General features: G+C 40.7%; 2 protein-coding genes across 2 annotated transcripts in view; both read right to left on the minus strand.

Annotated features, from left to right (window-relative positions):
• Positions 1-52,388: 52,388 nt before the first annotated feature.
• Positions 52,389-59,750, minus strand: snapc2 (small nuclear RNA activating complex, polypeptide 2). Its single transcript, XM_022220753.2, has 6 exons — positions 59,280-59,750; positions 58,884-59,057; positions 57,491-57,626; positions 54,927-55,478; positions 53,696-53,784; positions 52,389-52,972 (listed from the first exon to the last, which is right to left on the minus strand). The coding sequence occupies exons 1-6, from the start codon at positions 59,490-59,492 to the stop codon at positions 52,658-52,660; spliced, it is 1,479 nt and encodes a 492-aa protein (XP_022076445.2). The 5' UTR covers positions 59,493-59,750; the 3' UTR covers positions 52,389-52,657.
• Positions 59,751-68,759: 9,009 nt separating this feature from the next.
• vgf (VGF nerve growth factor inducible) overlaps positions 68,760-69,468 on the minus strand; it is a 7,215-nt gene continuing 6,506 nt past the window's right edge. The window contains exon 2 of the mRNA XM_022220751.2: positions 68,760-69,468. This exon is cut by the window's right edge and continues 4,804 nt beyond it. The gene's annotated coding sequence lies outside the window, so the exon portion shown is untranslated.

The following is a 69,468-nucleotide window of genomic DNA, read 5'->3' on the forward strand; positions in this document are numbered from 1 at the left end:
AACATGTTATCATAATATGTCAGGATGTTTCTATACATTTCTATACAAACACACCAATTCAGGACAGATTTAGAAAAAAAAATCTAAATCTGTCCTTAATTGGTTAATTGCTCCCAGGTAAATCTTGACTTTCTCTAATGAAGGGAAATGTGTGAAGGGTTAGAATTTTCTGAAATCGTTCAAAGACACAAGAGAATAAATTTCTGATGTGATGAGAATTTGTGTGTAATTCCTACAGCACTGGAAGTACAGTTCTCCCTGAGGAGATTGTCCTATGTTCACATTTCTACTTTTATTTTTTTGTTTTTTTCTTTGTGCTATGCAGCGCTGTTTTCCTTTCTGTATCAATAACATGGTCTGTCAAGAAATTGTAAAAACAGTAAAAGTGTAAACTGAATCTTGTCCAGTCTCTTACAATCAATCTCCCACACACAAAGGTGTAACTTGCAACTTTCATCAAAACTTACGTAAACCATCTTCAGCATCAGAGCCAGTAACTGTTATATTGAGAGCATGACTAAGCAATTTGACTGTCTTGTCTGTACACAATGAAACAAGGACTTGTCATTGTGACAGCACTGACATGTTCATTGACACAGAAATTTAATTTTGAGCGATAGACTAAGAATTTTGCACAAAAAACTGACTTTTGCAGGTAATCCATGTTGTTTTGCTACTTGTGCGACATGTTTTGAGAATTTCAATTCTGATCTGAGAAACGTACTAAAGCAATTGAGAAAAACAGTAATTCCCTAAAAGATTTGTGGTTTCTGACAAATCACTTCACTAAAAATTGTTGGTTATAAGTATATTATTCTTTCATTGCCAGGTGACATCTCATTGTCTTCTTGCTATGGGTTAAAAACATGTTCAACTTTCTTCGAAATCTTTTGCAAAACGTGACATTTTCAGCGTGGTAGGCTGCTCCCTGGAGGAGATAGATTAGATAGATAGATAGATAGATAGATAGATAGATAGATAGATAGATAGATAGATAGACATGGAAAAGAACTGTTAGACCACCCTTGTTTGGTACTACTAAAGGTATATTTGTTTAGACAGATATAATGTTAACAAAAATAGCTCATAAGAGTTAAATTTAAGAGCTGATATCTAGCCATTTTCCATGGTTTTCTTGACAAATACCAAAATCACTTAAGTTCATACATCAATAGCTATGGCATTGCACTTCCAAAAGCAGTGCTTTTTTTTTTAGGAATTCTGTGTTTTATGTTCTGTCTCTTTTAGTCACATGATACACACAGGAGTTAGTACTTGATTGCCTAACCATTGTTTTTGATGACTGTGGCCATGCTTCTTGGCATGCTCTCCACCAGCATCTGACATTGTTCTGCTGTCACAGCAGCCCATTCCTGCTGCACAAATTCGAACACATTTGATTTTTGGGGGGGCTTGGGGTACATTATTTTGCATTTGATGATTTTCCACATGTTTTGAATCAGATTTAGAACCGGTGATTGAGCAGGCCAAGGTATGGTTCCAATGTTCTGGTTCTCCATTCAGGCTTTAACAGACCTTGCTGTGTGGCAAGAGGCATTGTCCTGTTGGAAAATCCAGTCATTGGAGGCAGGAAAGAGCGTCCGGCTGACCCCTTACACCCCACTTCAACTGGGCGAACTCTGGCTTTCCATCCCCTCCACTCAGCTTCTGTCTTTAAGTCTGCATATCAAGCCTTCTTCTTCTCATACACTGCCTCCACTGAATTTTCCCACGGGACTGTTGACTCTATGAAATACACTGTTTTTTCATTTACAGACCACAAAACAATGTCTGACCTCAGATTAGTACACACTATTTCTTGGGGAGCAACAAGTTTTCCTTCTAAATCTACCTGCATTTACCAACCACAAGCTGATGGAAGAAGACTGTTTTCAAGAGGAGCCCTGTACATCCATCCATCCATTTTCCTCCGCTTATCCGGGGCCGGGTCGCGGGGGCAGCAGGCGAAGCAGGTCGTTCCAAACGTCCCTCCCCCCAGCGACACTTTCCAGCTCTTCCTGGGGGATCCCGAGGCGTTCCCAGGCCAGACGAGATATATAATCTCTCCAGCGAGTTCTGGGTCTGCCCCGGGGTCTCCTCCCAGACGGACGTGCTCGGAAAACCTCCAGAGGAAGTCTCCCCGGAGGCATCCGAATCAGGTGGCCAAACCACCTCAACTGGCTCCTTTCGATGCGAAGGAGCAGTGGCTCTACTCTGAGCTCCCTCCGGATGTCTGAGCTCCTCACCCTATCTCTAAGGCTGAGCCCAGCCACCCTACGGAGGAAGCTCATTTCGGCCGCTTGTATCCGCGATCTTGTTCTTTCGGTCACTACCCAAAGCTCATGACCATAGGTGAGGGTTGGAACGTAGATGGACTGATAAATCGAGAGTTTCGCCTTACGGCTCAGCTCCCTCTTCACCACGACGGTTCGGTACAACGCCTGCATTACTGCTGACGCCGCACCAATCCGCCTGTCCATCTCCCGCTCCATTTTCCCATCACTCGTGAACAAGATCCCGAGATACTTAAACTCCTTCGCTTGGGGAAGCAACTCCCCCCCAACCCGGAGGAAACACTCCACCGGTTTCCGGCAGAGAACCATGGCCTCGGACTTGGAGGTGCTGATCCGCATCCCTGCCGCTTCACACTCGGCTGCAAACCGCTCCAGTGCGTGCCGGAGGTCACGGTCTGAGGATGCCAACAAAATCACATCATCTGCAAAAAGCAGCGAAGCGATCCTGAGGCTCCCAAACCGAAAACCCTCCCCACCACGACTGCGCCTTGAAATCCTGTCCATGAAAACCACAAACAGGATTGGAGACAAGGGGCAGCCCTGGCGGAGTCCAACACCCACCGGAAACGTGTCTGACTTAATGCCGAGTATGCGGACACAGCTCTCACTTTGGTTGTACAGGGACCGAACGGCCCGTAACAACGAGCCTCGGACCCCATACTCCCGCAGTGCCCCCCACAAAGCCCCTCGGGGGACACGGTCGTAGGCCTTCTCCAGATCTACAAAGCACATGTAGACTGGCAGGTCATACTCCCATGACCCCCTCAGCAGCTCCGCAAGGGTAAAGAGCTGGTCTGCTGTTCCACGCCCGGGACGGAATCCGCATTGCTCCTCCTGAATCCGAGGTTCGACTATCGGTCAGATCCTCCCTTCCAGCACCCTAGAGTAAACTTTCCCGGGGAGGCTGAGAAGTGTGATACCGCGGTAGTTGGCACACACTCTCCGATCCCCCTTTTTAAAAATAGGGACCACCACCCCGGTCTGCCACTCCCCAGGTACTGTACCCGCAACACGGTCTCACGGGGATTCGTGAAACTGTTACGTAAATTTTTTGTTTCTTTTTCGTGCGCACCAACACGATTTCGTCATGTTTTTCGTGCCGCTCACCACGAAATGTTTTTCGTGTTGCTCACAACGAAACCTGCTGTGGTAATCACATCTGAAAGTGGATTATACCGGCGGATTCATGACGATCTAAGCTGTCCATCGGCGTATACTGCTTGTGTGATCATGTTTGCGGCCGCCGGCCGCCGGACATTCTTTAAATTCCTATGCAAATTGGTAAGTGTACCACCGGGTTATGGTTAGGTTATGGTTAGGTTATGGTTAGGGTTATGGTTAAGGTTATGGTTAGGGACGATGTCATGCAAAATATAGCGTTGGATTCGCCATGGTTTTACATTAAAAATATAATACACACATTCGTTTGAAATACGTTCTGGGTGGCACGAAAAGTCCGCCGTTTAAAATACATTGGTGTGCATTTCGTGGTGAGCGGCACGAAAAACATGACGAAATCGTGTTGGTGCGCACGAAACCGAAACAAAAATTTACGTAACAGTTTCACGAATCCTCGTGAGATCGGGCTGGTACCCGATGCCCACGCGACATTGCATAGACGTGTCAACCAAGACAGTCCAACAATGTCCAGAGCCTTCAGCATCTCAGGGCGAATCTCGTCCACACCTGGCGCCTTGCCACCGAGGAGCTTTTTAACTACCTCGGCGACCTCTGCCACGGATATGGACGCAGATACTCCCGAGTCTTCAGGCTCTGCCTCCTCCATAGAGGACGTGTTTACCGGGTTAAGGAGTTCCTCGAAGTGCTCTTTCCACCGCCCGACGATATCCCCAGTACGGGTCAACAGTTCTCCACCCCAACCATACACAGCCTGGGCGAAGCCTTGCTTCCCCTTCCTGAGGCGTCGAATGGTTTGCCAGAACTTCCCCGAGGTCGATCGAAAGTCCTTCTCCATGGCCTCCCCGAACTCCTCCCACACCCGAGTTTTAGCTTCCACCACTGCCGCAGCTGCCGCCCTTTTGGCCAGCCGGTACCTGTCAGCTGCTTCAGGAGACCCCCGAGCCAACCAGGCTTGATAAGTCTCCTTTTTCAGCCTGACGGCCTCCCTCACCGCTGGTGTCCACCAGCGGGTCCTTGGATTGCCGCCACGACAGGCACCAGTGACCTTCAGACCACAGCTCCTAACAGCTGCTTCTGCAATGGAGGCTTTGAACATGGACCACTCAGAATCCATGTCCCCAACCTCCCCCGGGATGCAGGAGAAACTCTTCCGGAGGTGGGAGTTGAAAACCCTACGGACAGGGTCCTCCGCCAGACGTTCCCAGTTCACCCGCACTACACGTTTGGGTTTACCAGGTCTGTCCGGCAGTCTTCCCCGCCATCGGATCCAACTCACCACCAGGTGGTGATCAGTTGACAGCTCTGCACCTCTCTTCACCCGAGTGTCCAAGACATACGGCCGCAGGTCTGACGATACGACTATAAAGTCGATCATCGACCTTTGGCCTAAGGTGCTCTGGTACCAAGTACACTTATGAGCAACCTTATGCTCGAACATGGTGTTTGTTACGGCCAAACCATGACTAGCACAGAAGTCCAGTAAAAAAACACCACTCGGGTTCAGATCGGGCAGGCCGTTCCTCCCAATCACCCCCCTCCAGGTTTCTCCATCGTTGCCCACGTGAGCGTTGAAGTCTCCCAGGAGAACTATGGAATCCCCGGGCGGTACCCCTTCCAGGACCCCACCCAGAGACTCCAAGAAGGCCGAATACTCTGAACTGCTGTTCGGCGCATAAGCACAGACAACAGTCAGAGTTTTCCCCCCTGCAACACGAAATCGCAGAGAGGCGACCCTCTCGTTCTCCGGGGAGAACTCCAACAAAGCGGCGCTCAGCCGGGGGCTTGTGAGTATCCCCACACCCGCCCGGCGCCTCTCTCCCTGGGCAACTCCGGAGTAGGAGAGAGTCCAACCCCTCTCCAGGATTCTGGTTCCAGAACCCTTGCTGTGCGTGGAGGCGAGCCCAACTATATCTAGCCGGTATCGCTCCACCTCCCGCACCAGCTCAGGTTCCTTCCCCGCCAGTGAGGTGACGTTCCACGTCCCCAGAGCTAGTCTACGCCACCAGGGGGCGGCACGCCCAGGCGCCCGCTCCTGCCTACTGCCCGGTGGGCATAGCACCCGACCCCGACTTCCTGCCCTGTAGGTGGTGGGTCCACTGGGCGGTGGCCCCGTGTTACTTTTTCGGGCTTTGCCCGACCGAGCCCCACGGGACCAGCCCTGTACATGGCCCGGTTCATTCGCCCTTCACACAATTGCATTTGCACTGTTCCACCCATACTGAAATAATCCCAGATCATCCCTGATCCACCCCCACGTTTATTCTTTTGTTTTAGGCATTATGTGAGAGCTGACAACTTCTGAGTTGTGCTACAGCTTCAATGTAAGCAGGAAACCACTGTAGGCCTTTGCATGTGCAGTGCTGCTTATGACATAAAATGGCCTTTTACATACCCTGGGAATACAATTAAGCTTAAGCATGTCAAATAGGACATGAAGTACTGTGTAATCAGCTACATTTTTTGTCGTGTTCATTGTATTCTTCAGGTAATATATCTTTAGTGGTACCAGGAATTAAAATGAACAAGATATTAAAGAAAACAAGGGTGGTCTGTGTGTGTGTGTGTGTGTGTGTGTGTGTGTGTGTGTGTGTGAGAGAGAGAGAGAGAGAGCGAAACATATATATATATATATATATATATATACATGCACTCACACAGACCACCCTTGTTTTATATAAGAATACTTACCTTGCAAATCTAGCTCTATTCTGTGTACTGTGGCATTGCATGTTGTATTGAAAGGACAATCTGAAAATCCAGAAGACACAAAAAGTTACTTTGGATAAAAGAAATTTATTTTATGTCAAACTTGTAACATAAATTCTGTAACTTAATGTGTATTGCTCATAAAAAGCTTGTAATTTGAGTCAATACCACTCTCTTAGAATGCTAAAGATTGTAATATTGTTTGTCTTACCTTCTGTGCAGTTAAGAAGCTCAGTAGTAACGTTTTTGATTGCTGCGATGTTTGCATCATATGCTGTTGTATGGTTGGCATCATTTGGAATTTCCAAAATCACCTTGTGTGTGATACTAAGATTGCAACTGTGACAAAAAATGTCACGCAGCATGTCAGTGCACAATTAGACAGAATTTTGCAATTCAAAGCAAGCAATTTTGTGGATGTTAATTTATAAATTTTCTTATCATTGTTTTAACAAGTAAGTACACCCATTTCATTAGTCTAAATACCAACATGACAAACTATACATTGACACTGCTCAAAGACTGGTGTATTTAATTCCACATATTTTTTCAAGGTGGACCTTTTTCTTTTGTTTTTTAAAAAGCAATGTATTCAGGTAAATCTTCACCTGCAAAACATCATTCAGGTGATGTAAAATAATAAATATGTATACACTTAAAATATTAAATATAGTTAGTAGTATATTAAATTTACAGAATATATAAACAGAACTCAAATAGTTGCAAATGATGAGGCAAGGCATCCTACTTCAATTCAATTTATTTATCATTTTTACAACATATTTTAGAGGTGTTGGTAGCATTCAGTTGTGCTCGAAGATCAGAACTAAATTAACTCATTCTGTAAAAAACAGGCAACACTGTTGAACAACCTGCTGTTTTTCTTGCCAGTTTAACTTCTATTTAGTTTTGTCAAACCAGTAACTTTTCAGTGTCAGTGAATACAATGAGTTCAAACATTTTTCTAATTAAAAATAAAAACAATATAAATTCTTGTTACAATCTGCTCAAATAAAATGCAGTTGCTGACAACGAAATAAATTGTAATTTTTAGTAATAGTCATACTCAAAGGCTAAAATTATATAACAGTGCTCCATGAGCAATAGATATGCAGAATAGATGTTGATAGGGTAAATAGAAAATTTGTTGCATTATGTGTAAGCTCTGTAAATATGTCTGTGCTCTAATTACCTGTTTTCTCTTGGGGAAGGGTACATAGCCATGGCTTCAGCTGATAATCTCATCTGAAATAAATAGTAGATAAGTAAATAATATATAAAACAATTAATGGGTAGCTCTAATATTTATTTCTGATTCAATATCCTGCTGGGGAATTTTTAAATTCCTTACCTTATCTTCTATTAAGCTAAAAGAACAAGACAAAAAATGAGATAAAAAAAAATAGCACAGTTTAACAATACTGTTAAATTGAAACTCTAACATTTTGTTTAAACAAAATGACTTTATATCTATGACCATTTCTTTATTTACAATATAAATAATACAGTGGAAATGGTTTACCTGACATTAGTTACTTTACACGTTATGTTGTTGTCCCGGTAATATTTCTCCATCTGAAATAGTAACATAAAGATGTTTTAAAAAAGTTCACATCGCATTGTGAAACATCACTGGCCAGATTCAATCACGATTATGTATAATACTCTACATGAGTAGTGCATGGGCATCGGTACTATTAGATTCTAACTTACCCATGTGGCTGTCTATGTCAGTCATAATCAACATTTAGCTTTTTAGCCATTTCCATCCTGTTGGAAGCTGTGTAAGGATGAGCTCATGTCCATTTTTAAAATGTCACCTGCCATTTTAAAAAGACTCATCGACCAGGCACACTCGTTAAAAAAACAAACTAGTTCTACTATAATTACAATGGACTTAGTATTGAAGGGTTTTGAAGCAGTTTGGTCTGGCCCACTTTCTGTAGCTATTTGTGAAAAATGGGTGCAAAGTTTTGTATTTTCAAGAATGTTCTAACATTCATCACATCTAACTTTCATTCTAGTTTGGTGATATGGACAGGGAGACTGTATTTGAAAATTCTCCCTATGGACCTGAGTTTCAGTGCTTTAACATGAAACAATGCAAATCTTTGGACTTGTTTTATCTTTGCTATTATTGAGTATTTATGAGAGAAACCTTCCAAATGCACTGCGTATCAATTTCTGATAATTATTAATTTAGAGCTGCTCAACACATGCATTCCACTGTACAGCATCTTCTGGCTTTTTCTTTAGTCACAACACAAATAGTTATGAAAGTGTCCTAACATAACAAAACAATTCAACATTCAAAAATGGCAAAAAAAAAAAAATAAATAAAAAAAAAAATATATATATATATATATGGCTGTGCCATTGAATTAGTGGCTGAATGTTGATTTACCCGCTCAGTGAAGATTTTAACCAACTCTGCCTGGTCTCCGGTATATTCCTGATCAATCACCAGAATAACTTCCACTGTTTGGTCCAGTTTTTCTGCAGAGAAAATCAAACATGTTGAAAAATTTACGACATCTGACTACAAACTGTTTGGGTAACTTTTTCAACTTAATGAAGGCAAAGCTAGTAAGAAATTGACAGTACCTGGCTGAACAACAGTGTCAACAAGCTGACATAACTGTCCAATGAATGTATCAGGACATAAGCAGTGAGTTCCATTGAAAGTACCACCATTTTGACAGTTAAGAGGCTCTGTTGTAGGTCTTGATGAAGGTGATGAAGGTGATGGAGTTGTCTGTTGGGGTGTTGATGTTAATGTACTAGTCTGAGCACTTGTTTCCTGTATTGTGGTTGTCTCAGGAGTCTCAGAGGTAACTTTGTCAGTTGGGCTGGTTGGGTCAGTTGCTGCTGATGTTTCATACGTTACTGTATGAGCTGGGCTGGTTTGATCAGCCACTGAGGTGGACTCAGTAGACTCAGCAGTTACTGTGTTTGTGGTGCTTGTATATTCAGGTGATGAAGTTGTCTGTTGGGGTGTTGATGTTAATGTATCGGTCTGAGCAGATGTTTCCTGTATTGTGGTTGTCTCAGCAGTCTCTGAGGTTGCTATGTCAGTCGGACTGGTTGGATCAGTTGGTGCTGATGTTTTAGTGGGTTCAGATGTTACTGAATGTGTTGGGCTGGTTTGATCAGCCACTGAGGTGGCCTCAGTAGACTCAGCAGTTACTGTGTTTGTGGAGCTTGTATATTCAGGTGATGAAGTTGCCTGTATTGTGGTTGTCTCAGCAGTCTCAGAGGTTGCTTTGTCAGTTGGACTGGTTTGGCCAGTTGCTGCTGATGTTTCATACGTTACTGAATGAGTTGGGCTGGTTTGATCAGCCACTGAGGTGGCCTCAGTAGACTCAGCAGTTACTGTGTTTGTAGTGCCTGTATATTCAGGTGATGAAGTTGTCTGTCCGGGTGTTGATGTTAATGTATCAGTCTGAGCACTTGTTTCCTGTATTGTGGTTGTCTCAGGAGTCTCAGAGGTTGCTATGTCAGTCGGAATGGTTGGATCAGTTGCTTCTGATGTTTCAGTGGGCTGAGATGTTACTGAATGAGTTGGATGGGTTTGATCAGTCACTGAGGTGGCCTCAGTAGACCCAGACGTTACTGTGTTTGTGGAGCTTGTATATTCAGGTGATGAAGTTGTCTGTTGGGGTGTTGATGTTAATGTATCGGTCTGAGCAGATGTTTCCTGTATTGTGGTTGTCTCAGCAGTCTCAGAGGTTACTACGTCAGTCGGACTGGTTGGATCAGTTGGTGCTGATGTTTTAGTGGGTTCAGACGTGACTGAATGTGTTGGACTGGTTTGATCAGCCACTGAGGTGGCCTCAGTAGACTCAGCAGTGACTGTGTTTGTGGAGCTTGTATATTCAGGTGATGAAGTTGCCTGTATTGTGGTTGTCTCAGCAGTCTCAGAGGTTGCTTTGTCAGTTGGACTGGTTTGGTCAGTTGCTGCTGATGTTTCATACGTTACTGAATGAGTTGGGCTGGTTTGATCAGCCACTGAGGTGGCCTCAGTAGACTCAGCAGTTACTGTGTTTGTAGTGCCTGTATATTCAGGTGATGAAGTTGTCTGTCCGGGTGTTGATGTTAATGTATCAGTCTGAGCACTTGTTTCCTGTATTGTGGTTGTCTCAGGAGTCTCAGAGGTTGCTATGTCAGTCGGAATGGTTGGATCAGTTGCTTCTGATGTTTCAGTGGGCTGAGATGTTACTGAATGAGTTGGATGGGTTTGATCAGTCACTGAGGTGGCCTCAGTAGACCCAGACGTTACTGTGTTTGTGGAGCTTGTATATTCAGGTGATGAAGTTGTCTGTTGGGGTGTTGATGTTAATGAATCGGTCTGAGCAGATGTTTCCTGTATTGTGGTTGTCTCAGCAGTCTCAGAGGTTACTACGTCAGTCGGACTGGTTGGATCAGTTGGTGCTGATGTTTTTGTGGGTTCAGACGTGACTGAATGAGTTGGGCTGGTTTGATCAGCCACTGAGGTGGCCTCAGTAGACTCAGCAGTTACTGTGTTTGTAGTGCTTGTATATTCAGGTGATGAAGTTGCCTGTATTGTGGTTGTCTCAGCAGTCTCAGAGGTTGCTTTGTCAGTTGGACTGGTTTGGTCAGTTGCTGCTGATGTTTCATACGTTACTGAATGAGTTGGGCTGGTTTGATCAGACACGAAGGTGGTCTCAGTAGACTCAGCCATTACTGTGTTTGTGGAGCTTGTATATTCAGGTGATGAAGTTGTCTGTTGGGGTGTTGATGTTAATGTATTGGTCTGAGCAGATGTTTCCTGTATTGTGGCTGTCTCAGCAGTCTCAGAGGTTACAGGTGATGTGGTGCCTGCACGACCGAAGGTCAAAAAGACAAGAAAGTAAAACATAATTATTAAATTATCTGATCAAAGCTTTCTAACCGTTTTGTTAAAATAACTTTTTCAAGTATTATATAAAGCAATGGATTCTTTGATATGTCAGAGACCATACTAACATATTAGAACTCTTACACAACTGATGCAGTAGTTTTCTAGACCTTTAATATTGACTTACAAGTCAAGATTCAAACAAAATAGTTTCATGAGCTTGCTATGAGGGTCCATCACTGAGCGAGAGTTGCACATAGTGGCTACTCATGAGACTGAAAAGGGTGTATATGGAGCTAAGATAAGATAAGATAAGATAGACTTTATTAATCTCACAAAGGAGAAATTTAACATTACAGGGCTCTTAGAAACAAAAACAAAAAACAAAAAGCTACACTACTGGTCAAAAATTTGGACACACCTTCTCATTCAATGTGTTTTATTTATTTGTATTATTTTTGACATTGTAAATTAATACTGAAGAGTAACATTTTTTTGTTTTACCACATTATTCTGTAAGCATTCTTTTAGTCAGAAAGACTAAAAGTCAGTGAGTTTAGTTCAGTTTCTCCCTCACCCTCTTCAGTTATCCCTGATTATTTTCTATTTCCAGCTTTTGTTCTAGTTAGTTCCCACACCTAATTTAGTTCTTCCTGGCCTTTTGTAAATAGAAACTTGTTTTCCCTGTAACTGGTCTCCAATGTGCTGTGTGCTCTCTGCTTGGGTTTTCATCTGTGCCGTGACATCTACAATGTTTAATATAATCAAATAAAAACCACTGAATGAGAAGGTGTGTCCAAACTTTTAACTGGTAATGTAAATGTAAGTGCTTTAAAGTTTCAGAAGGCGATCAAAAAGTACAAGGAGTTTGATATGACGTCAAAAGTGACCCCTGATCTAAAAAGAATGGTAGTGCAAGAAGCCAAAAACAATCCAAGGACCAACACCATCCTGATGAATTTGATCAAGTTTGGTACCAATGTTTAATAGGAGGTACTCCAGCAGATTTAAAAGTCCACCTCCATGGATCCCAACCTTGGAAAATACCACTTTTTTTCAATCCAGGCACACAACAGTTTACCTTGCCTTTGCTAAAGTTCACATGAACAAAGAATAAACTCTTTGGTTTTCAGTTCTGTTTTTGTATGATAGTTTCTATGTCTGTGAGAGCGCTGGAAAGAATGATAGTGCAAGAAGCCAATAAGAAGAACTACCAAGACCATCCTGATGAATCTGAGCAATTTAGTACAAACATCTCATGACAGGCACTCCAGCAGGGATGTCATAAGGTTCATTTCTACGGATGTTGACTAAGGAGGACTCCAAGTTCACCTCGCTTTTGCTAAAGCTCACTTGGAAAAAGAAGAAATCTATTTGTTTTTGGATAAGACAAAAAAATGAGTCATTTGGACATAGGAACGTGGTTTTTGTTTGGTAAAAGAAAAGGGAAGAATTGAACATCAAGAACATCATTCCCACATGTCAGGGTGGAAATGTTTAGTTGAGTTTAGTTTAGTTTAGTTTAGTTTAGTTTATTATTTGGTCAGCACATTATAAATTGACATACAGCATTATGTCCAAGATACAAAACAATATAAATCATTCATTCATCATCATCATCATCACCTTCATCATCATCATCATCATCATCTGCGACCAAAGGGTTTAGGCTGAAGTCAAAAAACTTATATTGCCTAACCGTTTTCATAAATTAAAGTATCTGCATTACCAAAGATGATAAATAAATGGAGACAAGAAGAGAAAAAAAATAAAAAGACTTACAATATCTATTCAGAACACAAGGAGGAACTAGTTCATAATGACTAGGTAGTTACACAAACATTTTGGAATCAGTTATTCCTGGTATTTTTCAAGAATTATTTGTTTGTACCGCTTTTTAAATGTTTTCAGAGTTTTACATGTTTTTGTTCTATCATCCAGTTTATTCCACTTGGTAACTCCAGTTACAGAGATACATCTGCGTTTCTTGTTTAATCTTGCTCTGTTTTCATTTAATATGCAAGTACCTCTAAGATTATAGCGACTTTCTCTAAGTTTGAACATCTTTTGGATACAATTTGGAAGATTACTGTAGTGTGCCCTATATGATTTGATGGTGCGTAATAATCAGCATGACTGACAATTCTTACTGCCTTTTTTTGAAGTAAGAAGATAGGGTCAATGTTTACTCTATAGTTATTTCCCCATAGTTCCGCTCCATAACTAAGGTATGGAAGAACAAGGGAATTATATAATAACATAAGTGAGTTTTGATTTAACACAGATTTCATTTTACCTATTATACCGATATTTTTTGCTAAACTAGACTTCATAGTATTTATATGCTGCTTCCAGCTAAGATCGACTGTGATCCCCAAGAATTTACAAGCTTGAACACGCTCAATTACAGTGTCATTTATTTTAAGATTAACTTTATTCTTAATTTTCTTATTTCCAAATATAATATATTTTGTCTTACTCAGATTCATAGAAAGCATATTATAATCAAACCATCCCTTCAAAAGGGTAAGCTCATTTTCGATTATTACAATTAGCCTTTGCAGATCGTTACCAGAGAAATAGAGGCTTGTATCATCAGCATACAATAAACATTTAACATTGTCAAATATCTCTGGCACATCATTTATATACATATTGAATAGTTTGGGCCCCAAGATAGAACCTTGGGGAACTCCATGCGTCATGGATAGTTTTAAGGAATCAGTATTGTTGTAATGCACATATTGTGCTCTGTTACTGAGATAACTGGTCAGCCAAGCTGCAGCAGTACCTCTGACCCCGAACCTTTGAAGCTTTTTAATAAGTAGCACGTGATCAATGGTGTCGAAGGCCTTGCTTAAATCTATAAAAACTCCTACTGTGTATTCTTTATTGTCCATTGCAGTTGCAATGTCTTCAGTAAGAGCCATGACTGCCATGAGGGTTGATCTGTTAGATCTAAATCCAAATTGCTGATCACTTAAGAGACTATATTTTTCAATAAATTCATCAAGCCTATTTGCAAACAATTTCTCTAAAATTTTGGAGAATTGAGACAGTAGGGAAATAGGTCTATAGTTTGTGAATAAAGTTTTATTGCCGTTTTTGTATATAGGGATTACTTTTGCTAGTTTCATTTTTTGCGGAAAAATGCCAGTGAGAAATGACTGATTACAAATATGGGTAAATGGTTTGACTACTAGATGGATTATGTCTTTTATCAGTGTCATATCAATATCACAATGATCAGTTGACTTTTTATTCTTAAATTTGTTGACAATATCCAATATTTCCAATTCATCTACATCTCTCAAAAAAAGAGAGTTGGAATTATTGTTTTTAAAATTTTCTGTTACACATTGTGTATTCATAGTCTGGGTAATATTGTTCGCTAATGTTGGACCTACATTTGCAAAGAAATCATTAAAAGCATTGGCAATGTCTTTAGCATCAGTTATTTCATGATTGTCTTTCAGAAAATAATTAGACAATTCATTTCTTTTCTTACTGTTATTAAATATATTATTTAATATTTTCCAAGTTCCTTGGACATCATTTTGATGCTGTTCTAATAACTTGTGATAATATGTTTTCTTATTCAATCTCATTATACTTATGAGCTTGTTTTTATAAGTTTTATATCTTTGCTCTGCAGCTTTAGTTCTATGTTTTAGGTATTGTCCATAAAGATAATTTTTTTTCTTACACGCATTTGCTATGCCACGTGTAATCCACGGTTTGTCAGGTTCTTTTTTATTTTTAGTAATGTATTTTTTAATGGGCAGTTTTTGTCATATAATTTAGTTAAGGTGGATAAAAAAACATCATATGCCTGATCCGGGTCAGAGGTAGAATAGACCTCCTCCCAAGTCAAACCATGTAGATCTGCCCTTAGGGCGTCCATGGCTTCAGGCGTTCTGTGCCGGATCTGCTTATAAATTACAGTTTTTGTGCCGTTTACCTTTGACACTAGTTGATGGAAAACACTAAAAACAGGAAGATGATCACTTATATCAGTCACCAGTAGTCCGGCAGTGATTTCTCTTTTTCTGTCATTGGTAAAAATATTGTCAATCAGAGTAGCTTATTTAACTGTAATTCTGCTAGGTTTGACAATAAGTGGGAAGAGATCATTAGCATACATTGTTGAGATAAAGTCTGATATTTTAGTGCCAGTTGGAATTTTCAGAAGATTGATATTAAAATCCCTGCATACTATCCTAATCTTATTTACATCTTTAAACAAACTACCGACAATATGATTGAACGTATCTAAACAGGAGCCATGCGTTCTATACACACAACTTACTTTTATTTTTGTATGATCCGCCAGTATTATTTCAACACTTATGCACTCCATAATTCCTTCAATGAAAGTTGTTTTACTGTTAACTAAATTACTTTTCAAATTGGAATCCACATACAAAGCAAACCCCCCCCCCCCGCTCCTTTTCCCTTCTCTGTTTAAAGTAAATAAATCATATCCATTTAATTCCACATTAAACCCTTTTTCATTGTCTAACCAAGTCTCAGACATAGCAATAACACTGACATTTTTTAACTTGCTTAAGTATTCTTTGATGTCATCATAATGTTTATATAGACTTCTACTGTTTAGGTGTATGACAGTAAAGGCACCGTCCGTTTTAATCTCATTAAATTGTGTATTATTGTAATATTTACAGTTGTTTTTTACCGGAATTATAAAGTTGTTATCTGGGTCTAAGTCACTACCAAACTCATTTCTTTTATAATCCATGAAATCAAGTGTATCACACTGAAAATCATCATAAAAAATATGTAAATCACTACAACGCATTTCATCATCCTCTGTCAGGTCCAAATTACCAAAAATATCAATTACATCGTTTAAATCTTCATCACTATATGTTGCCATTGATTTTAGACAATGCACCTCCCACCACACACACACACACACACATGCGCACACTCAAAAAATATAGGTAACTAAAAAGAGAAAAAAGGAAGGAATGAAAAAAAATGCCCAAAGAATAACAAATAATTTCTCGCCTTATTAAACCCATTCTGCGAGTAAACAATCTATGCATACAACCAAAGGATTCAATTATCATAAATAGTCTGACCGAAAGAAAAATAAGAAAATAACAAATCATAGTCCACTTCATTTGATATTCAGTTCATAAGGAAAAGAGTAGTCCAGTATTCAAAAAATAAAAAGATATTTTCTTCTAACCAAGTCTCTTCAGGTACCGAAGTTAAGTTTGAAGTTCGTGTCATTATCTATACTGGTCAAGGTCTTTTAGTTCCCTTACCGGTACAACTTTAGCTTGTTCAGGGGATCCCTTCATCTGAATAAACACTTTGCCGTTCCTCGTCCATGTAGCTTTGATCCTGTCGTCTCTTTTCAGGATCCGAGCGTTTCTTACAATCTCTGCAGTCTTCTTGGTGAGGTGTTCATTTAGGTAAACATCTGAGCCCTTTAACTTCTTCCCCTGTCGCAAAAGTTCCGCTTTAAGGTCCTTACACACCGGGAGCGATGCGAATAAACGATGCGAAATTGCAAAATATTCGGATGCGAGTTTTGACGCGCCTGTCCGCTCCAACCTGCCCTCCAATTCATACGACCGCATCGGTCGTTTGCACCGTGCACCGGAATACGACCTATGCGGTCGTATGAACGTTTGCGCCCCTACGGGAAAAACGAACGCATTACGGGATTTAATTCGCGAAACGGCTTTTCCGTCGCAAAACGGCTTTTTTCTCACTTTCCCAACACGTTTTTAGGGTTATGGTTAAGGTTAGGGTTAGGGATAGGGACAGGGATAGTGTTAGATAAAAGTTTGTTCATGATGACGTTTCACCTGCGACTCCAGAGTGTCGATATTTACTCAACCGCCAGAGGTCGCACAGTCAAAACGTAACACTGGGTCGTAATACGGGCGTGTACAGACGACCTATGTGGTCGTTTTTGGTTTGAGGACAGGCTCGTCCATACATATCAAGCACGATGCGTTTTTGCGACTTTCCGAAGGGAAGGAAGACGTTGCCGTAATGTATTTCCACCTCTTCTTCTGTTTTCCACCTGCCTGGCCACTCCTCGTCATTTCTCCCTCCTCTCTCTTCTTTCTCACGTACGTGTCCCTCAAATTCCTCCCCATCTTCTTCACTTCTTCAACTATAAAGTATGAATAATAATAATATCTACCATATGCCACAGATATTAAAAGCAGAAAACACAACACCGGACGGATTATTTTCAGTTCTGATTAGATGCGTTGCGATGTCTTTCTGTCTTGATATCATGTACTGTAATGTGAGTCGGGGCCAGTACCGGGTAAGCACAACATTAAGCTATAATCCATAAACGTAAGGTAACAACCGAGACCTAATTGATGACCGTGACATCAACGCAATTGACAGTGAAAAGTATGTTGTATGCCGGTGAATGGGACGTCGCAACAACACGCAATCTGATTGATCAGAAGTGGTCACAAAGAATGTGAAACTTTAGAAAAATCGACCATGATCCGAAAAAATAAATGCCGCAAAGTCGCTGAGCGAGAAAACGTTGCCGATGTGAACGCGTGTATTGACAGGATACAGGTTCGAAAAAAAATATTGACGTCCGAAAAAACGCACGTAAAAAACGCACCCGGTGTGTAAGGACCTTAAGGACCTTTATGCTTGCGGTTAGCGAAGCGCAGAATCACGGCAGGCTTTGTCTTATCTCTCCTAGGAAGGGTGTGGCACGCAGCAATGTTGTTGGCGTCCACATGAATGTCCTTTTCAGCAAGAAAAAGCAAGACTTGCTTTTCCAGCAATTGCTGGTCAGCGGTGTCTGCATCTTCACTCACATTTCTTCCATCCGCCGTCGCTTTTGCGTACGAGCGGGGTTTGACTTTAAGCCCAGTGATAATAACATCTTCTGCCCGCGTGTATTGCTTCAAGTTATCAATCCTTCTTTCAAGCTCCTTTATTGTTTTGTCTTTTTCCACGATTGTTTGTTTAAGCTGATTCACTTCATCAAATAGTTGCATTAGCTTGGTCAGCTGTTGAGTTACCTTAGTTAGCTCCACCGACATGATGTCAAGCTTTTCACGTATATCCTCCAAGCCTCCATTGCTTTCAGCAGCTTGTGCTTTCTTAGGTCCCATTATCTCCGTTTTTCCGTAATTTTTTAATAGTTCGATTTGCAGAAAGAACTTAACTTTTAGTCAACCCCCAGAGACACCGGTCTCACAGGGTGCCGCCGTCACCCAGTCACATGACAGATGTAATGCTCTGGGGAGGTTTTTCAGCCAAGGGATCAGGCAACCTTGTCAAAGGAAAGGGAATCATGCAAAAAAAGAGACTTCTTTAAGATTCTGGAGGAAAACAACAGGCGGTCTATGGAACAACTTGGCTTTGGCAGAATTATACCCTCAAACAATGCAATGATCTAATATGCAGTGGTTTAGAAACAGTTGAAAAAATAACACGATGATGTTGGAGTGGCCCAGTCAGAGTTTAGATCTTAATTCTACTAAGAATCTGTGGAGGGAATGGAAATGATGACCAGAGTGATGGAAAGGAAGCCTTCCAACCTCAAAGATATAGAGATCAGCCCAAAAGTTGTCGTGTAGATAGGCAAAAAGTTTTTTTAGCAATTATAACAACCACTCAATTGCTGTAGCGAAAAAAACACTGTGCCACGAAGAAAGGATATGAATAATGTGTTTTTGTTAAATCATTCCAGGTGCAGTACATTTGATTAAATGTAGTAAATGAAAACTGTGATGATTTAGTGGTGAGGCTCTTGTTCAGCGACAGATAGTTCAGGATAATTCACTGGTGTTCAGGACCACAGTCAGAAGCCAATGGACTTTATTACCAATACGTCTATTTTAAGAATGTAAGTTGAGTGTAATTATATTGAAATATTTTAGGTTCTATTATTATATCATATTTTGAGACACTTTTACATGATTCAGAGAATATTAACAGCTTGGCATTACTGCTTTTAGTTATGAAAAAGATCTGAAAATTTCTAACATTGTATGCCAGTTTTTAACACAACAAAAAGATTTGTAACGATGGACTAGTGAGATTAACAGTTCCAAATAGACCAACTCAGGCAAATGGGACATCAAACAACTTTCTGTAGCATGAAAATGAGTTCTGCAGAATGATGACAGCTGATACGGACCACTAACACATCCAAGACGGTGATGACAAAGATGCTGTAATCATCTCCAAAATGTGAAATCTCCATCCTTCTCTTCTTCCATAGACACTCTTCATCCCTTCATCCCACACACGCACACATTTGCCAACATATACAACTTCTCCCTGTCCTGGCCATGTAAATCAGGGGTGTCAAACTCATTTTAGTTCAGGGGCCACATACAGCCCAATTTGATTTCAGGTGTGCCCGACCAGTAAAATCAGAGCATAATAACCTATAAATAACAACTTATTTTTTTCTTTTCTTTTAGTGCAAAAAAAAAAAAACATTCTGAAAATGTTCATATTTAATGAACACCCTGAAATTTCTTCAGAAAAATAAGTGCTATTTCAACAATATTATGCCTCAGTAACTTGCCACATTACAACTTACAGATCATAGTGGATGTTCAAAGCACAAAACATTCAGTCACAAAGGTTAAGTGCTGCAGTAAATTGTCCACATCCAGAATGAAGATGGGGTTTTAAATGCACACAGGGTTTAAGACTCAGACTAATTTACTGGTTAGGTTTTATGTGCTGCAGACGAGGAAGAATCTGGGATGCCAGTGAAATCCCAATGGGAGGGATGACTTAATTTTTGACAATTTGGTCTATATTAGTGCAAAATTTCTGTCCATGACACAGGAAATGCTGTTTTTTACATTGAGTTTTTTTGCACAAAGTTACTTTTGTAAGGATGAATAAATGCCCTGTGGTTGTTGTATTTTACTTCATGATCAAAACAAATTGTCAAGATCTAGAAATTCTTTGAAATTTACATTCATTTCCACATCTGTGTAGTAATTCTGACCACCTGTACAGGAAAAATGTTAAATTATCTCCCTGCTTTGTAACCATATACAATTTATACATAAGAAAATACATAAAAGTTGTGGCAGTACAATGGACAAATTTAAAATAGTTACATTTACTGAAAAATTACAATTATTGTCGTCTCTGTAATTTTTACACTTTGCAAAGGCATCCCTCAGGCTGGATTGGACCCTCTTGCGGGCTGGTTTTGGCCCGCAGGCCTTATGTTTGACCCTCCTGATGTAAAGAATCTCAGAGAATAAGTAGCAGTTATGAACTACTGCTGCATACTAATAGGGTTCTGAACTCTGGATTCATATAATTTATTTTATTTATGAATCAGGACAAATTCATATTTTTTGTGTATATGTATGTACACACAGTAAAATGTTTTCTTACTATGTACCAAAAACTGTCTTTCTTGATTATACAGACTGTTTGATTATGAATCCACGATGCCATCAAGTGAACACCAAATGAACTGCTGATGTCAGGGCTCCACTGCAGTATTACATAATCTGAAGATGTGTATGTTATTCCTGTGATAAGTATTATTATGACAAGAAATTACTTATTCTCTGAAATAATTAATAGTTTATTACCTCCGCCAGCAGGTTATATGATCACCGGAGTTTGTTTGTCTGTCCGTCTGTGTGTGTGTGTGTGTGTGTGTGTGTGTGTGTGTGTGTGTGTGTGTGTGTGTGTGAGAGTGTGTGTGTGTCTGTGTCTGTGTGTCTGTGTGTCTGTTTGTCTGTTAACAGCATAACTCAAAAAGTCAAGGACGGATTTTCACCAAATTTTTACAGGATGTCCGGAAGAGCACAAGTAACAATCGATTAGATTTTGGAGGTGATCCGGATCACCGTCTGGATCCAGGATTTTTTTGAAGGTTGAAGGACAATTGAGAGATGGCCTGGCGGCCATCTCTCAATTGTACAGACAGAGGTCACTGCAACGATCCCGGGCGACGGCCGAATCCCCCGCGGCAGGTTCGGGCTTCACGGGCGAGTCGGGACCGATGAAACGAAGCAGCGGCGACGCGTGCGGTACCGTCACACGCGCGCGCAACGGTACGTGCGTGCGGCGGCGGCGCGTGCAAAACACTGTGCTGTTACACTGTACATGCATGTTATGCTTTCTGCACAAACTGTTGAAACTCAATACAATCCGTCCATGACTTTTTCAGTTATGCTGTTAACAGGCAGACAGATGGCCTGGCGGAGGTCTGCGCTCTCCGAGTGCTTTTCTAGTTTTGCTATGGATTTCAAATGTGTTATGCCCTTTATTTCACTTTTTGCCCTTTTGCATTTTTACTACTTTTCTTCTTCTTCTTGTCTTCTTTAGTCACGTAGCTTGCTCTGTTTCCTTGTTGCTAGTTGCTTTTGTTGAATGCTTCAAGCCAAAACTGAGATTCTATAGCCACTTACAACTTCCAATCTACTGCAGCTTCAATTTGAAGTTCTTGTGTCATCTGTTCAGTGACAATTACTTCTACAAGTATTTATCTTTAGCTGAACATTAACTACCTGTATGGCAACAAAAGGACTGCTAGCTCAGACTCCCTTCACTGAACAGCAGAGACCAATGGCAGATTTCTGTTGTCTGATAACTACACAACGCTTTGGAAAATGACAATCTGAAATGAAAATGACTGTGTAGAAGTTTTCAATCCCCAAAACAGCTGTTTTTAATTCCAACCAGAGGAATCTTTAAATCAACTATAGTACAAAACAGGTGAGGCCATCATTATCTCTGTCCCAAGTTGGGTTGGTGTCTTAATAGCACAACAATCGGCATTTTGGTTGAACTTTTAAACCGTAGTTATCAGACTAGCAAAGTTAGATCACCATTAAATTGTCCTTGTTTTTACCATTTTTCAATTTATCTTGCTTTAATGTAGAAATTACCCACCTACAGTTTTCATTCATTCTATGTTGACTGTCATTTGGCTGCTATTCATTACTGTTTAATAAATAAATAAATAAATAAATAAATCAGTACAATACTAATCTATTTGGACAGTTATTCTTTTGTTTATTAGTGCATTGAAATGCATTATGTGTCATCTAATGTACCTGTTTATCTTAGGTGACAAATATTGCAGGTGTACCATGGCCCTCTCTGTCTTTGTTCAATGTATATCTGAATAAAGCTTTGACATAAAAGTGATTTATCCCTACACTACACAATGTTGTCACTTTAACAGACTAATGAGGCAACAATGTTACATACCCCATGTCTGCAAAGGACTTTACATTGCCGTTACAGCTTGCACGAAAAAGTGACCAGTGCGCACATTCAGATACTGTCAGATTTACTTACAGGAATGCATGTCTGAAAAGAATCTTCAGAATTAAAAAGCTGGTGATTGTGATCATAAATGATAATGAATTATGTATGAAGTCACTGCACTTTACTTGCATTCCTTACCATTACTGGAGTTGTGACAGCCAGTTTAAAAAAAATACGCTAGAACCAGACAGTTTGTCATTTATATATTTTTATTTATATTTATATTTATTGTTAGTCCGCCTTCATTATCTACAATGCAACTCAACCATTAACAGTTCAATTGGAGAATAAAGTGTGCACACAGTTCCCCCCAACACTTAGACACAGCTTCTTTCAATTCTACTCGTCACAATTTCAGAGGTTCACATTGTCTATCCTCCTCCACATCCTTTACTAGACTCCTAAAAACCTACTGTTCCCTTACTTTAAAGCAACAAAATTTAAGTAAAACCAACAAAGCTTGTCTACCTAATAACACATACAAGGCTGAAACAACTACTCTTTGGACAATCCATAACAAAGACATTAAAGAGATTTTAGGCTATAAGTATAATCTACAGAAAACAGGTTCACAGTCAAGTCAGCCTCGACCAAGTCGGCCCCACGCAAACTCGGCCCCTTATGACAAACACAATTGAGGCCAGTGAATAGGTGCCAGCTTATTAATTAATCCAATCCAATTAACCAGAACTTTGTATGTTACTGCCGGCTTGAATTATAATATAACACTGCAATAACTGCAAAAAACTGCCTGTAATTGCTGTCATAATGGGGCCATAATTTCTGTCATAATAGCCCTGTCTTACTAACAATACGATCATTTACTGCAACAACTGCAGTCACTGCAATAACTGCAAAAACTGCCTGTAATTGCTGTCATAATGGGGCCGAGTAGACCAGGGGCCGACTTGGTATGAGGCCGACTTGGTCGGGGCCGAGTTGACTGACCCCCCAGAAAACAAAAATAACAAAGACATGACTTAACATAAAATGCCACTTCAGCCACATTCCTACACAGACAAATGGTAAGGTTTATGTGAGTGAAAAATTTGAATGACTCTTACCGTCCACAGAACATGAGCTGACGAGTAAAGCACAGAAAATCAGGAAATGTGAAGAAAACGCCATAACCACAGAATAGTGAGCATGCCAAATGAGTGTCTATTTAAGTCCACCAAGTAGGTTGTGAATTGGCTGATCTCAGTGGACTTGCTCTATTTAAAGGAATCCTCCCAGTGTCAAAGTGTAGGGAAACGTCACAGATAGCAAGACTATGAGATCACAAGGAGATAAGATAACCAAGCATGACATCAAACCACAGGAATATTACATTTTAAAATGCACAACTTTTTCATATATCTCTGCAGTAATTACACTACATTCCTATCAGTGCACCCTGAGTGCACTGATAGGAATGTCGGCCCCATTAAAAAAAGAACTAACCCCGCTCGTGAGCAGCACCTTCGTGCGCTCCCACATATATACCCCTTTTCCACCGAGCTGGTGCTAGTGCTAGTTCGGGGCTAGTGCCTGACTTAGCACCAGTTCTTTGTTTTTCCACCAACTAAGCACCGGCCCCGGGCTCTAAAAACTGGTGCTTAGCAAGCACCGACTCTTTGCTGGGCCAGAGCTAAGCACCGAGTACGTCAGGGGCTGGGGGGATTATGGTGACCTCTGGAAACACAGAATGAATGAGTCCGGAACGAAAATACATCCGGGTGGAAACAACTGATGGCTAAAATGTTCATACAATTGAAGTCCAAAGCAATCTAATGATGCTTGATTTTTTTTTGTTGCGGATCATAATGTATTGTCCTTTTTGTGGACACCAGCAGGCTTCTGAAGCAGTGTTTTGCTGTTCATGTGGCAAGAGCATCAAATTCCTGTGTGATGTTGATGATGAAAAACCTGGCACAAGTGAGGGTAATGTTTCTTTCTTTCTTTCTTTCTTTCTTTTTTTAATTAGGCGTAGATTATGTACACTCTATATACTTTATGAGTATGGAAGAGAACACTGTGTCTCTCTGTTTTTTCTTATTGATGATTGATTGGACTGTTATTTGAAGCAGAGGCTCCTGGAAAAAGTATACTGGAGTCATTTCAGACTTTCCGGAGTCTAAAAGAGAAGGAGAGACGAGCATCTTTCAAAAAGAAAAAAGCACCATCAAAAGACAGCCTGAAGGTTGTGAAGGTAACTTTTTTTGCTGAGATAGACTAATAATTTGCTGACATTCCATTCTGTCAAGTATTTATAGTGTCACTGATCAAGCTAACAGTCGCCATTTCAATGTTTCTCTGTAGATTTCAGTAGGCCTTATGCGGCTGAACGATGGCGGACTGAAGACTGTAAGAGGAACAGTACTTCCCCTTTTGGTGCAACCAGAGTTGGATGCTGACAAATTGCAGAGAGCTGCTGAGCAAAAACTGAAGGCCTTCCACAGCAATTTACATGGTGGTCCCTACGTACTGCTCTACCCTGACGGTACAAAGATAACTAATATACCAGGAACAGAAGTACCTTTCACTCTAAAAGAGTACAAGGAGGCATTGGGAAAGGCCTACCAACATATCACACTGTACAGTGCCTTGTGAAAGTATTCGGCCCCCTTGAACTTTTCAACCTTTCGCCACATTTCAGGCTTCAAACATAAAGATATAAAATTTTAATTTTTTGTCAAGAATCAGCAACAAGTGGGACACAATCGTGAAGTGGAACAAAATTTATTGGATATTTTATACTTTTTTAACAAATAAAAACCTGAAAAGTGGGGCGTGCAATATTATTCGGCCCCCTTGCATTAATACTTTGTAGCGCCACCTTTTGCTGCAATTACAGCTGCAAGTCGCTTGGGGTACGTCTCTATCAGTTTTGCACATCGAGAGACTGACATTCTTGCCCATTCTTCCTTGCAAAACAGCTCGAGCTCAGTGAGGTTGGATGGAGAGCGTTTGTGAATAGCAGTCTTCAGCTCTGCCCACAGATTCTCCATTGGATTCAGGTCTGGACTTTGACTTGGCCATTCAAACACCTGGATACGTTTATTTGTGAACCATTCCATTGTAGATTTGGCTTTATGTTTTGGATCATTGTCCTGTTGGAAGATAAATCTCCGTCCCAGTCTCAGGTCTTTTGCAGACTCCAACAGGTTTTCTTCCAGAATGCTCCTGTATTTGGCTCCATTCATCTTCCCATCAATTTTAACCATCTTCCCTGTCCCTGCTGAAGAAAAGCAGGCCCAAACCATGAGGCTGCCACCACCATGTTTGACAGTGGGGATGGTGTGTTCAGGGTGATGAGCTGTGTTTTTTTTATGCCAAACATATCGTTTTGCATTGTGGCCAAAAAGTTCCATTTTGGTTTCATCTGACCAGAGCACCTTCTTCCACATGTTTGGTGTGTCTCCCAGGTGGCTTGTGGCAAACTTTAAACGAGACTTTTTATGGATATCTTTGAGAAATGGCTTTCTTCTTGCCACTCTTCCATAAAGGCCAGATTTGTGCAGTGGATGACTGATTGTTGTCCTATGGACAGACTCTCCCACCTCAGCTGTAGATCTCTGCAGTTCATCCAGAGTGATCATGGGCCTCTTGGCTGCATCTCTGATCAGTCTTCTCCTTGTTCGAGGTGAAAGTTTAGAGGGACGGCCGGGTCTTGGTAGAGTTGCAGTGGTCTGATACTCCTTCCATTTCAATATGATTGCTTGCACAGTGCTCCTTGAGATGTTTAAAGCTTGGGAAATCTTTTTGTATCCAAATCCGGCTTTAAACTTCTCCACAACAGTATCTGGGACCTGCCTGGTGTGTTCCTTGGTCTTCATGATGCTCTCTGCACTTTAAACAGAACCCTGAGACTATCACAGAGCAGGTGCATTTATACGGATACTTGATTACACGCAGGTGGATTCTATTTATCATCATCAGTCATTTAGGACAACATTGGATCATTCAGAGATCCTCACTGAACTTCTGGAGTGAGTTTGCTGCACTGAAAGTAAAGGGGCCGAATAATATTGCACACCCCACTTTTCAGTTTTTTATTTGTTAAAAAAGTATAAAATATCCAATAAATTTCATTCCACTTCACGATTGTGTCTCAATTGTTGTTGATTCTTGACAAAAAATTACAATTTTATATCTTTATGTTTGAAGCCTGAAATGTGGCGAAAGGTTGAAAAGTTCAAGGGGGCCGAGTCCTTTCACAAGGCACTGTACATTTGTACAGCTGAAGATTTCTTTACCTCTTGTAATTGTTTAAGAATTGCCAACCAAGAAGAGCTTTTTTAAATGATTTGTTTGTCAAGAAAAGTTGTCTGTTGTTCTGAGTAGTCTAAAATCCCCTTGTACCTGTTCTTGTATTTCACAGCTCAGGAAACCAACTCTGAATCCAGCTCGTCAGATTCAGAGGTGATCATCATGAGTCCAAGGTCTAAGGAATTCAATGCAGCTGATACATTAGTGAGTGCTTACAGTGCCTTGTGAAAGTATTCGGCTCAGTCTGCCCTGTCCATTCCGCCCTTGTTTAGTTAGTTCTGTTTATTTATAGTTTTTACCTCGGCCCCTGGTCCTCCTTTATTTTTTTATTTTTTATTTTTTTTTGTCTGCATTTAATCTCTTTTTTTTTTTTTTTTTTTGTCTGCAAGTCCGCTCAAAAATGACACCAACCACTCATGGTGCCATTGCTTAAGCTTCATGTGCAATTTTTTTCTTCTTTGTGACTGTGACCATCACCTGCCCTCATGGCAAATCATGTTTATTTCAAGCTGTTTCCTACATTATGCCATTGAGGGCTGTGCACACCCAAGTGAAACATAGAACAAACACAGGACAGACAGAAAGGTGAGGCATAGACAGTGTTCTAAGAGAAAAGGTGCATTTTATTTGTTTGTACTCTTTAATTCACACCTTAAAACCATTTACAAATCTAAAACCCTTCACAAACACCTAATACGACAAAGTCCCAACTGGATCAATCATGAAGATGTCAGGAGGCCACAAGAAGGATAGATAAAGCAGAGTGAGATCCACAGACACTAACCCAGCAACCTCCACTGACTCAGCAACCGGAGGAACACACTCTATTGAGTTTTGGTAGGTGCCGGTGTGGTGGGTCTGGCATGCATGAAAACCTCCACCAAAAGGAGGGAGCTGTCCCCTCCAGCCCAAGGAGGTCCACCCAGCCCCCCGCAGGAGCCACCAAGCGGAGACCCAGCCCAGGAGCCCGGAGCGAGCCCCCCCCGACACAGCCAGAGCCCCAAGGCCCGCACAGCAGAACGGGCCATAGCGGACCCCCACGGCGCCCCACCGGCCCACAGCCCCACTTCCCCCACGACCATGTGGTGCGTTAAAATTGGGGGAAGAAGTGTCAGGGTGGGGGCATAGACGGGGGGCCACAGTACAACACTGCACTGGGGCCTATCCCGTCTAATGACGTCCCACCCCATAACCACCCACCCCCCAGGTAGTGTGGTGCATTAAAATTGGAGGGGAATTGTGGAGTAGGAATAGTACCTTTCCACCCCCCCCCCCCCCCCCCCAAGGGATGTGTTGTGTGCCCTATGTGTATATTTACAAGTTGTATTGTGCGAAGCTTGTGAAGTGATTTAAGAGGAGCGATCAACGGGGCCCCACCCAGCCAGGCGGAGGGAGGTGCGCGCGTGCCCAGTGCCCCCCCATACACCCCCACCCCAACCCCCACCCCCCACCCCACCCGACCGGGCGCCAGACCCAGATGACCGCCGGGCTGCCACCCACGACATTTTTAGTCGCAGATGGTGACCCGGCGGGCGCCCAAACCAGGCGCCCGACCGAGCCGAACCGCCCACCATGCCCCCCACGGAAGCAGCCACCCCGCAGGATGCCACCAGCCCCCCACGACTCCCAGCCCCTGAGGCGACCCGGCGCCCGCCCAAACTGAGCGCCGCCCGGGGAACAAGGCCAACCACGTCGAGCCACAGGGGACAGCACCTGGAAGATTAGCCAAGCATGCAGTAACACCAAGCTAGCCATTCATGCATATAGACAGAGGATCCTGGGGAGTTGTTGACTGTAAGTTGTCGTCGATACGGCCCGCTTGATCCTGCTGACAGCGACTGGGTTCCTAACTGAAGACAATCATTAGTTACACAATGCCAACATACATAAGCAGCAACATATATTGGGGTGATGTGGTGGTTCTCGCTAACAGGCAGAGTCAGGTTACCAGGTTTAAGTTAAGGGAGTTAACATACGGTGACCATGTTTGTATAAAATTTAACAACTGATTTTTATTTGAAGCAGAGATTTTCTCCATTGAAATGTGATTTATTAGGAGGTTCAACCCGAGATTAATGTTCAGAGATTGTTTATTTTTCCAGTTAACAAGGATTGTTTTTTTGGCAATGGCGAGGGCTACAAGTAAGGATTGAGATTGTTTGCGTGGTAGGTCCGTTGTTGTTAAGTCGCCGAGTAAACACAGACTTGGAGATAGAGGAATCCTGCAGTTTAAGATTGCGGAAAGCTTTTCTGAGACGTTGGTCCAGAAATTTTTTACGGGGGTGCATAGCCATAGAGCATGAAAATAAGTATCAGCAGTGTTCTGGGAGCACTGGAGACAGATGTCGGAGTCGGAGAATCCCATTTTGTTCATCATATATTGAGTAATATGTGTTCTATGGAGGATTTTGTATTGGATGAGTTGTAAGTTTGTGTGTTTTGTCATTTTAAATGCATTATCGCAAATTTGAGTCCAGAAGTCTGGTTCCGGAGATATAGATAGATCTGACTCCCATTTAGAGATAGGTAAATGTATTGTATCAGTGCTTAAGAGTAACATATATTTTAGAGAGGGTTTTAGTTGTTGTCGCAGAAAGCGTTATGATTGCTTCAGCTCATGCCGGCGGCCGGAGCGTGCTTTGAAGTGTTGGGATTCTTTTCTTAATAATATTTTTAACTTGAAGATAATGTAAAAAATTCCCGTTTTTTATTTTGTATTTTTGAAGCAAGTTTGTATATGACATGAACGTATTATCCGAGAAGAGGTGGTGGAGATGTGTGATTCCATTCTGCTCCCAAACAGCTAAATGGAGCGGCTGATTGTTAACTTGAAAATCAGGGTTGTACCAAATGGGAGAAAACTTACAGGGCTCCAATTTAGAGTTTGCAATTTCTAATGCCTTCCACCAAGCGGTCAAGGTGGAGGAAATCATTGGGTTTTTAAAACAGTTATGTCGTTTGATGGATGTTGTAATGAAGCGTATGTCTGAAAGTTTGATGCTATTGCAATCCTTCTGTTCTAATTCTAACCAACAGTTGGCATCTCCGGTAGGTTGTGTCCATAGAATAAGATATTGTAGCTGGTTAGTGTGGGAAATGGTGTGTTTTATAATTTGCTAAGTGTGCATATTAAAGAGTTGTATTGGTTCTGAGGAATAGGAAGGTCAAGAGCATCATTACCACGGTGTGACTGTAAAGAAACAAAGAAGATAAGTCCAGCTTTATTTTACTTATTACTCATGTGATTGAAACCAAGGATGATCAAGACATAAAGTGATTGATAATCAAAGTACAGACAGTTTTTGATAATAAAGGTACAGATAGTTTTTGACGTAAGCCATAATCAGTAAAGAACATGAGCGAGTTGTATGTGCAGTCTCTAATCTTGCTTTGCAGCGGTGAAGTCATTCCTACGTGAGCGGTAATGACAAAACATCTGCTGTGACAGAGGACAGCGGAACAACGCAGCATCGGAAGGGGCGGCCAGCCTTGATAGATAGCTATACACACTGTTCGAGTATAAGAAGTCTGGGTCAGGAACGGTTAGCAGTCTGATTCCATCCGAACTGACTGAACACTTGTTGTTGGTTAGGGATAGAGGATTCAGGTCCAGAGCTCTGTATCGCACATTCAGTTTTGCTGTAATAAATACTTTTGATTTTAAGAAGAAATCTCCTGACTACTCCATCAAAAGAACTGGGCCGAAATAGCCTTACACATATTCTGTTGGTTTGTTTTATTGTAGGATAGGCTGATTTCCAACATTAGCTAAATAATAATGCATAAAATTTGGTGCTTCTAGACCTCCTTCGGCTTTACTTTTCTGAAGAGTAGATAGACTGATTTTTGCTTTTTTATTATTCCAGTAAAATTTTGTGATAGCCGAGTCCAGCGACTGGAACCAGTTGGACGTTGGTTTGAATGGAATCATTGGAAAGAAGTAATTTATTTTTGGTAGGATTTTCATTTTGATAGTAGCTATTTGTCCCATAAGAGATATAGGGAGATTGTTCCAGCGCTGTAGGTCATTGGTGATGTTATCCAGTAATGGGGAAAAATTTAAGTGAGGTAATTCAGATAATTTAGGTGAAATTTTTATGCCTAAGTATTTTAAGTTGCCTGTAGGGAAAGAGTAGTGAGGGTCCGGGTCTGCAGGACTCCATGAATTTTCTGTGATCGGAAGTAATGTTGATTTTGTCCAATTTATGGAATAATCTGATAACTCTGAAAATTTAGTTATTAAATTAAATACTTCCCTTAATGAAGTAGCCGGTTCTTCTAAATAAAGTAATATATCATCTGCGTATAAATTAATTTTGTGTTCTGTTGCCCCAGAGCGGATTCCTTGGATACTGACATCCTGGCGCACAGCTGTTGCCAACGGCTCAATGAATATCGCAAATAACAAAGGAGAGAGTGGACAGCCCTGTCTGGTGCCTCTCTGTAAGGTGAAAGTCTTTGAGGCGATTCCATTAGTGGTGACAGTAGCTTTGGGAGAATCATATAGTGCTGATACCCAGTGAATAAATGACTCTCCAAAGCCAAGCTTATTTAGAACAGCAAAGAGGAAGGACCAGTTAACTTTGTCAAAGGCTTTTTCTGCATCCAACGATATAACTGCCTTTTTGTCCTGCCGCTGTGACATGTTAATCAAATTTAAGAGCCTTCTTACGTTGTTGGTAGAGTGTCGACCTTTAATAAAGCCAGTTTGATCATTATGTATAATTGTCGAAATTACTGTCTCTAGTCTAGATGCCAAGGCCTTTGCAATAATTTTAATGTCGGTGTTAATTAGTGATATCGAGCGATAACTTGACGGAAGGGTCGGGTCTTTATCTGGTTTTAATAAAAGTTTAATTGCTGCTGTGTTCATGTGAGGCCGTATGTGACCACTGGTTTTAATTTCTGTTACTAATCTAAAAAACAGTGGAGCCAGCATTGACCAGAAGTGCTTCAGAAATTCGGCCGGAAAACCGTCTGGACCTGGTGCCTTACCATTAGGCATACTGTCTAGAGCACTGGACAGCTCATTTATGGACAGTGGAGCATCTTGGATATTTTTATGTTCAGTAGATAACTGAGGCATATTTAAACTACTGAGAAATGCCTCAATATGCTCAGGGTTGGGTTTGTTATTTTCTGAATACAGATTCCAATAATAATTGTAAAAAATATGATTAATTTCTTCTGGCGATTGCGTATACTCACCAGTTGTCCCTTTTATCGCTGTTATGAGAGATTTTTCCCGATTGCGTTGGAGTTGGTTTGCAAGAAATTTACCTGATTTGTTATTATGCTCAAAGTTGTTGTATCTCAGTTGTTGTATTATGAACTCGGTCCTTTTGGATAACATCTCATCTAGCTGTATTTTTGTATTTTGTAATTCAGTCCATATCTGATTATTTGGGTTTGTTGTATATTCATCAGTTAGTTGTTTAATTTTATCTTCTAGATCTCTTTCTAATTTTTGATCTTGTTTCTTTTTATACGATGAATATGATATAATTTTACCTCTAAGTACTGCTTTCCCTGCTTCCCAGAGTAAAGATGGAGATGAGTTTGGGGAGTCATTCATTTCCAGATAGTCTGCCCACTCTCTCCTTATGATCTTATCGAACTCTTCATCTTTTAACAGTGAGATGTTAAAACGCCATGTCGGAGGTGGTTTAAAGGTGAGGTCAGTTTGTAAGGACAGGGAGACTGGTGCATGGTCGCTGATAATAATAGGGTGTATTCTTGTAGAAGCTTTCTCGGTAATAGAATTATTTGTAAGAAAAAAATCAATTCTTGAAAATGATCGATGCACCGAGGAATGGAAGGTGAATTCCTTATTTGTTGGATTTTTTAGTCTCCAGCAGTCGCCCTTGTCTGCATTTATTCTCATTGTTTAACTCCATGGAAGGGGTGTCAACACTTTATGAGATTAATGCATATTTTAGTCTTGCAGCCAAATATCTTATTATTTAGTGCATGCGTGTGACCATCACCAGCCCTCCCTGAAAGCTAAGCTGACACTCTTTATTACATTTCCCTGTTTAAGAGCCAGGGAGGGCAGTGCTGCACCTCAGTGGTGATGTGAGGGGAAACAAAGGGGTGGACAGGACGAGAGGGGACGGACAGGGACTAGCAAGCGGTGCTATTACATCTGAAGAATATCAGGTGTTGTGTTATTCCCAACTAATAATTACCCATCAATAGGACAAACAAGCAAACACATACACAAGAGAACAGAAAACCAAACAAACAATAAATAAATAAATGAACTTGCTCTTATATAGTGCTTTTCTACTCATCAGAGTGCTCAAAGCGCTTTTTACAACAATTGTTCCCATTCACCCAGACACACACTAATGTGCAGGTTACTAATGAACCTGCAACATCAGTCAGTATACATTCACACACCAGTGGAACAGTCACTGGTAGGCAATTCAGGGTTCAGAATCTTGCCCAAGGAAACTTCGGCATGCAGCACATGACAAGGCGAGAGCGGGAAATGAACCGCCAACCCTTCGATCATTGGACGACCCGCTCTACCACCTGAGCCACAGCCGCCCCCAAAGTTGTGGGTGTCATGTTAGTATAGAGTGGAATAGGCCAGAAGATACTAGAGGAAGATACTAGAGAAAAGGAGAGAGAGTTTAGTGTGAGATTAGACTCTGGAGAGAGTCTCAGCACATTCCGGCGGGTCCCATCACTGCTCAACAGCGGAACTCGACAGGAGCTGGTGGGACCTAAGCAAACATGCACATGCAAGTGTGAAAGACCCCGAAGCCCAGAACAGCCATCACAGCAATGCAGTGCCAAGCTGACAGGGCACCCCCCCCCACAGGCCGAGGAGCCACGGGGCAGCACCCCCAGAGAGCAACCGGGGCCACCGTGTACCACACGGACCCCGAAGACAAGAGGGTGCAGCTACCGACACCCCCAGCATGCCAGAACCGACCCAGGCAGCCCGGGGCAAGAGGACCCACCCGCCACCCAAACCCCAATCCCCGCCCGCCCCAGCCCCCACCAAACCCCCCACCCCGAAGGGGGGACCAGGCCGCGCCACAAGGAAACGAGGGCCGCAAGCCGCCACGCCCACCCAGGAGCCAGTACGCCAAGGACGCAGGGCGCCCACCCCGCAGCGCCGCCGAGACCCCACCCACCCCACCACACCCCAGGACAGCACCAGGCCCGGACGGAGGCCCCCAGCCAGCAGAAACTGGACTCCAGTGGGGGCACGCAGGCCAGGATCAAGGCCTGTGCCCAGGTGGGCCAGAGCCACCCCCCAGAGAGAACACCCAGCCCCCACGCCAGACCGCCCACCCACAGAGGGCCACCGGCCCCCCACGGGAGAGGGAGGGGGCGAGGAGGGGCGGGCAGGCAGGAGAGGAGGGAGGAGGAGGGAAGTGGAGCAGGAAGGGACAGGGGGGCAACGGAGGGGCCGACCCCATAGATATACATAGAAAGGCTAGATAGCTTACAGACGCTGTGAGCCAATGAGGGCTGACGTCGCTACGTGGCGGCCATCTTACCTAGGGGCTGCTGGCTCACTGATAACATTAATGCCTATGGAGCATGTACTATTTAACCATAGCTTGCTCAATTTTCAACCGATTTTTAAACGGTTTGATTTGTTATAAACGCCAGAGATGTCATGTTATTGCATATTTACGGATAATTATAACCATGGAATTTCATATTAAATTAAAAAAGTAGATAGTAGAGCATTACCTGCCATAGCTGCACACATACACACAGTGAAATTACATCGTCAGTGTTTATGTTAAACATTTAATAGTTTGATATTTTATATTTCTAATTAATACATATATTAAATATAAAGGGGTAAGTTGACCCACATGACATTTTAAACTTTAACTGAACAAATAATGTATGTACAATATATGAATTGTGATTCATATTGGTTCAATTTACCCCAAGGCTTTTGGTTCATCTTGCCCCATGGCCATCATTTTGATAAAACCTAACTAATTTAATGATTCAGAATGATTTTTTGCTAAATAATTCACATAGTTCTATACATTGAATGTCACTAACATGCATAATGTATAAGTTCAGACCTGGGTCCATTTGCTTTAGCATAAAAACAATTATACCACAAAAGTCAAAAAATTCCACAGCCAGTTGGAAATGATATTTGTGTTCTTATTTTAGGGTTTCGTGACAACTCGTGTATAGTTTTAAAGATCAAGGGGATGGTTCGTTCATCTTACCTGCTCTCCCCTACATCCATCCATCCATTCTCGATACACCGCTTCATCCTCGCTATCTCCCCTACATATAGTTTATTATACATTTTTAAATAAACACATTCAGTAACATCACATCAAGGTTTCTTTTATTAACAGGTGCGCACAATTACAAAACAATTCAACATTCACTCCAAACCAACAGTAACACTAAACCATGCAACATTCACTCCAAATAAACAGTCAAAACCGTCCCTTCTTAGAGCAAGTTCCCATTGCCTCCTCTTCTCTGCGTTTTGGGGAAACCTTAAAAACATGAGAAGATACTCAAGATATATGAATTATTGACAACATTTTACACCCTTCTTACCTTTAACGTTAATGGTAAGGACAAAAATACTGAGCTAAATTATGATATTGTTGGGGTAATTCATGTGGCCTATGCTTGAATGCCATTATGAAAATCTAAATAACAGTAATATGTTAAAAGAAATGTGAAAAAGAAATATTCAATGATTACTATGTAAACAAATGGTAGAAACATTTCTAAAACGTCAGGGTCAAAATAACTTGTATTATACAAGTACAAATCCACTAAGTCAGTAACAATTATGCTAAATATGTCCCTCAAGTCATTTCTCTACAAGTGAAAGGTGATTCCACGGGCTCTTGTTTAGAAGGAACGTTCATTTGAGCATCCATATGCTGCACAAAAGTGTGGCATCTTGCACTGTAGGGGGGTATTTTTGCAAACACAAAGCCAGCCAGTTACTGTATCACAATGAATCTAAATCTAGGATATATTTCACTAATGAAACAGCTTGGAAATCATGTCAAAACGAAGGAGTAATTATGTCTTTCCCACCTGTATAGAATTAAGTCCAGGTTACTTTGTAATAGTCCAAGTGGCTCACATGTCTCATTCACAACCTCTTGTTTCTTTGCTAGCTAATGCCCAACTGCATTCACACAAATTGTCATTTAGACAAAATATGTTGTTGTCACAAAATTATTGTTGGTTTCACGGAAACCTATATAATAATTGAAACACCCAGATTGCAGCCTTGCAAATGGCTGTAACAAACACACAAATATGCAGCAATTTTCGAAAAGAAAAACTGCAATTTCAACAGGTCTGCACAGCCTGAATCATAGCCACGTTATTAAGGTTTTTAATAAACCAAACCGTTTGTAAATCCGTCAAGAATTCAGCAAGTTAAGTGTATTTTTGTTTGTGTAGGTCGCTCACCTTCCATCCACTGCTATAGAGCGCTCCGGAACAGTCCCCCTAGGTAAGATGGCCAACCGGTGACGACGCCGGCGAAAGTCCCATCAGCCATCTAGCCTTTCTATGTATATCTATGGCCGACCCACCCCAGGCCCCAGGACCAGCCAGGCGCCCCAGAAGAGATCAGCAGCCGGGCCTTTAGTTAGTTAGATTCTGTTTTGTTCTCCCTTCTGTTTAAATTGTGATGAGTTTCTGTTTTGGCTACCAGTTCTGTTAATTAAAATATTATTTAATCCATCTTTCTGTTTGCGCCTGCTGCTTGGGTTCTCCTGTTTGGCCTTCGTGACAGAAATCAATATTTATGTTCAAATTTGTTCAGCTCAAATTCTGTCAATCAAATTTGAAGTGCTCACTGATATATTGTTTTTTACTTCCAGTTGTGGGAACCTGCAGATGGAGAGTCAGGCACTGATTCAGCGGCTCCACTAATTATGACTCCTAAACATAGTCTATTGTTCACACTTAGCTCTGTCTGAAAATATTGTCACACAATCAGTGTCTTAAACTACATAAAATAATGTCACACTGACCTTGAGATCTATGTTTGTGTACATTAGAATAGTCTTTTCTTTCTAAATCAGCCCTCTGATAGCCATGACTTAAAATACTTCAACTTACCTGTCCTATTCCTGTTATGTTTTGTGATTCAGGTTTTACTTTCTGACTCACAAGTGGGCCCAGGAACATCAGGAGGTGCGATGGAAACTACGTGCTATAGGTATTATACTTTCCTTTCTATAATTCAGTAATTCAATGATGAACACATCAACAATGTAAATTTGTGTGTCAATTTCTCAGCAAATATACTCAGCTGTATGCACCAATTGTAATAGAGAACGAGGATGACCCAGACAGTGTTTAGTGCAGTCATGACATTCCAGAGGATACAGGGTAATAGAAAAGTTACGCTTACTTCAACTGTGGTTGTTATTTTTCCTGGTCAAAAATGTCTGCTATCATGTACCATGTAACATGGTCATGATTTATCAGATGACAGGGTGGCCAAGCCATCAATTTCTGAGATAATTGCAAACCTGGCACTCGAGATTGACCATCAAGCTGTCAGCAGATTTAACATCTGTCGCTCTGACATCTGGAATGGAGCAGTCAGAGGATTTAAAAGGGCAGCATTCTCAGAAAAGAAAGACATCCTGGTGAAATTCTCTGACAATGAAGGGAGGCTTGAGGAAGGTCTTGATACATGTCGTCCCAAAAGAGAGTTCCTCTCCCTTCTGATGAAAGAGCTGAACAAACGGCCCATATTTGATGGACCTGTGGAGAGCCGCTACCTGGTCTACAATTCAACAGGTTTTGTTTTGTATAATGTCTTAAAAGGAAAAAACCCATATTTCAGCCATGCAGTGTTTTTAAATATGGAAACTGATTTTATATTTCTGTACTCTGAATTTCCTTGGACAGCTATCGTAGAGGATGAGTATTATTTAGCAGGGAAGATGATTGCTGTGTCCATTGTACATGGTGGCCCAGGTCCCAATTTTCTGTCACAGGATCTTGTCAGCTACATCTCAGGGCAGACCAGTTTCAAGGCATCTGTAGGAGACATTACAGATGAGGACATGGGGAAAGTCCTACAAGAGGTATGAGGACACTTGATAGAAGGGTGTGAAATTCTAGAATAAGAGTAAAGAGAGAGCTTTGTCCACTTAAACCATTCTTTCAAATTATCCTTCTGGCATTACCATTTTTTAAAATTACTTATATTCATATTTGAAATGTGTGGTACTCTGTTATCTCTTCTTTTATATTCAGAATGCACCCTCATTGGAAACCCTTCAGGACTTGATGGTACAGAACAGCACCATGTTGCAGACTGCTGGGTGCTTCAGGCATGTCAGGTCATGTGAAGAAAAAAAAAAGATTGTAGAGGAGTACCTGAAGTGGTACATCATCCACAGGAACAGCACTAAAATCGAGAGGTAGGTTTTCATATTTCATTGTTGTCACTGAAATAATTATGAAAAAATGTGTTGCTGTTGTCCCATTTCCTTGCTTACTTACTTCTACATGATGCACATGTAACTTCACATGCATATTTTAATTGTATTTTAGATTCAAGGCTGGACTTGAAAGTCTGCAGTTTCTGACAGCTCTGCAGCAGCATCTGACGGTCCTGACCCCTGCTCTCTGTCATGCCGATGTGAAGCTGTCTGCTGCAGAGATGGAAAATCTGTTCCAGCCTGAACTACACACGTGGACAAAATTGTTGGTACCCCTCAGTTAAAGAAGGAAAAACCCACAATTCTCACTGAAATCACTTGAAACTCACAAAAGTAACAATAAATAAAAACTTATTGAAAATTAAATAATCAAAATCAGCCATCACTTTTGAATTGTTGATTAACATAATTATTTAAAAAAACAAACTAATTAAATAGGGCTGGACAAAAATGATGGTACCCATAACTTAATATTTTGTTGCACAACCTTTTGAGGCAATCACTGCAATTAAACGATTTCTGTATTTGTCAATGAGCGTTCTGCAGCTGTCAACAGGTATTTTGGCCCACTCCTCATGAGCAAACAGCTCCAGTTGTCTCAGGTTTGATGGGTGTCTTCTCCAAATGGCATGTTTCAGCTCCTTCCACATATGTTCAATGGGATTCAGATCTGGGCTCATAGAAGGCCACTTTAGAATAGTCCAACGCTTTTCTCTCAGCCATTCTTGGGTGTTTTTGGCTGTGTGTTTTGGATCGTTGTCCTGTTGGAAGACCCATGACCTGCGACTGAGACCAAGCTTTCTGACACTAGGCAGCACATTTCTCTCCAGAATGCCTTGATAGTCTTCAGATTTCATCGTACCTTGCACACTTTCAAGACACCCTGTGCCAGATGCAGCAAAGCAGCCCCAAAACATTACTGAGCCTCCTCCATGTTTCACCGTAGGGACAGTGTTCTTTTCTTCGTATGCTTGGTTTTTGAGTCTATGAACATAGAGTTGATGTGCCTTACCAAAAAGCTCCAGTTTGGTCTCATCTGTCCAAAGGACATTCTCCCAGAAGCTTTGTGGCTTGTCAACATGCATTTTTGCAAATTCCAGTCTGGCTTTTTTATGAGTTTTTTTCAGCAGTGGTGTCCTCCTTGGTCGTCTCCCATGAAGTCCACTTTGGCTCAAACAACGACGAATGGTGCGATCTGACACTGATGTACCTTGGCCTTGGAGTTCACCTTTAATTTCTTTGGAGGTTGCTCTGGGCTCTTTGGATACAATTCGAACGATCCGTCTCTTCAATTTGTCATCAATTTTCCTCTTGCGGCCACGTCCAGGGAGGTTGGCTACTGTCCCGTGGGTCTTGAACTTCTGAATAATATGAGCCACTGTTGTCACAGGAACTTCAAGCTGTTTAGAGATGGTCTTATAGCCTTTACCTTTAAGATGTTTGTCTATAATTTTTTTTCGGATGTCCTGGGACAATTCTCTCCTTCGCTTTCTGTTGTCCATGTTCAGTGTGGTACACACCTTTTCACCAAACAGCAGGGTGACTACTTGTCTCCCTTTAAATAGGCAGACTGACTGATTATGAGTTTGGAAACACCTGTGATGTCAATTAAATGACACACCTGAGTTAATCATGTCACTCTGGTCAAATAGTTTTCAATCTTTTATAGAGGTACCATCATTTTTGTCCAGGCCTGTTTCATTAGTTTATTTTTTTAAATAATTATGTTAATCAACAATTCAAAAGTAATGGCTGTTTTTGATTATTTAATTTTCAATAAATTTTTATTTATTGTTACTTTTGTGAGTTTCAAGTGATTTCAGTGAGAATTGTGGGTTTTTCCTTCTATAACTGAGGGGTACCAACAATTTTGTCCACGTGTGTAAGTCAACAGAGGAACAACAGGAGGGCTCAGGAAGAGAAAGCTATGACTTACTGGGCAGACTATCTTCTTGATTGTGAAGGTTACTCAGTTTGCTCGTATTAATCAATTAGCTTCCTCTTTTGGACACTTATAGTGCCTTCAAAGCCAACATGGACTTTGGCATCAAAAATTCCCCTGGCTTTGGGTGCTTTTAGACATATACACTTGTGGTAAAAGTTAATGTTGCCACATACAATCTCACTCACTCACATAGTTTAAATGTAGTAAGAGAGATGTGTGTGAGAGTTTGTCTATTTTTCATGGCAGATTTGTGTTATTTGTTATATATTTCATAACTCACATTTTTAATTCAAAACTGTCATGTTCAGAACTGCTTTAAAGACTGATATAAAGAGTAATGTATACGTTTAAGTGCACTGTGTAAATGAAAAAGATATTTTATTATAATAATTAAAATGCAGAAACTGTGAATTAGCTTTACATTTAAATACGGAAGAACATCACTGCCAAGAAGGTCGATTTAAAGACATTAAAAAAGAAATGTGAAGGGTTCAAGAATTCCAGGCCTTTATTTGTCACAAACAAACCCCAACTGGTGCAATGAGTTGCTTCTCATTTCTGAAACAACCATGTCGAAAGACACATCCCATGGTCATGGAAAAGATGTTAGCCTGTTTGTTTTTCCGGTCCAACAAAATAATGAGTGTGTGACCTTTTTTTTGGGCCAGGCAGTGTATGTTCCTAAAAGTTTTACAAACCAGCCATGTTTTTCAGGGTGATGTAGTTCTCTACAGCTGATTCCCACTGCAAAGGAGCTCTCAGACCACTCTGTTGTTGCAGTTCTCCAAAGAGAGTTTCATGCTCATCCCCACCAGGAGTTGCTGGCCCTGGCATGATGCTGGTAATGTCAGTCAGGGTTTCGGCAGATGCCAGGAAGCCACAATTGCTCCCATCAAATCTAGGAGCAAGTACAGAAAAGTGTTCACACTGAGCAACACATCAAGAAAGTTTAGCTTTCCTCTTAAGTTTTAGTTTCATGGTCATTCCAATTATCTCCAGAGTTTCTTACAGGACAAGGATGCAGAGACCCAAAGACAAGCAATGATCTTAAGTTAAACTAAGTATCAAATATTAGAGAAAGCACTACACGAGGGAAGACTTTATTGTGAATCTTAATTTCCATAATCAAAATGTTAAAAAATATTTTCAAGCACACAAATTTTATAGCACATTATTTCAGTTTTTATGTAATTAACATTGTTCAATATGTCAATATAAAACTGGAGACTGGATGTGTATTTTTATAGGTAGGTAAATACTTTATTGATCCCGAAGGAAATTCAATTCTTCAACTGCTCCATTGTACCACACTCACACAAAATACATAAATAAACTAGAAAAGCGCTCGGAGAGCGCATACCTCCGCATCCCGTTTGTCTGTCTGTCCATCTGCGTGTCCGTGTGTCCGCCTGGCCGCCTGGCGGCCATATCTCAATTGTCCTTCGACCTTCAAAAAATTCCTGGATCCAGATGGTGATTCGGATCACCTCCAAAATCTAATTGATTCTTACTCGTGCTCTTCCGGACATCCTGTAAAAATTTGGTGAAAATCCGTCCATGACTTTTTGAGTTATGCTGTTAACAGACAAACAGACAGACACACACACACACACACACACACACAGATAGACGGACAGACAGACAAACAAACTCCGGTGATTACATAACCTCCTGGCGGAGGTAATAACAATAAATAAGATGACTCCAGGAAGTGCAATCCTTCACAAGGGTGAAGGATTCACAACACAACAGAAAAGTGCGGCACACGAATGAAGTGGTATATTCTGTGTTTCAGATGACGCATTCTTAACGAATGCGTCATCTGAATTACAAGCATTACCAACGTAATGCTAGCAGTTAGCACTACTTACTGCAGAGCTAGTTTCATAATAACCAAACGACGGCAGAGCACATACAGAACGTTATGACAATTTCAACATGGTGACCGACATTTCTGATTTGTGAAAACACATAACGACATTAATAACAATCACTGAGCAGCAACGTTCTACTTTCATTAAACTCTCCTGCAATCCTGTACTTTTCTGTTGTGTTTGGCCTTCTGGGTCACCGTATAGTTTAAACTTCAGTAAAATTGCACAACAACAAAAATAATAATCGCAAAAAAGATCCACTTATATAACTTATGAAAAATTTTAAACCAGGCTAATTGTGAGTGGGGTTGCATGGTGTCTTGGTGGTTAGCACTATCGCCTCACAGCTAGTTTGTGTCCTGGCCTGGGCCTGGATCTTTCTGCATAGTGGTTGCATTTTCTCTCTGAGCATGTCTGAGCATCTCCACCTTTCTCCCACAGTCCAAAAACATCCGTCCATCCATCCATTCTCCATACACCGCTTTATCCTCACTAGGGTTGAGGGGGGTGCTGGAGCCTATCCCAGCTGACTCGGGTGAAGGCAGGGGACACCCTGGACAGGTCGAGTCCAAAAACATGCTGAGGTTAATTGGTGATTCTAAATTCTATGATTATTATGATTATTATGATTGTTTGTTTGTATATGTCGCCCTGTGATAGACTGGTGACCTGTTCAGGGTGTCCCCTGCCTTCACCCTAAGTCAGCTGGGATAGACTCCAGCCCCTCTATGATCCTAATGAGGATTGAGCGGCGTATAGAAAATGGATGGAAAATTGTGAGATACAGGAAGCAGGGACTACCCTTCCCTACCCTTCCCCTCATGTGTGCATGGGTGTGTGGGTATATGTGGAATGTTTGCAGGTCATCATTGTCATCACCATCATCATCATCATTCACATCTGGATTCCTGGGCTCAGGGTCTGATGTTCACCTTTCGCTTTCTTCCAGCATGTCCCGTCAAGGGCATCCACTGGTGATAAACACAGTTCCGCAAGGTCTTTCTTGACTGTCACATCCCACGTTTTCCTGGGGCGACCTTGAAGGCATGTTCCCTATGTATCCCACTCATTGGTTAATTAACTGATTGAGCTCACCTGTGGCGGGGAATGGTCTACCTATCTATTCTTCATTCCTGCACCCTAAAAGCCTGACTCAGACTACTGCGCAACGTTGGATCATTGAATAACATTCAGTTAGTCAAAGCAGCTTCTAGTTATTGTTTCGTGTTTCGCTTGTCGTTTCAGTCAGTAACCTGTACTTTCTTTGTCCAGTCCGTGATCACCCCGCTTGTGCTGCTGACCTGCTTCGCTAACGCTACGTGACCATCTGTCTTGCCTTTCTCCTGGATATGATATGGATTCCACTCCACCTTGGTTCTGGGGGATCTCCATGCCGAAACCCACATCAGAGCATTACAAATGCCCAATCTAGCTCATAAGACTAAGTCTGTCTGGTATGATAGTGTATTGTGTTTTTACTTAGTACTGCTAACCACTGTGATTTCCATGTAATGCACCCACCAGCCAGCAGTTGTTCCCCTGAGTAGTCACCCTGTTTAACCTCCCCAGCCACGTCACTTCCCCTTGGCCTACATTTGACTTCCTGCAAACATTGTACATATTTAGCAAATAATTTATGCTTTTATTTGAAATTGTTTCTTAATTAATTAATTAATTTATTCTTTATTTTTACCAGGTAAGAACAGTTGAGAACAATTTCTAATTTACAGTGATGACCTGGCAAGAGGTCCCAGCATTTTTTTTGTGTGTGCTGTTTCTGTCACCTTGCACTTGAACCACTAACCCGATCTTTGACAATACCACACTGTCTGCTTTTCATTTTCATTTATGTGTTTACTCATTTGCATCGAAGTAGACAAGTCCCGCAATTAAATGAGTCAAATGCACAAAATCTACTATCCAAAAGAGGATTATGCCTCAGCTTCCCTTTCAGACGCTTGGCTCTCACAGCAACAAATATGAAAAGTACTAATTCTGAGATCAAAGTTTATCTTCTAAAAAGAACGATATCTTACTTTTGAAGCAATATTTAAACATCAGTATAACACCTACAATGCCAAGGGCTTGCTAAGATGTGCTCATGTGATTTAAAGATAAGATATAAGAAGATAACAGGGCTGCACAGTAACATAGTGGTTAGCACTTTTGCCTTGCAGCAAGAAGATCCTGGGATCTTTCTGCATGGAGTTTGCATGTTCTCCCTGTGCATGCGTGGGTTTTCTCCGGGCACTCCGGCTTCCTCCCACAGTCCAAAAATATGCTGAGGTTAAATGATCACTCTAAATTGCCCGTAGGTGTGAATGTGAGTGTGATTGTCTGTCTGTATATGTCGCCCTGCGACAGACTGGCAACCTGTCCAGGGTGTCTGCTGCCTTCGCCTGAGTCAGCTGGAATAGGCTCCAGCACCCCAGTCAGATGTGCACACTCAGGATGCTCACTTCACTTCATCAGTCATCTTGGAAGAATACACCGTGTACAAACAAATACCGCTTCAAAATCTCCTCATCAGACCATCAGTTGTTGAAGTCCTCCCTCTGGCGCTAGCGTTGGGCCACAGGGGATCTCAGAGCAGTGAGGGACGTCTACATGGAACATGTAACCGACCCAGGGTAGATCTGAGTTATTATTATTTTTGTTTGTTTTATTTATTATTTTGGGCTACAAAGACACACACACACACACACACACACACACACACACACACACACACACACACACACACACACACACACACACACACACACACACACACACACAGACACACAGACAGACAAATAAATTAAAACTAAACTACAAAAACAACTTTGACAAAAGGGCACTTTGGGCATCAAGGGGCAGATGCATTTTCAAGAAAATGTTTGCTATAGCATTATTTTTACATTCTACTTACATGCTAAATATCACAATACAATGGATAATATGATGATAACTGCTGTATTACTACTTTTACTGCATAGTAAAATAACTAAAACCATAATCCCACATATAATATATACTCTTTATATGTCTACAAAGTACCCCAGATATACCAATTTCAACTACAAATCAGACAGCATGAAGGACAGTACAAGTCAAGAATGAGACTAGAGAACAAGTAGTGTGTATATTAGGCACAGACTGGTTAAAGCTTGGCTGATATTCTGCATTTATCCAAATATCTGCATCATTATTTTTATTGACTAGTTTTTGATAAAAATAAATCAAATGGCTTCTTTGGATGTGATGCAGCAGAATCTAGTCAATTAACACAGAAAGTTACTGTTTTCAAACAGGAACAGGCAAGTGACTTTGCAGATAGTAATGATAATGAAAACTGGTATTAACCCTGAACAAAAACTTCAAGTGGACAGTCTGGAGGAATGCATTGCAACCACATCCATCACTAATGGTTCCAGCAGCATCTGGACTGTCATGTAGGATGGGACCAAGACCCCTTTACCAAGAAGTCTCCCCCTCTGACATCCCCCTAGCATCAAAGACTGCATTTCTGATTCATTTATTGTTACCTTTATTGGAAAAAATGTTTTCCTTTCAAAAATAAGAACATTTCTGAGCGACCCCAAACTTTTAAAAAGTAGTGTATGTCTCGTAGCTTAGCTGGAAAGTAAAACTCTGACAGTGAAGAACAAAAAAACAGTGAGTTTAATCTGCCAATATCCTGCTACAAACCAACATACCTGTGATCAGTATGACCATGCAAAACTAAAGCGCAATGCATATATGCAAAAAAGGTGCAATCATTGAATTAAACTTAACCATCACTATTGATTATATGAGAGCCAAGTGATTTTCAAGCCTATTTTAGGCTGCTCTTTGGGCTGACAGCTTTACAGAAGCTGCTTTATTGCAGCATAATTACACAGCCACACAGTGATAAGCTGCAATGAGCAAGGATTAAGGAAGAAAAATCAATGATTTTCAAACGTACTCAGGACATTGTTGCCATGAAACTCTGTTTGTTTTGACAATTTACCATTTTTTTCCGTCAGAGACTACCTGATGCAATGACAATGACAAAACCTAATCTCCTCTAAAATCTTAATTTTTATGTAAACTCATAAAGCAACACTCACTGAGTAAAGGAATGCAGTGTTATTGGAAATCGGGTGGTACCAAATGGTGTATTATTACAGCAATATTTTAGTATTTATTATTACTATTTAACCCAACACCCACTCTGTAATTGATGAGCTCTTTCACACACTTTGTAATGTTACTGATAAGCTGATTTCTTAGATGCTTTAGTGCTCCTAATAAATGTTTGTGCTAGAGATGGCTTTTCAGATTGACACAGACAAATTTGTCTTCTCTGTTCATAATGTGAACATTGTTATCTTTAAAGGACTGGCCTTTATCCTCCTGAAAGTTTAACAACCATTCACCCCAAAGCAGGTGAGTCTTGGATCTTTAATGGGCCAAAAGCCATGTTATATGAAGGTGACAATACATATGTGGGGTATCCAATCAGCCAGTTAGAAGTGTCGAATCCTATGAATGAGAGGCCAAACATTATCTACTACCAAAATGAGAAGTCCAGTTGCCTTTTACTAAAGTTTTTAGGATTACTATGACTGAGAATCCACAGAGACATGCAACCTAAGTAAATATCTAAAAAACAAACAACAAAAAAATCAAGCTAGGCACTGCAGTATTGTGACTGTTTGATATGCAAAAGCAGCACAGATTTCTGTAAGTTTCAGCAAATCTTGACAATTAATAACTAAGGTAGAATTCTGTGGGGTTTCCATTAGATTAATAACAAGTACTTTTGAAAATCTATTAACACTACATTTAGGCAGCATGTGAAGACAACAGGTGGTGGCTAAACGTAAATGTTCTTGAAGGCTTGCGTGGAATAAGGCACGTGTTTTTTTTTTTAATCTGAATTTCATAACAGCACAAATGTCACACACCTTATCAAAGTTCAGAGACCATAGCTGCGGCATATTTGTGTGCAGGGCTGTTATTGCATCATACAAAATTGAGAGAACGCAGGCCTCTTTCACAGAGTTGGAGGGATCAAAGTTGTATAGCAAAGTCCTATAAAGGGTTGTTGGGGCGTAACGACAGGGTGACGTCTGGTTAAATCTTGTTTAAAAAATGCTCCTTTTATGTAAGAGCTGTTAACTTTTGTCTTATCAGATATTATGTCACAACCTCCCTCTGAGTTGCGTTGTATTTTCTTCTCCACTGTAATAAACAGAGCAAATCATCAGGATGGCAGCTGTCTATTGACCTTGCCCTCCATCATAAAAAGCTATGATTAAAATGACAATCTTGAAACAACAGGAATCCAATGACAGTAATTAGAATGCACAGTCTATTCACACTCCTAGCAAAAACTGTAAGTAAAGTACAATCAATCAAGTATTCTACATGAGTGCAGCATGGGTATCGTTTTGATGTAGTGTATCTTTCAATTCAAACCACTGTTATTTCTATTTCCTGCATTTCATATGACAGTGTTGTGTATTTTTCACTCCACTACATTTATCTGACAGTTACAGCCACTGGTCCCATTTAGGTTTACAACCAGGAGTGATCAGTGAGTCGACATCCCAAACGCATACATGACCATTCAAAAGTTTGGGGTCATCCAGACAATTTCATGTCTTCCATGAAAATTCACTTTTATTCATGTGCTAGCATAACTGCACAAAGATTTTCTAATCATCAATCAGCCTTTCAACACCATTAGCTAACACAATGTAGCATTAGAACACAGGAGTGATGGTTGCTGGAACTGGACCTTTGTACCCCTATGGAGATATTCTGTTAAAAATCTGTAATTTCCAGCTAGAATAGTCATTTATCACATTCACAATGACTGTATTTCTGATTCATTTATTATGTTCTTTGAAAAAAATGGCTTTTCTTTCAAAAGTAAGGACATTTCTAAGTGACCCCAAACATTTGAATAATAGTGTATGAAATTTGTATGTAGCCATGAAGAATATTTTCTTTGAAAATATTTTGAAATGCACAATTCAAACCACATTTTGTTTACTCATATAATTTTTTAAGGGTACCTTCAGGAAATGCTATCTTGCTATAATGTGCCGGTCATGTCACTGTGGAGCTTAAAAAAAAAAAAAACATCCATTCATCTGAAATGTATGAATTTTTTTTTCTTGCTATAAAACCTCTAGTACCTGTTCTTGAGTTTTCAGACAAATGATCCTTATCAAGGATCATTCTCTACAGTGCTTGGAAGTTCTGATAATTATTTTATACTTAAATACTGTATACACTTGTTACATGAACTCTGTTTATAAAGTCACATTTTTTTATTTAACCAAAATATCCCAAAAATATTTTAAAACACAAGACCTCAGTTGTTAAAAAGATTTTTCATGATAATTTGATAAGCTATTATTATTGTAGGTAAAACTGTTCAATGATGTAAAATAAGAGGTAAAAGTAAAAACCTTTTTGCAGGTATTTGGACCTCACCAACCTGCTCAGTGTTTCCTGTTTGTTGTTGCCTGGTGCTTATCTTATCTTTCTCTGGCCTCCAGCCTCTGCCCCTGCTCAAACTGATTGAAGCAGATGACTGCTTTCCTTTAATCTGGTCCAAGATTTCCACAATTTTCCATAAAATTGCTTTAAAGATTGCATCAGCTCTCATCCAGTATGCTTTGTCAGTTCTGACTGGTGTGGCGATCGAGGCAACTGTTAAAGTCACATGAGTCAATTGACCCTACCAAGCACATCATGTGGTTCACTAACTTGTGTAACAGAGTGCTATAAAAACTTAAGTACTAAAACTATTTCTTTGCCAGACAGGGAAGTAAAACTTTTTCATAAGCACACGCCCTGCCAACTAGGCATGCCATAACAGCCTATTTTTATTGCAAATGTCCAACCAAAGGGAGTGTCATGGAAATGATGTGTCACCTAAATTGTACCTTCATTTGCTCATAAACTTTGTTTCCAGAACGTTTTGCTGTTAATAGCAAAATTTATTTTAATTCCGTGAAAAATGGGTTTTCTACAGAAAGTCCTTTCTCATTGACATGTCTGAAATATGGATGACATAAAAAGTCTAATTAAATCAGGGAAAAGAGTGAAATATTGTTTTCTTTTTATGCATGCATTTACTGTCACAATTATATATATATATATATATATATATATATATATATATATATATATATATATATATACTGCAACGCATAATATATGTTAAAGGTCAAGTATTTACCCTTTCCTTTAATATCTTCTTTGATATCTGCATAAATGAACCTTTTAAGTCTAAACTGAGTTGTCTAAGCCATATTAAAATTCAACTGCAATCCAGAAAATAAAAGAGAAGCTGTGATCGGACAGTAGATGTTTTCATTATAGCACAGGCAACATTTCTCTAACTCTCTCTCTCGCTCAAAAAAAGCTCCATTTTACTTCCACATCAAACGCATTAACTCCATTTAGTACTGGCAGGACTACGCAGCTCTCTGATGGACAACACTGCAGTTTTCTTTGTTGTGATCTGATTATATTATTTGAAAAACTGGGTCACACTGAAAAACAATTCAGTCCACTGTTAAAAGACTAAAAATGTATATATTTTTGTAACACATGTTGTCATTTCAATTTTTAGACAAAACAATAGTAATTGTTCTTGAACATATTTTATCATTAAATGATTTCTTTCAAGTAAAAGCATCTACACTGATATTTGCATTTTTAAAAGTTATATACAGTCTATGGTTAAATCAGGAGCTCTGTGATCTAAACAGGACCAGAAATTCAGTTGTAGATCTCAACATTACGGTGTTTAACACTTGTGTTTACCGTTACATTTCACCCAGTATCAATTAGCCCCTCAACGGTTGTCTTTTCCTTCAAAAACTGTTTTTGCTGTTTTCTGGTACCACCATCATGCAAAGTTGCTTGATACATTTTAATCCTTGGCAGTCATTTTAATCTATTGGTAGTATAATAAAATGTAACTCTTACATATTTTAAGTCAGCATAGTGCTGCCAAAAACATTGTTAACCTGGTATGGTTAGAGGCAGAGGCTCCATAGACAGGAAACCCGGGAATGCCAAGTGCTTCAATAAAAAAAAGACCAATCTTGGTGAAGCCATTTAAAAATAACACAGCCCACTGTCAAATCTCAAAACTCTGTATTGAAATGCATCGCAGTCACTGAAGACCATAGCAAACAGAACGCAGGTCACAACCACATCTACCAGTTGGATATCCTTGATCATTATTATTTTCTCAGTACATTACTTTACAGTGACTGTAGCAAAAGCCTTTGGTCTTGTAGGGGCTCTTAAATATTAACTACTGCTACTAAAACAATCGTTTTACAAATACCCAAGTTGGATGAACGTAAAAAAACAAACAAACCCTAGAATTAGTCAATCAACTTCACTGTTTTGCCAATTGAATAATGAGTCCAGTCATTTTTATCCATCTATCGTCTATACACCACTGAATCCTCATAGGGTCGCCAGGGGCTGGAGTCTATCCCAACTGACATATGGTGAAGTCAGGGGCCACCCTGGACAGGTCATCAGTCTATCACAGGGCTACACGGAGACAAGCAGTCACAGTCACACTCACACCTGTGGACAATTTAGAATCATCAGTTAAATTCTGCATGTTTGTGGACTGTGGGAGGAAGCCAGAGAACCTGGAGAAAAGTCATGCATGCACAGTGAGAACATGTAAACTCCATGCAGAAAGAATTCGTGAAGGTGGGGACATGAGCCAGGGATCTTCTGGCTGCAAGGTGAAAGTATTAACCACCAATCCAGTGTGCAGCCCCATCTTAGTAATTTAAAAGCAAAAAAAAAAAAACTAACAAAAAGCACACCAGATTTTGACATGCAGTAATAAAACTGCAGGGGCCTTATTTATAAAACACTGCGTAGGATCCATACTAAAGTTTGCGTACGCCGAAAATACGAAATGGGCATATGCCCTTCGCCCCTGATTTATAAAACTGTGCGTAAGCACAGCTGCACGCAATTTCTTCATAAATCAGACACCAGCTGGAAGATTGCACAGGTGGATCCATCTCACATTCCGCCCACAACACACCCACATTTTTACCCTGAATGGTCAATGCAAAGTAACTCATGAATGTATCTGCATATAAATAAGCTGCTGATCCACAGCATTTCACGCAGCACCGGCCGTCAGTCTTTTCACTGCTGTGCGTCAGGATGAATGAGTCATGTGTTGACCCAGGCCACCCTGCCACTAAATTTGTTATGATCATGTCCGATGTACAAATAATTTGTAAACTGATTGAATGTACATTTTTTCGGTTCACATAGACAAATTCATTTTCACTTGGGGGTTGTGGTGTGAAGCATGTGTGTCTGCGTGCCTGTACAGGGCTGATTAATGGTTGGACGCTCATCCCATTCGGCCGCATATGGATAAATAAACAAAATTCTTTACCTTTTTTTTTGCCTTTTTACTGTGATAGTTGCAGTGAAGAGTGACAGGAAATGGGGAGAAGAGTAGGGGGAAGACATGCATAAAAGTGCCGCGGGCAGGAATCGAAGCCGGGCCGTTGCGTCGGAGATCACCCCTGCAAATGGGTCTTCTGCTTTCCCCGATGAGCCATACGGGTGATCAATAAACAAAATTATTAAATAAAGATCACCGCACCGGCCCCAGATGTGGACTGGCCCTTCGGTCAAACGACCGAATGAAATAACGTTCAATCCGCCCCTGCTGATATACGAACATAGTTCTGCAAATACAGTCGTCAGCCGAATGGCGCACTATATGAACATCTACAACAATGAGGGTTTATGATTATCCGGCTCTACAAGTCTAATATATGATAGCAATAAAGGTTTGAGATCAATCTGGTTTCAATTCGCCACTTCACCCTCCGGCACTGCCGTTCCCTCTGTCTCCAAAATGTGCTTAAGCAAGCATCAAAGTTGGCGCACATTCTCACGCCAAGTTTGTTTTAGAAATCACAACGTACACAGCGTACGCCACTTTCTACGCAAAGTTTGTGCGTAAGCAAGCATCAAGAATCAAGGTTGGCACACCGGTGCGCACATTCTCACGGCAAGTTTGTTTTTATAAATCACAACCTCGCCCTGTTTTGTGCGTACGCAAGCTTTATAAATGAGGCCCCAAATTATTTGGACTGTTGGTTGGACACTTGTAGAATGACATGAAAGCTTGCCATTAGAGACATTGTGATGGGCATTTTTCATATTTTTGGACACCCAGATGATTAACTAAGATAGGCATTTACAGATAATTTAATATTAAATAAAAGCACTAAAAAAAGACATTGCTCTTCCACTTTGCCAAAAATGTAACTCACTGAAACTTTTAGAAAACCTATAAATATATAAATACTATCCAGTCAAGATAATACTGACTTTCCCAACCGATAAAGTAACCAAATATTTACCATGATCTTACATAGAAGATTCTGTATAGATTTCATACAATCAGCCTCAAAATGGACCACATGGGTGTCACTCTCATACCGTCTAAACTCAAATAATGGCTTCTTTCCCAGAAGACTAAAACAAACACATTCATCAATATTGAAACAAATCATTTAGTCAAACTTTTGAATGCATCAGTATTTATTGTCTTCGCAAAAACAGCTGAACAATGTTGACTATAGAAAATAAAACCTGAGCTGACATTCAATGCCAGGCTGTGATACTTGAAGGACTATAGCAGGTAATCAGTACAATGGTACAAACAAAAACAAAAGTATTTTTGGCTCAACTTCTTAATCAGTAAAATAGTAGTTTTAAATAATGAACATAGACAAATTGTGACTTAAGCGCACTCTAAAGCACATTGCACGTTTTTTTTCTTAACTGTGAACCTATCTATTCATTAACAGCTTCAGTGGCACCATAAAAGGGTTAAGAGGGGGGCAGCGTCCCATCATATCTGCATCCCCTGATGTGTTAGAGCTCCCTGATGACTGGCTCTCAGTTTCATGTTGCTGCAGTTTCTCAGTTCCACATTTCGAAACATCAGTGCTGTCGGCGGTCACAGCAGTGTTCTGATTGCTGATTTTTCTGTCGAGGTCTGATGAGCTCTGTGATTCTGTCATAGGAGACAATCCATTATTAAGGTTTTGGAACATTTCCTTTGCTCTCTTGGAGTCAGGAGGGCCTGAGAGACACTGATGCACCTGAAACAAGACGAGGAGGCCAGTGAGGTTAATGCACAGTTTGTCTGGTTAAAAAAAAAATGAAATGGAATCTTCTGTACCTGTAATGCTGAACTTCAAAGCATCTATAGGCTCTGGGTTCTATGGACCCCACAATGCTTTACAAACCACAATGTTTTGCTTATTTTTTATTTAAAGGCTCAGATGTCAGGACAAATAGCCACTTCTTTGCTCTGTTTAGTCAAGTTCAGACAGAAGATAATAAAAAAAAAGTGGAGCTTTTCACATGTACAGGTGTGAACTTTTAAACATGTGAAGTTAGAAGAGCCTCTCTTGTTACAGAATGTTAAATAGTACACAAGATCAGATGAATAATCAATACACTTTGCTGGTGTAACATCAACCTTATATTTCCTTGACTCCCAAAAGCAGAGCTCCAGAGTTGGGCCGTTTTGGTCACCTGACCATTAATCAATGATGCGGTGCATCTACGATCAAAGCTTGGAGTCCTAACAATAATATATTTTTGCATTTGTTCATTTCTCTGCCATTCAAATAGTCTTTTTACGGATTCAAGGATTCTAAGATATTTATTGTCAAAGCATTTCTGCAATGAAACTTTGTTAATGGCTAATTTAAACAAAAAGCACATTCACTGATCAACAGCACAGCTGACCAGAAGTGAAGTGAATTCTTTGTTCACTATAGCTAGTGATCAGTTTGCTTGTAAGCAGCAGACCGTACCTGGATCAGATGTTTGCGCAGTTTGTTGCAGTCCAGCAGGGGAAGTTGCTCTGGGAGAGACATCAACAGATCCAACACAATAGCACTCTCTGCAGGACAAAAGACAGAATTAGGGTATAGATTAGTTGAATAGAAGGCAAAAATCTGGCAAAGTAGCTTCTACAAAACAGCATCTTTAGGAATATGGACAGTAACAAATACAGTAGGATAGTATTTGATGTGTGAGAACTTGCTGTCCATGTGCTACTCTAGAGGGCTGTACTGTGAAGCGAGATTAGAGGGTTTAGCAGGTATGTTGAGCCAATTGTTAGTTTTCAGTATAAGGAAGGTGGTTCTCTTTTTAACTGGTTAGATCTCCATGGTAACTGATGCTGGGGAGCTAACCTGGTCGGGAGCAGGTTGTGTTCAGAGTTTCAGATTTAAATCGACTTCAAGAAACATCTCCTTGTTAAACTGATGTATTTACAAGCGATACAGATTCTCAGCTGACTGAACAGGCTTTATCTTGAGCTGCATATCGGTAAAACCACTGAATGAAGCCATGTAGTTACACTGTCATAAACTGTGTGCATCACATTGCCATAGGATAGAATTTTTTGAATTGAATTGAATTGAATAGGAACCCAACATGAATCTGGTTGGTGATGTAGAAATCACATTAATATGTTTTTATGTTTGGTCCTGATTTGCTGCAAACTGCTGGTACTGCAGATGACAGAACACATAGAACATTTATTATTCTATTGTTTTTATTAGAGAGAAGATTCAATCAGTAACATTAATTTCACTTTGATTTGGCCTCAATTTACAGTGATTTCCTGCATTATGGGATGGTGTCAGACCTACATGCACTTCAGTACAATAATAGTATCATAATAATAATCACATTTGTGGAACCTTTTAACTCTGACTGGGATTTTGGTTTTTGTTGAGCTGACCTGCACAAAGAAAACCTGGCTATGTCAAATTTGCTTCATGGTACATCCCTCTGGTCTCTCCTGACGAGATACAGGAGCAGAGTTTCTGTTTTATACTGATGACCTTGTCAATAACTTCCATACTGGTGTGTCTCTAAAATAAATGGATGCAACTGAATTAATTTGATTTTGAGAAAGAAGTCAGTATTTTTATGGAGTGTTGCATGTTGACTCAGATTTTTCTCTAAAAAAATAATAAGATGTTATGATGTATATACATGGAGTTCATACCACGCAATAAATCTCTCACTCACCCATGGGGGTGAGATGACATTTCTCACTGGGCTTGTGGATTACACTCAGGAAGTGGTAGATCTTCTCAAAGTCCACTACGCACTTGACACCAAATGTCCTGGGACTGTCTTTTGTGGCGTATTTGCTAGTTCGACCAAACTTGCTATGAAATGCAGCGGCGGTGGTAGACAGTGGGGGTGTGGGGTGGGTCAAGGAGCTGCTGGAAGGGGCTGAACAGGACACAGTGGCAGTCGATGATGCAGTACTGACAACTGAGGTGAGGGTCTTGGCAGAGGAAGAGAGGGTTACATGAGAACTGGAAGACACAGATTTAGAGGCAGAGGTGCTGGGGATGGTGGTAGGTTGCTCTGCATTCTGAGACTGAGAGGTAGAGGTGGCAGAAGGTGAACGTCCAGCTGTGGGAGAAGGCTGTTGCTGAGGTGGTCTGATTTTGCCATTTGGGACTCTAACCACTTGGGATTGTGCTTGGAGTCTTCTAGCTTGGCCCAAGGTTGGTGCTGGAGTCTTCAAAAGGACGCGTGGATGGGATGTGTTGGTGCCAGGTTTCTTACCTAAGGGGGGTGGGGTGGTGGGGGTCCATAAAGAGACACAAAAGAGACTCAGATTCCATATAAACAAAGTGGTATAAAGTGGTTGTATATCGAGAGATCACAGCCATACACAGCCAAAGCTACAGAAAAACCTTTTAAGATTTTCACCCAGCACTGCACTAACTACCAGTACCAGTTCTCCAAGTTAAGGTGTCCAAATTATGAACTCCCCATTTCCAGCTGTACCAATAATTCCAAATGGCAATAGTGTTTCTTCTACATTCATTTAGGAGTGGAGGGCTGCCATTCCTAAATCCTAGCCACCACTCCTTCATATTTCTTTCTTTTATCATTTTGTTGTTGCAAATACCCAATCCCAAACCACCGCATGTCTCCACTTTCACAGCAAAGTCTTGCACTGTGTTGGGTACTCATGAGTACTAAGACGAACTACAAATAGCCATCTTGCTTAGCATCTGCTCTTTGACACGTCAGGTTAATAATACAACATTAATTACTCGCAAGAGTGCGGCCTTGAAAGTGACAACCAACAAGCACACCAGATCAGAGAGTCAGAGGAGCGTCGTCATGGAAAACAGGGCAGTGACTTACCGGAGAAGAATTATTAGCTTAAGATAACTCACAATAAATTTTACAAGCTATGTAGACAGTCTCAAAATACTGATGGCCAGCTAACGTTAAGTAACATATCAGTAGCTTAAGTTAACTGGGCCCAGTGCCAACTCAGTGTCGCTAACGTGATAAACTAGTATCAATTAGTTTACTCATATATATACACACATACATACATACATTCAGCCTATGAAAAGTTATTTTTAACTGACCATTCAATAAATAGGTTGTACAAGTAAAATCTGCAGTCAAGTGTCATTTGCTCCCCGGGGAGCCTGCCGCCGCTGCTGAATAAAAATCCTAGAGGAAACACTGGGCAACTTAAATAAATTCAGCAGTGACTTTAAACAGCAGCACAAACTGATTGAACTAACCAATTAAAAGCAATCAATTCTTGTTAGAGTTGAAACAATTAATGGGCACAAAATGACAGACTGTTTTTGATCCACACAGTCCTTTATTTGTTATTGTTCTAGTTAAATAAATCTGAAATTTGCCACTTTAATATAACATCCATTGTTTATTTTCACACTGAATCATAGAGTAAGGGTAGTGTGTTAATTATTGACAACTGGGTCAACTCAACATTTACTCTTTGGGTGCACAGCCAGAGGCAGAAAGTTGGATGGATAGTAGGGGTGTGACGAAATTTCGCAAAATAAAATTCAAAGACGCACGAAATAAAAACACGAAATAAAAAACGCGAAGGGGCGCCGCACACCACTGAGACTGATGGTTTTTGACCCTCCTCGCCTACCGTAGCAAAACACTCGCTTCAAAATGGAGGAAGACGAGGTTGAGGAATTAGCTGATGCTCCTTCGTCAAATAAATCGGTTGTGTGGACCTATTTTGGCTTCCTATGTCAACGACGAAAGAACGGTGAGAAGACTGCGGATAAAACAAAAACCGTGTGCAAAATCTGCTGCTATAGTTCGCTGTATACTGCGGCGAGTACAACTAGTTCACAGTTCAGACATTCATAGGTCTAGACTGCAGCACCTAGGACTGCTATTCTTTTCATTCAAGAATGTAGTTATCCTGATTATTACAACAACAAAGCACTTTTTTATTGAGATTTTATGTTTGTATTTGTACCGTAGTCTAAATAAGGAGAAAAAAACTACAATCGTAAATCATTTCCAATTTTTGCTTGGTCCATTTGCTCTGCTAGCACTATTTAACACTACATCAGCCAACCTGTCTACTAAACCTAACACAGGTCCGTGGTGCTTCATGAAATGAAACAAAAATGGGTATGCAAACAGAAAAATAAAATAATCAAGCAGGCTTCACAGACTGTTAATGTGTATTTGCGTTCAGGCAGGAAGCTCCATCACAGCAGAAAATGACTTGACATCTAGTCTACCACATTCCGACATTGAGAGAAACAAGTCCTTACCTTTGACTAGCTGACGAGGCATTGGTCTCAATGGGATAGTACGACCAGTTGGCTTGGAATCTGAGGGTGGTCTGTGGACCTGAGGAGGGTCGCAGTTCCTCAGAGTGCGAGGCTCTGTGGATGAAACCATCAGCATCTGAAAAACACAGGACAAAGAAAATGACAGAATAAGAGAGGTTGTGACAGCCACTCCACAAACAAATCATTGTTTTACTCAAATGATTTTATCCCACACAGGTCATTTTTGACAGTAAAGAACAGAAACATGTGAGATACAAAGTGAATTCAAATGTATATGCATTTCAGACTCACTCTTTAGTCCCTTTCAGACATGCTATATGGAACAGTGCTGGGATATTCAATCCATTAAAGTGACAGCATTCTGTGATTCAAGCCTAGTTCATATATAAGTCACTTAACTGCTTAAAGTTCCTCACGGCTGCATGAACACATACCACTCACTTTCACAATACACCAAGCGATGTATGGTACATAATGCGCTAACAGACTGAAGCAAAACTAACAGCAGCTGATCAAAGCATCCAAATAACTAACAGGCCAGTTTATTTTTGATTCCTTAAACAGTGAAACTGAAAGTTTAGCCCTCAACCTGAGGACCTCTGCGATGTGCAGGTGATAAACTGTGACTCTATGTGAAATGTAGACCTACACAGTGTGACCTGATGCCAGATCTGAGTCCAGACTGGTCAGCTCTCTGCAATAATTGATGATTATAAGAATTTAATTAGTTACAGGTGCTGTTGTTTTTTTTGGTGTGCAAATGCGTGCTCTTTGGAAACACACACATGGATCCTGATGTTGTAAGTATTAAACAAACTCACAGTCTATAGTTCCAAACAACTTGAAGAAACACACTTTAGTGCATTGTAACATCTAGTGGGGAAAAACACTCAGATTACATTCATCATTGGGGAGTATTATTAATCTTTAAGGTGCTAGTGTCTGATTTCATTGCAGTGAAGTGTTGTTATGGACATTTCTAACTGTGTGTTTGTGATGTTCTTGGATGAATATTGATGCAGAAATGTGGAAAAATCATTCTTTAAAAAATAATTTTACACACCTGAAAGTAGCTGCTTCCGCATGTCCATCCATTAATGTGAAGGCTCAGTTCACACTTGTGTCGTGTTTAAAGTTATACAGAAATGTAACTGGTAAGATTGTCGGCACCACTTTGACAAATGAGTGTGCCAGTTCACAGATGCAGCTGACCAATTTAACAGCAGTCACACTAACGGAAGAGAGTGCACGTCTGAAAGGATATTTTATGAAATTAAATGGATCAACACAGCACCTTACTGAATTGAAACTTTGTGACCATCACGAATGATCTAACCTATCTTGACTTAACTATATTTTTCTTAGCATGTACCTGAGAGAAGGCTTTAGAAATGGTTTCTTCAAGGGATCCAGTCACAGCAGAAGCCATGTTTGTCCAATCCTCAATGGGCTTTCTGACCTTCTTCTCCTCCCACATCTTCCTCTTCCACTTGATGGTAGCACATGAGATCACTTTGTCCTTTAGAGATTCCACCACGGAGTGGATCTGAAAGAGAGAAGAAACAATCTTCATGTTTCTGTGTACCTACACGAACATACATTTCAGGGCAAACGTATGTGCCTCACTACAGAAATCATATATCATTGCATATTTCTCACACTTAAAAGTTCCAGATCATCCAAAATTGTTCCCCACATATGTGTAGCCAATGGAACTGGACTCTGTAATATTCCACCAAATTCAGAGCAGACCAGAATGAAAGGTTACCTCTGAAATGGACCGAGTAGGCACATATTTTGCCAGAAAAGCGCAGTCAATGTCTTCCTTGGCGCCAGTGGTCCTGCTGAGTCTTTGCAGAGCCCTCAGGAGTTTCGTCTGTTCCGCTCGCTGCCACCTACAGGCCACTTTACCGGAACAATTCTCCGATTCACCCCTCAAGTTGCGATTCGGTTTAACTCGAGCACGAGGTGGCGGCTTCATTCTGACTCAGGTAGCTAATACAATGTGGCTAAGCTAACGAGAGCCGCACTGAACTAAGAAAAATAACGTGCCAAATTGTGGCTATGCTAAAGCTCTGTAACTGACTAACAGGCGAGACGGAATTACACAATTAAACCAAACCAAACCAAAAGTATATGCCGCCCAGAATACCGCAACCTTCTAGTACATATTTTTTCTTGTTCTTCTTGTTCTTGTTGTGGTTCTTCTTCCTCCTCCTCTTCTTCTTCTTCTTCTTCTTCTTCTTCTTCGAGGTTTATAGGCGGCTGGAAAACAGCGAATGGGCGCATTACCGCCACCAACTGGAATGAAGTGTAAATCAGAATGTCTTGTATTTCGTTTATCATGAAATTCAAGAAAGAAAGATAATAATAATAATAATAATAATAATAATAATAATAATAATAATAATAATAAGAAGAAGAAGAAGAAGAAGAAGAATAAGAATAAGAATAAGAATAAGAATAAGAATTAGAAAAAGAAGAAAAGAAAGAAAAATAACTAATGTTTGTCTAAGATACTGGACTATGCTTTGGTCACACATTTTTTTGAAGTGTCTCAGAGAATTTCTAAAACATCTAATTTTTCTTCAGTTTTATGAGGTTTGCCTGGTTTTTGCCTCATTTCTGAAATCCTTTACTGTCTTCTTCCACTTGCAATGTGCAACTTTGTGGCATCCTTTGTTGCGTTGTCTGCCAATTTATTTCCTTTCAATTCCCATGTGCACCAGTACCCATAATGTCACTATATGTCCCATCGGTTGAATTGTGTTCTATCAAGTTGTCTGAGGGGCTGTTCTGTAATGTGGCAATACATAATAAATAAATACATCTAAAAATAATATTATCGGCTAGTGAGGTGAATTTATAGTGGCAGTAGTCTGTGATTGCCAGCATAATGGAAGCCAGCTGCAAGTCCTCTCAGCCATTTATGTTTGGTTAATGCTGCGTTCAAACAGTAATGTTGGCAAACATACTGTGGTCATTAGATTTTAACTTTAGTTTTGTAGACGGTATTCAAAAAGCATTTCAACTATGCACAGGGAGCTGAAGACAAGTCAAACCTTTCTCTGTTCAGTATGGTAACGTTATTACAGATTGGATGGGTCAGATAAGTGTTTCTCATCCATATACTGTAGTTTTTAATGCTTCACTTCATATTTTCATTGCTGCAGTGGTCGGCAGAAGTGTTTTAGTTCAGCCAGTTTGTCAAGAGTTTTAGCCCTAGGAAAACATCTGAGTGGTTGTGTTAAAGGAATAATTGCCCCTCACTAAACAACCAACAACTATCAAAGTGGATGGAGTAAATAGCACAAGAGGGAGAGACTGCTTGTCACAACGAGAGCAGGATATGTGCTCAGCATCCCCAGGGAGCAGCAGGAGCAAGCCTCCTGGATCCATGTCTGAGCTGCAACGGCCCTGGAGGAAGGTTGCAGGGCTGGAGAGGTGATGAGATGACATTGTTAGAATGATCTAAGGTTGGCATAATTTAACTTTTGTCATCTAACCATGTCCACGAGTCTGTGCATACCATAGAGCATGGCTTCCAAACACACGACCTGGGGACCAAAACTGGCCCGCCAGAGGGTCCATTCCAGCCACACAATAACTTTGCAAAGTGTAAAAATTCCAGAGAAGACATTAACTGCAAATTGTGAATTTGCAAAACTGTAATTTTAAAATAATTTCTAGAACTACTTTACTGTTCAATAGCACATACCTGTGGCTAAATGGTTTGTGCCTTTGAGGATACAATGATCTATAAGTTGTAATGTGTAAATGATAAACTGACAACAAACAAACAAAGGGGAAAAATAAAGTTGTCATTATTTATAGGTTATGTTGGGATTTTACTGATCTGGTTTGGTGTGAAAGTGTTTCAGAGTGTTCATTTTGTATCCCTGTCTGGTCATAAGCAGCTGAGTGCTCAGTTGTTTTGTCTGTATGTTCCACTCTTGTATCCGAGTCTTTCACGGCTGATTCAGTGTTCTGGTAGAATTCAAGTTCCTGTGCAGGATGAAAGGTTTTCTCATCAGTTTTAAGCAGATGCTTTCTGTTTCTCCTGTACAGTCTCACTTCAAGTGTACGAACCACATAATAGCACGGTTGTCAAGGGTGGACTGGGGTAAAAAAATCAGCCCTGACATTTTTGGCCCAGACTGACCCGCAACATTATCGGTTGACTGAATCAAGCACTGATTTTTGAATGCAAGGACAAAAATTGACTGAAAGGTTCGATTTTCAGAACAAAAATTCAAGAACATCTTTAGAGACCTATACAAACTTGTTGACAAATTAATTAAAGCAAAAGTCTAAAACATCATAATGTCTAACTTGAATTAGTGTGATATATGTTGATGTTAGGGCTGCACAGTGGTTAGCACTTTCGCCTTGCAGCAAGAAGATCCCAGTTCAAATCCCGGGCTGGGCCTGGGATCTTTCTGCATGGAGTTTGCATGTTCTCCCTGTGCATGCGTGGGTTTTCTCCGGGCACTCCGGCTTCGTCCCACAGTCCAAAAATATGCTGAGGTTAATTGGTTACTCTAAATTGCCCATAGGTGTGAATGTGAGTGTGATTGTTTGTCTGTATATGTAGCCCTGTGACAGACTGGTGACCTGTCCAGGGTGTCCCCTGCCTTCGCCTGAGTCAGCTGGGATAGGCTCCAGCACCCCCCGCAACCCTAGTGAGAATAAAGCGGTGTATAGAGAATGGATGGATGGATATTGATGTAACCTGGTAGTTTTATTAGCATCTGCATGTAACCAATAACTGACTGTATGGTTCCAAAAAACACAACACTTTTGTTTTTGCTCCCATTTTTAATGAGATGAACTCAAAGATCTAAAACTTTTTCCACATACATAATATCACCATTTCTCTCAAATATTGTTCACAAATCTGTCTAAATCTGTGATAGGGAGCACTTCTCCTTTGCTGAGATCATCCATCCCATCTCACAGGTGTGCCATATCAAGATGCTGATTAGACACCATGGCTGTGTCCGAAATCGCATACTAACGTACTACTCATACTAAATGTGACGTCAAAATAAGTATGTAGTGCGTTCACATTAGATAGTATGAAAAGATTGAGTACGCGAGAAATACCCGGATGTATACTATACCCGGAAAAATTTTAAGTATGCGCGGTGACCACACTAGTCATACTCAACCGCCCCATAATGCTTTGCGAGCTATCCACCGAAATGCAAGCCTCCGCGGGATATGTGGCCGGACCATGCCGATTTTTATTTTATTTTATGTGTTTAAGTAGTCATCCTAATCACCCCACAGATTTGAGAAATAGGCGTTTTCTGACCAACGTTTTAAATTTGTCAGACGCCTCACAACGTGCTACTGAATGCTAGCAGCTAGTTGCAGCAGCTCGCTTTGCATACAGAACAAGTAGCAGCTACCTCGAGTAGCCTGCAGCTACAACTGAAACGATTCGCATAATCTGGCTAATAACTGCATGAGGAGTGCCGGCTTGAAATTGCCACATTAATTATGCGACTGTTTGTTAGCGTAAAATCGACCTGAAGCTGGCATTCAGCCGAGATATTTGATAGCCGTACTTCCGGTTTTTGTTGTCGGAGGTTTGAAATGCATTATGGGAAACGCAGTAGTATACTACAGTGTGAACGGTCGGCATTCTAATCATACTTATAGTACGTAGTGTACAGTATATACTCATTGAGAATGTAGTAGGTAGTATGTTAGTATGCGATTTCGGGCACAGCCCATGATTAGTGCGCAGGTGTGCCTTAGACTGCCCACAATAAAAGGCCACTCTGAAATGTGCAGTTTTATCACACAGCACAATGCCGCAGATGTGGCAAGATTTGAGGGAGCGTGCAATTGGCATGCTGACAGCAGGAATGTCAACCAGAGCTGTTGCTCGTGTATTGAATGTTCATTTGTCTACCATAAGCCGTCTCCAAAGGCGTTTCAGAGAATTTGGCAGTACATCCAACCAGCCTCACAACCGCAGACCATGTGTAACCACACCAGCCCAGGACCTCCACATCCAGCATGTTCACAACCACTGGTTGTTCTTCTTTTTGCAGGACCACGGCTGCCTGCCTTATCTCTTCTCTTTGCATTCTGACATTATCACCTGCCTGCAGGTCAGACAGTCATCTGGTTTGCCTGTCAAAGTAAAGTTTTTGCTTCTCCTGCTTGTCTTTCAACTGCCAGCGCACCTGAAGTGTTCCAACTGGAGTAAGCAGTGAAGTTGATGTTGGCATTTTCCCTTTCAGCTGTCGTCCCAACTGCGCTGGCAATAGACCTACACCTTCCAGTGGTGTGTTGCGTTACTCCAACAGTGAAATATAGGGGTTAACATGTTCACTTTCAGATTTTTTTGGAAGATTTTTAATAGCCTGTACCGTTGTTTTTGCCTGGCCATTTGGGCATAGCCAGGACTAGATGTAATGTGTCTGAATTCCCAGCTTCCTGCAAAGTCTCTGAACTCAGTGCTGGCATCCTGTGGACCATTATCTGAGATGACAGCATCAGGAATGCCATGCCTTGCAAACACGGATTTCAGTGCGACTATGACACTACTACTGGTGGTGTCCTTTAACTTAATAATCTCCAGGAACTTCAAGAAATAGTCCACACATAGTAGAAACTCAGATTTTTGGTAATGAAAGAGATCGGTCCCTACTTTCTCTAGATGCATTTCTGGATCCTCTACTGTTGTTTTCTTGAACTGCTGCAGTTGGGTAGCTGAGGTGTAACCATGTTTACCTCTAGTTCTTGGTCTAGCAGATCTTCCCTTTGCTCTTTGAGGAATGCTCAGGTTAAGGTGTTGACAATATGAAGTTCTTTACCTGGACGATAGGTAATGGTGAGGCTGTATCTTTGTAGCCTCATATGAGCTTGGTGTAAAGATTTTTTAAATATGCTCTCAAGTGGCTTGTGGTCGCTCTCAGCATGAATGTTTTTTCTATAAACATATTGGTGGAACTTCTCACATCCATGGACAATGGCAAGTAACTTATTTTCTATTTGCACATACCTGCACTAACAGTCAGTGAGAGCCCTAGACCCATAAGCTACAGGTTGTCCATCCTGCAGAATAACTGCACCGATCCCTTCAGAGCTTTACACAAAGCAAATGGAATTATGAAGAAGGAGGATTGTCGCCACATTTTTCATGAAAACCTAAACTCATTAGGCCGAAGGTTGATCTTGGACACAGCTGGGTTTTCCAACATGACAAGGAACTCAAAAATTCATCAAAGTGGTAAAGAAATGACAAAATCAGGTTAGAACTAGAAAAGCACTCGGAGAGCGCATACCTCCGCCATGCCGTTTGTCTGTCTGTCCGTCTGTGTGTGTGTGTGTGTGTGTGTGTGTGTGTGTCTGCTTGTCTGTTAACAGCATAACTCAAAAAAGTTGTGGACGGATTTTCACCAACTTTTTACAGGATGTCCGGAAGAGCAAGAGTAAGAATCGATTAGATTTTGGAGGTGATCCGAATCACCGTCTGGATCCAGGAATTTTTTGAAGGTCGAAGGACAATTGGCGGCCATCTCTCAATTGTCCTTCGACCTTCAAAAAATTCCTGGATCCAGACGGTGATTCGGATCACCTCCAAAATCTAATCGATTCTTACTCTTGCTCTTCCGGACATCCTCTAAAAATTTGGTGAAAATCCGTCCTTGACTTTTTGAGTTATGCTGTTAACAGACGAACAGACAGACAGACAGACACACACACACACACACACACACACACACACACACACACACACACACACACACACACACACACACACACACACAGACGGACAGACAGACAAACAAACTCCGGTGATTACATAACCTCCTGGCGGAGGTAATTAAGGTCTTAGACTGGACCTCTCAAAGTCCGGACTTAAAATTCATCAACAATCTGTGAACTGTCCTGAAGAAACAAGTCTGTGTCAGAGAATCAACAAATTTAGTTGAAATTCTGTCAAGATGAGTGGTCAAAGATACAACCACAAGTTTGGAAGAAGCTTGCTGATGGCTACCAAAAGGATGGGTGGAAAGAGAGACGGGAACTTCATAGATGCACACAATATGGGTAAAACAACAGTTCAGAGTTATATATAAGCCATTTTAGGACTGGAAGGGATTATTTTAGGGATTAAGAAAATGCTTTTGATACACAGGGATTGTGTTACAAATGAAATCAATAACAGAGAGTTACATGGTAGGTTAGAGTTAGCACAAGTAGATTTTATAGTTTAAAGCTGCTGTCCGGAGTTTGAATCGCAGCGTCTCCCAAAACACTGTTGGTCCCACTCTCCGTCCCTCTGATTTCGCACCTTTACTTGTGCACGCGCGCATTACATGAGAGGAGTGCCCGGAGTGCTGCAGTATCTTGCCTGTTTTGCTGTTTTCCCCTCTTCTACATTTAGTACATTTAGTAAATAATAAAGGAATTACGTTAGAATGCTGTATTGAGTCTAACTTGTCCTAATACCAAAATAACATGAATCTGCTAGGACGAACGAGTAAAGTTTCAATATGTGATTACACTCGTGTATCCCTCTCGATGACGTTGTTTATCAAACTTAGTGCATTTACACGTGTATATGTGTTACATTGTTTATTTATTTCTATCTAGAGTTCAGAATTGCATGACTCCTCTGACGAAGAGTATGTCCCAGACGCCCCAACATCTTCCTCCAGAGGTCGGGCATCTAAACGAAGCCGCCAGGCGGGCTATGGAGGCCGTGGTCGGGGAGCGACGCGAGCACCCCGAGCCAAAAAACGTCCTGCAGTCTCTTGGCCTGACAAGCCGTGGGATTGGTAACTTTTCTGGAAGTTGCTGAGCCCTGATGCTCTCTCCTCCACAAGCAAAACAAATGTGCGTGCGGTTGCGTAGTGCGGAGCTCGCCCACCTCTGCATGGGCTTGCTTGCTGTGCGCGTAACCGTTGATTGACAGCATGACAAACGGAAGCTCGAACTTGATTGGTCGGCAGCGACCGGCGCTTTTTGGAATAACATGGGGGTCTATGAGAGGAAGGCGGAGCTCAGGAATAAATTTTCATATCGCGTTATCCTAACTTTATATTATAGTATCGAACTAGACTAACACATTTAAGCTTTGTTAAAACATGATACATAAATTGAAAACAAACGGAAACTCCGGACAGCAGCTTTAAGTCCCTCGAAAATGAAATGCACAGTATGTCATTGTACTGGCCATTGAAGTAATGAAAATACAACGTGTGTGTGTGTGTGTGTGTGTGTGTGTGTGTGTGTGTGTGTGTGTGTGTGTGTGTGTGTGTGTGTGTGTGTGTGTGTGTGTAGGAAGGAGGGAAAAGGGTCTTACATATGTGAGTCTAATAGTATGTAAACATATACATGCCAGGGTTTAATGTTTTATTGAACAGACTCCTTTTGTGTGCCTGAGCATGCATGCATACATACCCATCTCTAACATGTACACTTCTGTGTGTGTGTGTGTGTGTGTGTGTGTGTGTGTGTGTGTGTGTGTGTGTATGTGTGTGTGTGTGTAGGAGGGAGGGAGGGAGAAAGGTCCTACACATGTCTTTATTAGTAAGTAAACATATAAATGTCAGGGTTGAAATGTTTTATTGAGCAGGCTGCTTCCTCATGCTTTTATGTGTCTGAGCATGCATGCATACATGCCCATCTCTAATGTGTACACTTTTGTGTGTGTGTGTGTGTGTGTGTGTGTGTGTGCGTGCGTGTGTGTTTTGGTGCTCTGCAGTGGCTGCATGATGATGTTGGTGGATGAGTCACCCAGTCTACATCACGTGACATCATGAATCACTGCACCTCTCCGTGGGCAGAGCTGCAACCATCAACCATCTTTTCTCTCCACCTCCTCCCTGCCTCTGCCCAGTGCTCTGTTACTTTTCCCTCATCCAGTTATCAAACTCATTCTCTGCTTTTCCTGCTGTTCCATTTCTTTTTCTTTTTAATTTTACAGGCAGCAATTACTTTGATTCTATCTCTGTGCACTTACCTCTCATTTACTCACGCATATCCCATCTCATCCTGAACCTGACTTTTATCCCTGTGCATTTCACGCCACACACACGCACACTATCCATTCAATTTACATATCCCTTTGTGTTCTGTTTTCAGAATTGAATTACAGACAATCATTTGATAGTCTGTGGAAGGTCCATGTCAGCAGACATCAAAATGCTCATTCTAACAGACCTACATACAGCGCTCTCCATAATTATTGGCAACCCTGGTTAATAAATTCGATTTTTATTGCAGAAGCATACTCTCACACTGAAAATTGTAGAAAAATGTATTATAGAAGAAGATTAGGTGCTGTTTTGTTGGTAAAAGTTTTGGTGTTTCTTAAACCTTGATACAGGCATGTGCAGGAGTTAGCACATCCCAGCAACCCACAATCATTATTTCTGATGACTGCTATGACCTCTGATCACCCGCTGAAGAACCTACCTCTAAGTAGCATTCCATATCAACGCTAAGTCTTCAATGTCTGCTTTATAATCAGCCTGACAGCTTGCACATAGATTAGATGAGATTGTAATTTTTACCCTAATTTTGAAATAGATTTATTCATAATTTTTCCATCAGTAAATGAAATCATCATCTGAAAGCTACTTTCTTCAGTTATCTTTGTGTAATATTAAAATTAGTTTGATGATCTGAAAACTTTAAGTGTGGCAAATATGCAAAAACAAAAGATTATGTTCTGTCAATTGCAGTCACCAGATCTCAGCGCAGTTGATACCGTGGACTGAATTATTAGACAGCGCTCTTCACCTCCATCTTCCAAATACCAAATGAGGGAATATGTTTCAGAAGAATGGTGATATATTCCACTAGCTGAGCTCCAGAAACGTGGAGAATTAATGTCAAGGTGCAATAAAGCTGTTTCGCCAGCATGTTATGACCAAACACCTTGCCATGGACACTTTTTTGTTAATTTGTCATCCATCTGCTGCATACCAACATTCAAAAAGGTGAGTGAGAAAGAAACAGTGCACCATCTTTTAATCAACACATGCCTGCTGTTACTTTTAACCTCAAAATGTGCTACCTCCTGGTGAGCATTTGGTATTGTTTCTGTAACAAATTATGTCAAGCAACCGAAGTGTGGAGGTTGAATGAAAGGGCTGTCTCCTCTCACACTCACACAAATTTATTTTGTGTTCACGATGAAATATTTTTGTAATAAATTTAGTTTATTTTATTTGTTTCTTCATGTGTAGCAAAAGTAGTCATTGACATTTGCATATTTACATTCAGCAAATGCATGTTTATTACGACAGTTACAACAAGGTACATCTAGAAAGACCATAGACAATACTCACCAAATACATGACTCAAACGATTGTTTTTGGGTACACTAACATCACTGTTTCTTTCGTGTTTAAGATTTTTATTTTTTCATTTTTTTTAAACTGATGCTTGTTTGTCATTAAAGACGCAATTTTTTGATGCAAGTATACATAAACGTGCAGACAGTACCCTCATGTCTGGTCGTTACAGCGCCTTTTATTTTCCCTTCTGCATATGCATATGTGACCTCATTCTCAATCACAAAAATATAAAAAACAAAAGGAAATAATAATCATTAAAAAAAATAAGCTTTTTTAAAAACAAATGCAAAAAATTACTTCTTTTATTCAGTTCACTACTTTTCTTGACTATGTTAACATTCTTTTCTCTTTCATGAGAACACCATTATTCTGTTTTGGCTTTGCAACATAGATGTTAAGGTTTGTTCATCCCTTATCAACAAACTGCCACAAAGGCCAACAACAACACAAACAAGCAGCAATTTCTGCTCTTGTTCTATTCTAACAATAGGAAAAAGGGAGAAAAGTGTTTACTTATTATAAGTAACCATTTAAGCAGAGAAAGAAATTCTCAGCAGGTTACAGGCCTTGTTTCACACTTTAGATTTTGACAGTCATCAAATCCATGTAGTAAATATCACTTCC

This window comes from Acanthochromis polyacanthus, chromosome 23 (genome assembly GCF_021347895.1).
Source record: "Acanthochromis polyacanthus isolate Apoly-LR-REF ecotype Palm Island chromosome 23, KAUST_Apoly_ChrSc, whole genome shotgun sequence".
Taxonomy (NCBI): Eukaryota; Metazoa; Chordata; class Actinopteri; family Pomacentridae; genus Acanthochromis; species Acanthochromis polyacanthus.

Bases quoted from the DNA above. Each gene is read 5' to 3' on its own strand.
- snapc2 (XM_022220753.2), bottom strand. From the start codon at position 59,492: ATGAAGCCGCCACCTCGTGCTCGAGTTAAACCGAATCGCAACTTGAGG. The intron at 53,785-54,926 runs GTGAGTGAGAGA...TTTGTCCTGCAG, and splicing joins ATGTCATCTCACCCCCATGG to AGAGTGCTATTGTGTTGGAT. The intron at 52,973-53,695 runs GTACGGTCTGCT...GTCTTGTTTCAG, and splicing joins TGCGCAAACATCTGATCCAG to GTGCATCAGTGTCTCTCAGG.